This window comes from Arachis stenosperma, chromosome 8 (genome assembly GCF_014773155.1).
Source record: "Arachis stenosperma cultivar V10309 chromosome 8, arast.V10309.gnm1.PFL2, whole genome shotgun sequence".
Taxonomy (NCBI): Eukaryota; Viridiplantae; Streptophyta; class Magnoliopsida; order Fabales; family Fabaceae; genus Arachis; species Arachis stenosperma.
Genome location: NC_080384.1, coordinates 42,447,244 through 42,499,309, shown reverse-complemented (window position 1 = coordinate 42,499,309; position 52,066 = coordinate 42,447,244). Strand labels below are relative to the sequence as shown.

The 52,066-nt window shown below is 37.5% G+C and overlaps 3 protein-coding genes and 1 long non-coding RNA gene across 6 annotated transcripts; 3 read left to right on the top strand and 1 right to left on the bottom strand.

Moving 5' to 3' along the window:
* Window positions 1-11,535: 11,535 nt before the first annotated feature.
* On the bottom strand, window positions 11,536-25,086 carry LOC130944201 (uncharacterized). The gene is made up of 6 exons (XM_057872395.1): window positions 25,071-25,086; window positions 13,761-13,822; window positions 13,148-13,220; window positions 12,904-13,000; window positions 11,979-12,131; window positions 11,536-11,596 (listed from the first exon to the last, which is right to left on the bottom strand). The coding sequence occupies exons 3-6, from the start codon at window positions 13,210-13,212 to the stop codon at window positions 11,555-11,557; spliced, it is 357 nt and encodes a 118-aa protein (XP_057728378.1). The 5' UTR covers window positions 13,213-13,220; window positions 13,761-13,822; window positions 25,071-25,086; the 3' UTR covers window positions 11,536-11,554.
* Window positions 15,227-21,328, top strand: LOC130944203 (uncharacterized). Of its 3 annotated transcripts, XR_009071986.1 has the most exons (9): window positions 15,639-15,727; window positions 15,957-16,044; window positions 16,280-16,431; window positions 17,479-17,538; window positions 17,664-17,767; window positions 18,490-18,559; window positions 19,562-19,918; window positions 20,283-20,363; window positions 20,561-20,671. It is a non-coding gene; the product is annotated as an uncharacterized LOC130944203 (long non-coding RNA). The 3 variants fall into 3 exon arrangements; XR_009071984.1 differs by lacking the exon at window positions 15,957-16,044 and having other exon boundaries at window positions 15,227-15,727; window positions 20,561-20,658; XR_009071985.1 differs by lacking the exons at window positions 15,957-16,044; window positions 20,561-20,671 and adding an exon at window positions 21,206-21,328 and having other exon boundaries at window positions 15,229-15,727.
* Window positions 22,030-24,444, top strand: LOC130944199 (probable receptor-like protein kinase At1g11050). The gene is made up of 2 exons (XM_057872394.1): window positions 22,030-22,343; window positions 22,471-24,444. The coding sequence occupies exons 1-2, from the start codon at window positions 22,069-22,071 to the stop codon at window positions 24,044-24,046; spliced, it is 1,851 nt and encodes a 616-aa protein (XP_057728377.1). The 5' UTR covers window positions 22,030-22,068; the 3' UTR covers window positions 24,047-24,444.
* A 954-nt stretch (window positions 25,087-26,040) lies between the features above and the next one.
* LOC130944202 (cellulose synthase A catalytic subunit 3 [UDP-forming]-like) lies at window positions 26,041-33,639 on the top strand. The gene is made up of 15 exons (XM_057872396.1): window positions 26,041-26,439; window positions 26,798-26,948; window positions 27,070-27,265; window positions 27,883-28,100; window positions 28,257-28,371; window positions 28,463-28,646; window positions 28,890-29,156; window positions 29,256-29,601; window positions 29,712-29,849; window positions 30,135-30,273; window positions 30,323-30,501; window positions 30,668-30,932; window positions 31,133-31,335; window positions 32,121-32,471; window positions 32,791-33,639. Exons 2-15 carry the CDS (start codon window positions 26,925-26,927, stop codon window positions 33,373-33,375), a joined length of 3,210 nt encoding a protein of 1,069 aa, XP_057728379.1. The 5' UTR covers window positions 26,041-26,439; window positions 26,798-26,924; the 3' UTR covers window positions 33,376-33,639.
* Window positions 33,640-52,066: the final 18,427 nt, after the last annotated feature.

Genomic DNA, 52,066 nt, shown 5'->3' with positions numbered 1-52,066 from the left:
GTCAGATTGTTATATTTCAAACTTTAATTTCAATTTAATTTCAACTTTAAACGAATGAGGGAATATTTAACGCATAACATGAATTTATCATAGGATTCACAAAAGAAAATAATTAAAATGCTTATTTGAGGTATAAAGTCGCAAAGAAAATTCCTTTGGCCGAATACAAGTGGAGCCTCATTAAAAACCTAGATTCCTAGGAAAAAAGTGCCTTTATTTTACTTAACAAAGAAAAATAAAGGAAAATTTCCAAAAACTTCCAACATTTTCTAAAATAATACCTTTTCAAATGGGTTGCGTTCCAACTGCTCGGAATTTCAGAGCCATCTAAGGTTTCTAACTTATATGCGCTTTTTCCAGTACTTCTTTCACTCTGAAGGGTCCTTTCCAGGTTAGGGCTAGCTTACCTCATGTTCCTGGTACCCCGGCATCGGCTTGCCTTAGAACTAGATCCCCCGCTTGAAAACTTCTAGGTCGGACCTTTGTATTGTACCTCTTGGCCACCCTTTGCTTCAGAGCTTACTCTGCTAAATTAGCCATACGCCTGACTTCGTCAATTTGGTCCAAGCTCTCATGAGTTGCCGAGGTTTGCAAAAGCATTCTTAGGCTTGACTCCCCGAGTTCTACCGGAATTACCGCCTCTTCGCCATAGGTAAGTCTGAAAGGTGTCTCGTTAGTAGTAGTGTGCACTTTAGTTTGGTATGACCACATCACCGACCACACCTCATCAGCCCAAGAGCCCAGGTGCTCATCCAATCTTTTCTTCAACCCATTCAAAATTACCTTATTGGTAGCATCAGTGTAATACCCTACCACATAGAGATTTACAGCTAGGATGTAAAACTGAGGTGGTGAGGTGCTACGACCTCTAAAAGTGTATATATATATATATATATATATATATATATATATATATATAAACCAACGGATAAATATAAATCATGTTTCTCCAAGTCAACCTCTAAGAGAGTAAGAGGGACAAAACATAATATATACAAGATGGAGAATCTATAAACATATCTAAACATAAACCAAATACAAACACCAAGTCCCAAGATAGTTCATCGCTTTCAAGAGTCTTCAGAATGCTCAGTGTGGTGCCTCGCGTCCTACATCTAAAAACCATAATATATGTATGGAATGAGAACTGGGGATTCTCAGTATGGTAAAGGTGTCCACGTACATAAGATATAAGGTCCCAGAAAAGCCAGAGGCAATCATAGGACTCCGACACTCAGATATAAAGTTTAGAATTAAAGTTTAAAAAAATAATACAAAGTGAGCTATCTAAGGTTCCCAAGTCTAACTCGATTCTACTTATTCCCTCAGCTTTTCGCCTTCCTCCAATCCTCCAAAACCCCGGTGCACAGACAAGCAACACAGACAAAGCAATCACAAGTAGGATACAGATACAGCAGGTAGCAAATATAGCAAGTAAGCATAATAATCACATAGGCAAGCCCAATTAATGCATAATCAAATAAAACACACACATGAATATGATGTATGCCTGTCCTATGGCTGATGAGTCTCATCTATCGATTATATAGCCAACTCGACATGTCCGGTAGCTAACCCGAACATTGTCCTTTTGAAAATTGGTGAGCGGTACAATATCACGATCCTCACCTGGTGAGTGGTAAACTACCCCGATCCCCACCATCTGCGGGCGGTAAACCACCTCGATCCCCACATACATTTTCAATTGGAAAACAACACACACGGGGCGGTAAATAACCACGATCCCCACAAAATAATTTCATATCAAATTTGGTGGGCAGTAAATAACCACGATCCCCACAAAACATATTCCATATCAAATTCATCCTCATCATCATTCAATTCATTCAACAATTATCATCATGACACCTCCCATTTCGTTCATCAATAATTCACACTCAAAACATAATTCTCTTATCAAAGAAATCAAACTCGAGGTTGTGCACCTCTTGGCAAGCTTCTTCAATTTCAATTCCTTGCTCACCAACTTCTTCTATACATTCCTCATTATTCAAGTCATGTGTTGGAGGTTGTGCACGAGCCTCCTCAACATCAATTTCACAACACAATGAGGAAGGTTCAACAATCTCAAATAGCATATTAGTTGGTGTAGAATCATCTTCAATAATAGGGCTTATTGCTTGCTCAACTTCTTCTAATCTTTCCTCAACCACAATATGTCTAAGAGGTTGCACAATATCCTCCTCAACATCGATTTCAAGATCAATGGAAGAATGTTCAACAACTTTCACAGAATCATCAATAACATCACTTGGTGTGAAAGTGTTCTCAAGCTTGAAATCCACCTTTTGTTCAACTTTGCCTAGGCTTTCAACCACTTTTTCTTCCTCTTCAACAATCTCCATAGTTTCCACTTGTTGTACAACACACTCCATCTCCTTGTTCTCATGTTGAGATTCTAAAATCTCCTTCATGCTCCTCTCTTGGGTTGATTTTTCACATTCATCCGTGGAAATACTTTGCTTGTGACATGTGTCTCATGAGTCCACAGTGGCTTGAACTTTAGCAATGTTAGCCATGATAATTTTGTGCGTCCCTTGGGCTTCCTCTTGCTCCTTTTGATGGGTGATTGCTTGGATCTGATTCATTACTTCCTTGAGATGATCCATTGGCTCTTGTTCCACTTGGCTAACATAAGTAGGATCATATTGCTCTTGGAATGATGGATATGGACACTCTTTCAAGGAGGGTTGTGGTGGGATGGAGAGATCATCATGCGATTGAAAAGGAGATGCATTAAAGTTGGGAGGTTAGAAGGTGTTTTGGTTGTTGGTAGAATGTGGAGATAGACGGGATATAAGCTCTTGGAGGGTAGAGGTAAAACCGGTGAGGGTATAGGTGAGTGTGATTTGAAGCTCTTCTTGCTCTTGAAGAATGATACTAAGTGTATCACTCATAGGAGCTTGGTTGGAGGAAAAAGAAGGGTTGTGAGGGTAATGATATTGGAGTGGTGGTGGTTCTTGGGGGTACTGAGGTTGGAATTGTTATGGTTCTATGTGTGGTATGTATGGCTCATATGGTTGTTGGTATGGTGGGTAAGGATTAGGATCATATGGAGGTGTTTGGTGGTAAGGGGCTTGTGAGTATGGTGGATAACAATGTTGAGGAGGGGGTTCATAAGAATATGGTGGTTGTGGTTGATAATCACAAGGAGGTCCACCATAGCTATTGGATTGATATGCATCTTGGAATGGTTCTTGCTCATAGTACATTGGAGAAAGTTGTTGCCAAAATGGTTGATCATACGCATATGGCTCCTCCCACCTTTGATTGTCCTATCCTTGATACATGCTCTCATTGTAGCTTTCATTCCCTACAACATAATTTGAATCAAACTCATAGCCAAAGTGGTGAGAATTTATATTAACAAGAGAAAATAAAAATAAAAACTAACAAGAAATAATGAAATTAAACTCCTAAAACTAGCAACAACTAACAAAGAAACAAAAGGCAAACATATTCACAATATTCACAATAACCAATAATAAGGCACACATTTGCAACTCCACAGCAACCGCACCAAAAACTTGATGGAGGATAAATGTCGGTATAGAATTTCACAAAAAAATAAATTCGTCGAAATATAGATCTAAACCAGCAATTAAAGTTTAATTAGGTTGTCACAAGTACAAACCCCAATAAAAAATAAACCGAATTATTCAAACATCGGATCGTCTCTTAAGGAATTGTAGGAATGTGTAGTTATTATTGGTTATGGGAATGTATTTTTGGAATTTTTTGAATGATGAAGACAGAATGTAAATAACAAGAAAATAAAATAACAACTAAGAAAGGTCCTAGCACATGTTGAGAATTGGAATTCCTATCCTCATCATCATGGTCAATTGTGATGGTAATTGACTTTTACTCTCACTTAGTTAACCTCGAACGATTGAAGGAAAGTCAAGTGAGCAAAATCAACTTAAGTTCACAAGTTCTAATCAAAGACTAGATTTAGTGAAGCTCAAGCCAACTAGCAACTTTCAATCACCAATCAACAAGAGACTTTGACAATTCAAGAGTCTCCAAATCATCAACCCAAGCCACGAACACAAAAATTTATTTTAAAATCCGACCAAGCATTTTATCAAACACTTGGAAGATACAAAATAAAAACATGAAAAACTAACAAGAAATAGTAAAACCCAAGACTAACAATTGTAAGAAAACAATAACACAAATTAAAGAAAGCATTAATAACATGAAAATATAAATGGCATTAATAAAGATTAAGAATAGCAAGAGCACATAACATAAAGGCAACAAAGTGACGGAAATAACAAGTAGAATTAAAGGACAAATGTGCAGGAACAATAGGTTGCAAGGAAAGGTAAATGAAAACAAGAACTAAATCTAAATCTAAGAAGAAATTGAAAGAAGAAACCTTAAAATCTAGAGAGAGGAGAGAGCCTCTCTCTCTCTCTCTCTAGAATTCTACGTCTAAAACCTAAAGTGTGTGAATGAATGAATGATTGGTCACTGAATGTCCAGCTCCACTCCCCAGCCTCTTGTCTTCATTTTCGGGCCTGAAATTGGGTCAAAAGTAGCCCAGAAATTGCCCCCAGCGTTTTTCCTTTACTAAGGCACGTGCCGCTCGTCACGCGTACGCTTCAGCCACCCGTACGCGTCGCTTGGACGAATTCTTGGTCACCCGTACGCTTGACTATCACGCGTACTCGTCGGTTGTCGGATGGTGTGATCACGCGTGCGCTTCAGCCACGCACGCGCGTCAATTCCAACTTCTCAAACCTTCAATTTATTGTGTTCTTTCCACTTTTGCATGCTCCCTTTTCATCATCTAAGCCATTCCTGCCCTATAAATCCTAAAATCACTTAACACACATATCACGACATCGAATGGTAATAAAAGAGGATTAAAAATTAGCGATTTTAAGGCCTAGAAAGTATATTTTCAATCATAGCACAAAATTAGGAAGGAAACTTAAAAACATGCAATTTACATGAATAAGTGTGAGAATAGTTGACAAAATCCACTCAATTCAATCCAAAATATACCATAAAATTGTGGTTTATTAGTACTCGCGAACCATCCTCGAATATCCTGCGCAATAAGAAAAAGCAAAGAGAAAAAAATAGATGAGAAACACTGTTTAAAGGTTACTCTGTTAATAATGAACTTCGAATTACTCAATGTTACCCATATTGACGACAAGTTTTTGTAAGTACGGTGCCTTGAACTTTCTTAAAAAATTCTATATGCCTGATGCAAAACATGTGGAAAGCTCTAGGAGGCGACCAAGCTCCGTTACTGGGGCCCACAACTACATTGATGGATTCGTGTCGGTCAGAAATCAGTCCCACACCATCCCGAGTCACCACATGTTGTCGCAGGTTACTAAGAAAAAAGTGCTACGCATCAAAAGTCTCTCCCTCTACAATAGCAAATGCAATTGGGACGATATTGTTGTTAGCATCTTGTGAAACTGCAACCAACAAACAACCCTTATACTTTTTGTACAAGTGAGTCTCATCCACCTGGATAACTGGTTTACAATATCTGAATACTCTAATGTAGGGGTAATAACTATAGAAGACTCGATGTAATACCCGGATATTAGTTACCAAGTCATCGCCTTAATATGCAGGCATAGTCTCAAAATGGAAGACTGCTGATGGCTCTTTATGACACATGGCCTCAAACCATATGGGGCAAAGTTTCGTATGATACTTTTCAACCTCCAAATATTTTTTTCACTGACTTTTGCTTATCTAACCATGCTTTTCGATAGTTGATGGTGTAATTGAACTTCGACTGCACTTCCGCAATAACTGATTTCACTTTTATCGAGGGGTCAGCATCAACCAACGGCTTTATTGCTTCTGCAATTGTGTTCGAATGATCCTAAGAATTGGTGGCTCTAGTACAAGTGTGACTACCATTATACCTCCTTATAGCCCAACAGTACTTTCTGCTGATCATGCTAACCCTGATCAGCTAATCACAATCGATCCCATACTGTGTACACTTGGCATAAAATGTCAACGGTTCTGACTTATACATCTAGTAGTCTATACCTCTTCGGATGGTATAATCTTTCATTGCCATAATAACAGTTTCTCTAGAACTAAATTCCATTCCCACGGCAAATTCACCATCTGTGACAATAGGAATTTCTACCACGAGGACAGCCATACGATAAATATTTAATAATCGAAATTAGAAGTAAATCAATACTCACTACATCAATATTAATATAAATAAACTTTACATCAAGTTATTATCTCAATTTTAACAAAATAAAAACATAAACACATAAATAAATACTAATTAATATTTAACTAAATCAATAAATAACTAAAAAAATTATTATCTTAAATTTAACTAAATAAACACATAAACAAATGCTAATTAAGTATATTTTCACATGTCATGTAACTATTTGGTCCATCGATCAATATAAATTATTATAAAATTTTAATCCTTCGTATAAATATAGGCAATTACGTACCTGCATTCATATATTCCGAAAACTCCGGAGCATGCATGGCTTCCAAATCCAAAGCTCGCATGAAAGATGGCTCCTCAAACAGATGTTCGTTTGCGAGTGCATTTGCCACGTCTAACACATTTAGAGCCATAGTGCCGTCACCTTGATCTTCGTCTCCGCCTGGACCAACAACTTCGTAATTACTTTCAAACTCTTCCTCATTGTCACTGTTGTAATCTTCCCGTTCAATATTTCGGTCGGCTTCAGATTGTTCGAACTCAATATACAACTCAATGAACGATATCGGAGCGCGACTTTCAATGTACATTGAAAACATCTCTTGCATGCTCGCTTCATCAGTTACATATTTCGTTTGAAATCGAACGTATCCACCAAATACCGGTATAGGATATCTGTATAAAATACATGATATTTTCCTTGACATTTTAGAATCTATCTTCTCACAAATCACAAATTTTAGTTCTTCAAATGAAATTGTGAATGGAATAACAATATCTAACAGATTTTCACAAATAAATTTTACTCCTTCAGATATTTGTAACAAAATCTGACCGAAATAATATATTTTTAGTAGGACTTTATCATCCAACTTTCTCACTCACAAGAATATGAACTTCACTATCAATTTTTTTTTTACTTCATACGAAATAACAAAGATAGAAGAAGAAGAAAAGATTTAAGAACTCGTATACGAGTTACACACTTATTTATATATATAGCAAATCGGACCTACCGATTTAATTTTCGCAAAATAAACAAAATTAAATCTATATGAAAATCGGAAAATCCAATTAGCTACGCCAAAATTCAAATTCTCCTTCGAACACAAATCAGATTATCTAATTAATGGATGTAAATTTTTTTAACAAAAAAATTAAATGATTAAATTTGTTCACCTCATATTTAAAAAAAAAATTGTCCCATATCCATATCTAACACCTTTATTCTCTATAACCAAGCACAAGATACAGAGACTTCGCATATAAAAAAAATGAGCCACTATAATCCTTTCAAACAAAAGAGGAAAAAAAATACTAACGATAACAGTTAACTTCAACTTAACTTGCAAAAAATAAATCCTATCCTATCCTATAACCATCCTTTAAAAGAAGGTTTATTCAGTAGTGAAATTCCTATGTGGCATCCTCTAGATTTTTTCAAATTTTTTTATCTATGATCTTTATTACAATAACTAGCAGAAGCCCCCGCGCAAACGCGCGGGTAATAGTAGTGTTTGGATGGTGTAACTGGTCTTTTGACCGATTTTAACATAGAGTAATAAGACATAATATAAATAAGATGTGAAATTAAAGAAAACATAGATAAAAAAAGGAGCCGTTGAATGTTTTAGTACTTTCTTCTAATTAAAAATGTAAGGTTCCAAAATTAGTGTAAACAATAAAGGAAACACAATAAACAAAAGAAATATAAAAAATAAGAAGATGATAGAAATTGACACAGTCATTTAGATCTATGCTCTAATGAAAAATTGGAGAAAAATATGAATAACCATGAATATCCACTGCTTTGTTAAGTAATATTTTTCCATTTTTGCATCAAGTTGGAATATAAATGCACAGAAAGATTATAATTTAACAAAAATTTAAAATATTTGGAAGCAATCCAACCAAGGCAGCATAAAATGAAAAAAATCATGTTAATAGGATTTGAGAAGAGTTTAATATACTAAATAGTGCTCCTTTAATTTTAAACTAATTAATAATTTAAGTATAGTTTACATAATTAGCTAGTGTGCATAAGAAAAGAGTAATACATTTAAAGAAGCCATAATAATAAAGGTGACTAATTGAAAATTAACAGATTATGTTATTATTGGAAATTTTTTTTCTAAAATAGAAAGCATAAAATACCTTTTTTATATTTGTATCATGAAATTTTGAGTAATTGCTAATTTGCAGGAAATTAAAATAATTAAATAGAATTATAACAGAAAAAATATATAAAACAAAAAATAGGCTTATTAAATTAAAAAGGAAAGAAAAAGTTTTAGTTGCTTTTATGTCAAATTATCAATTATTATTGTTTTTGGAATAAGATTTTGGCCATGAGTAGATTAAAAGTACTTTTATGGCCTCAAACAAATACACTATCAAGAAAAAAGATACAAAATAAAAATGATAAAAAGAAATCATAACTCCTAATAAAAAAAATATATATCCATTTACAATTTTTCTGTATAAAAGACTCATCTTTTGATTGTTTTTTTTATATATTATTCTCTGATGTCATCTACTACAACAGCTAAACAATTTGACTTTAAAAGAATATTTTTTTAGACTTTCTCCGGAATTTTGGCTTTTGAAAAAAGTTTTTTTTTCACGAATGTTTTTGTCTTTTCTGTATTTATTAATATATATTTCCATAAAAATAAATATGTAACTATCCTTTTATTCTACTATATCCTTCTTTGCTTTTAGAAAACTTAAATTTATGCATCTATTCTATAAGTAGCCAATAATTTTCGCTGTAACATATTGAACATAAAACAAAGACAATACACACAATTTTGTAATAACTTTTATATCCAATGTTAGCCAGAATAAATGAAAAAAATCAATAAAAAAATAACTAACAAAATTTGAAACCGTATAATTTTTTTTTTTTAAAATAAACCATGAAACAAAAATAGACAATTTAAGTATAATCTTATTTATAATAACATAACCTTTTGTTAAGTATATAAAACTCACAGTGTTAAATAATGTAATGGCATTTAAAATTTAGCTTTAATTTAGTGAGACATTCAACTTAGCAATACAATGATACAATCTTGTGTATACACTACTGGATGTACATCAAAATTTATTCTTATTTCCAAGCATAGCCTGAAGTGTTTGCTCAAACAAAGATTAAGTCTATTCAAGATTATTAATATTTAATGTGGCTTAATAGCAACCATGATGACTGGTAACTACCCATGCTTTCTCTTCTACTCCAGCTCCTCCCGTTATTATTAAATGTAATCTGGGACATCTTCTACTCCAGCTCCAAGATGTTCATGAAACACATGCAATAGTTCTGCAAAAGTAAAAAAGCCAAATAAAAATCTTTAGTTTAAAAGGGATAATTTTATTTTGAATCAATACAATTATTATGAACTCTTAATGATTCTTCTTCACACAAACAAAAGCATACTACATAAGTGCATACGAAAAAAACTATCTCCTTAACACTTTGAGTACTTATTGTTAAGAGTTGACATATATATACACACTAAATCAATGAGATTTTTCTTTTCTCAAATATCATTTGCCAAGAAAAGTAGTGATTCTAGTGACTACTAAGCTATTGTGAGTCTAATTCAATGCACAATGTTCCTCTGTGATAACAACATAAAAAATGAGGGATAACCTTGGAATGTGGAAAGCACAAAAACAACGTAAATAATATAATTTAATGAGGGATATCATTGGAATTTGGAAAGCACAAAAGCAACATAAATAATGCATTAATTTTCATTAACAAAAAATGTAAAGACTTTCCTCTAGAATAATTGAGATGATTCCCGATGTTACCCTTTTCTAAATAAACAATAAATGATTATTCTCATGTTAACAAAAAATTGGAAGAGATCATGTATATTCTGATCCAAAGTAACTATTCAACTTTTAATAAATATGTAGCAACACCACATATTGGACCATCAACATTAATGAAATATCTTGAGGAGTTGAAACAATTAGTGCACCTACTATACATTCGGCCATTAAAATTAATAAAAACAGAAAAAGATAAAAAGGGCCATCTGAAGACTGAAAGATAACTTAACACTAAAGCACAGCATGTATAGCAAAGTATACAAAGCTTTTCAAAAAGAACTACACTCAATCTAAGGAATGAGAAAGAAAGTCATTAAAATTTTAAGAAAACAATTTTTAGTCAAAATAAGAAAAAAAGTAACAGAATTCGACAAATTAAATGATACTATTTGCTCTTATTTTAGTCATCTACATCTCTTTCTCTCTCTGAAATTGACATAAAAACTATTCCACATTAAATAATGAACACAAAAGAATCATTTACGCAAGTTAGGCAATCATATTGGCAGTTCAACCCAGATAAAGGATATGCAAACATGTGTATCTAACCTGAGTTGGGCAGTTGTATTACACTGATATTATCATGTTCTTTAAAGACCATAAATAAGAAGATTTTGAAGCTTGTACGTACTGATCATAATATTTAAGAATTAAGATCTCAGAGTTTATTAGGTGAAACCGAAAGGGTATCCATGATCTGCAGGAGAACAAATTTTGACCAAATGAAGAACAAATTGAAAAGATAAAAAACTGAGCAGCTACACTAATTTTAATTAGTTGTAAAACACAAACACAGAACCTTGAAAAAATTATCTCTTGCAGAATTATTTTTTGCATTACTTCATGATCTTCATTACTCCAAAATTATCTCTTATAGAATTTCCAAAAACAAATCCTTTTTATTCAAACCAATTCGAGCTAATAAATTAAAAACTCAAAACATCTTTTGAGAAAATTTATATTGGCATATGTAAAGTGTTAGTGATGAGAGCATTCACATACCAAATGAAGAATTTCTAACAATGTGATGGTGGGAGCAAATCCGAAACACTGTTATGTTAGTCTTGGAATCAATTAGTTAAAATGAAATGAATATAACATACAAATGCTTATTCTTTCTTTATATGTTATAGAATAAGGGCTGCTGACTACAGGAATCAAACCCAAATAAATAGAAATATCAAGAGTACCAAAGACGATACAAAAAAGTAAAATAAAATTTAATCAAAATCCAAAAATGAAATGATAGAATAATACCTATATCTGCTAGGGTACTTTGGGGAGCTTTGATATGATTCATTTTCAAATGCATCTGACTGGATAGAGTAAGCTGAGTTTACAGGAGGAACTGATGGAAACTCATTCTGATGATGCTTTCAGGGAGTGACTTCAAACCACAAAAGCTTGTTTGTGTGCTCCCCTCATTTGTCGCGTCATTCCACCATTGCCGACATCGAGATCTCCTAATCTTCTCCTCTTCAAGTGTAGCACACCATTCTGCCACTACGCTCTTCCAGAAAAGGGGATCTTGATGGAAACCTGAAGCTTATATCACCAAATAAAAGAAAAGGAAATCAAACAAAATCATCGACAATGTGAGAAAATCTATAAACGCTAGTTTCTTGGCCTTCTCATACAGTATAAACTTTGTTAATATTTTACTCAAGACGCTGCATTTCAATGAAAAAAATATTTAACGGCAGAGAAGAAAAAAACACAGCTCGATTCGTCAATCATGAATATTCTTTCCTAAAAAAATTGAAGAAAACGATACACAAAGAAACATGCAATTAAAATCATCATTTAGCTCAAGCTCGAGGTTTCTCAACCAAATGCATCTCAACGCAGAAAAAGCAACAGGAATAGCAATTCAATGCAGTGAAAGTGTGAGAGAGTGTGCGACGACAAAAACCTTCCAAAGACAAACCTTCAGAATTCTTGTTGAAAGAGAGTTTGTCTGTACTGTATCAAATAACTCTCTAAAATCAGCATTAATCCATGCAATGATTAAAATCTTATACCATGTCAGATCACCATACAATGCTTCTGCAAATTGTGCCTGGCTATGATGTCTTTGAAACTGCCATAATATAAAGCAATTCATTATTGATTACTATCTCTGTATATTTTCTGACTGTAAGAAATTATGAAAGAAAAATGATGCCTACAATCATATAAAAAATTATGACTTTAGTAGCAAATATATTCTAAAGCAAAAATGGTAAATTGATGAGTGAAAAAAATCATGTTTATTTTTGTAAGAAATGTATATTTTCTTCGCATCTTAATTTGCCTTCTTATCTTACAAAGATTTTGAGAGTAAAAAGAAAACAAATAAACAAATAAGCAATAAATATAGATCACAAACTAAAAACAAATCCAAATCAAGCATGGGAAAAGGTCAACAATAGTGAAGGATAACAGGATCATACTCACAGATCATCTCAATCCAAAAATCACAAAAACATATTTACATCAAAATAAATAAGTTTGCAACAAAAACTTAATCCCACAAAAGCCACTAAAATTTGAAATGAAAAATTTTCAACTTAATGGGTAGAAGGAAAGAATATACGGTACAGTTAAAACACCATGTTTTATTTTCAAACTTATTGGGTCAAGCAAAAGCAATTAGAATTCTAAAAGCTGCATTTCACAAAATCTATTTCTCCTCTATTTGTAGTAAAAAATGAGGGATAATGGAATGTGGAAAGCACAAAAACAACGTAAATAATATAATCTAATGAGGGATATCCTTGGAAAGACGTTCCTCTATAATAATTGAGATGATTCCTTTCTAAATAAACAATAGATGATTATTCTCATGTTAACAAAATAGATAATGTATTTACCTCTTGGACAACACCACCATGAAACTTTTGTTTGAAGGCACTAAAGACTTTTGACGCTAACGGAGCAGATGCAATCATAATAGGCTGGATTTTAAGCCTGCTAAGATCAAATTTCAAAATCAAGAAGTTTCAAATTCTATAGTTTACAGAAATTAAAAATGAAAAAAAAAATCATGCATTATACAATAGCCAAAAACTTGTTTAACAAAAAATGGAATTGCATAATTCAACTTAAAACAATTACCTTATCATAGTTTGTTGTATCTTGGCAAGAAGAGGTTCACAGTACTCTTTCAATAAGCTTCCCATATATGAGGCTGTCATCAACAACCAACACATGAAATTATCTACATAGATGATAGAGTACTATGGATATTTCCATTTTCTTATTCTTCTTCGTTTTTCATATAATTGAGTCCTCAAAATATGTGTATAAAAGACAAAAAAAAAATTACAAAATAAAGGATAATTTAGTAATAGTTTTGAAAAGTTAACAACCACCCTGATCAACAATCAAAAGATTTATTAAAACTGCACTCATAAGAAACTAAAACTTGACATTAAGTAATGAAAGAAAACAATATATTAGATAAGTTCTCTATTATCTATGCAATTTAATAATTCAATGGGGGCATGTAAATAGATGCACTTTCAAATGCAGATCAAGAAAAGGTCTATTCAACTATTATGGCATCACATAATGAGTTTGAATGATTTCTAATGAACATTAGTAAAAACATAATAACACACCATGCCTTCTTCTGTATTAAGCCTGCAACCTAGGTTGTTTGAATGTTAAAATTTGTATATGCTATATAAAATTAATTAAGCATATGCTATAGCTAATTGGTACAAACCTCAATTGTAGCATTTGGAAGAAATTCAGAGCTGTTGTCAGGCTCAAAATTCATGCCTTCCCCTGGCAGCTTTGACAGGATAGTATAATAGTTATAGAAAGAACCTATAATTTTATAATACCTTGAAAAAAAGAACAAAAATTAATGCCTGTGAAGTTGCAACCGAATAAAACAATAGAAGCTGGAATTTACTTTATGTAGACAAATTAATCAAAACAAACTACAAAATCAACAAATCCCATGTTGTAAAGACATGCTACCTATACATGTAACATCTCTGGGAGGGCATTCAACTTGACACTAATGTAAGAATTCAATATGGATGCAAAAATATGGTGGTTGTTTAAAGAAATTAAACCTTAGCGAGCTTCTCAAAGGTGTTGTTGGTGCGGGGGGAGTCTAGTCGCTTCGTCGGCATATCCGCGACGGCCATAAACCAGGACGATCATCCCTGTGGAGTACCCGCGAACGGATCCAGCCTCGGTTTCTGGTGTTCCGGTGCTGGAACGCTTGCCGAAACCATCACACCTTCCTCTGGCGATTCCTTTGCTTGCATCTCGAACCCTAACGACATTTTTTGTAATTTTATTAAAAAGAAAAAAGAAAAAAAATTCTACTTTTAAAAAAGAAAAAATGACCTCTGCAAATAATATGGATGGGATATGGATCTCAGAGCTCTCCATTCTCTTGATCGGTGTCCTGAAATTGTTGTCAACTGCTCCTTCTTCATTGATGGCAGCAACACTCTAAACCCTGCCACTGTTCTTTCTACCTGAAGCTGTATCAATAGCCACCATTACCTCTAACTTATTGTTTTTCATCTCTGCTACTCGTCGGAAACAGATTCGGAACCCATGCCGTGTCTTCTTTGTTCTTTGCCAGACGCTCTCGTAACTGCAGCACTGACCAGCCGTCTCTCGTGACTTGGAACACAATTTCCGGATGCTAAGATGAAGATAAAAATGAAGAGGACGATCAGAGAAGAGAGAAAAAGAGAAAGAGCGTCGAAGGAAAGAGAGTGATTCTGATTTTTGTGGGTAAAGGAGAGAGAAAGCCAGAAATAGTGTGCTCAAAATTTGAAAAAGAATTGAAATTTGAAAATTTTTGAAGAATTGCGCCCAAAATTTGCCATGGATCCCGCTCAAATTATTCCAGTATGCTCAATTACTCTTCCATTGCGTGAAGAACTATTGTGCAAAACAATGCTACATTCTTCATTCGGCTAGAAAAGTTTGGGAACACCTGTCAATATCTTAGAAACTATTTAACAGTGCCAAATAGTGTGTCATTTGACTGTTTGGCTAGTTAACTATTATATATTTATAGATACCCCATGATCAAATCATCCGCATTCCATTACTCTTCTGAACATCGTGCCTACTTTACATGTACAAACTCCCCTGAAATTTCAAATTTCGAATTCAAAATCAATTAAAAAAGGAATTCATTCCCAATTTTCCATCATCTACGTTCTCCATTCTCTGTTTCATTTTTCTCTCTTCCTCCTCTTCTTCTTTGATTCTTCTCCTTCATCGTCAGTTCCTCCTCTTTTTTTTTTCTTCCCTTCTTCCGTTCGTTTCTTCTTCCTGTTCCTAATCTAAGTTGGAGATGGAGGTTATAAAGTTCATGTACTCACCAAGGCAGAGGATGTCATTGTACCTGGTGGCTCCAAACTTCAGGGGAGTCATGGCGGTGGAGGCAACGCCAGCGGTGGTCGTAGGGTTACGGCGGTGGATGAGGTGCCGATTGCTGTGGTGGTGGACGATGGTATGACGTGGTGGTCGCAGTGGGTGTGGTGGAGTTCGTGGTAACTATCCATGTGTGGTGATGGATACAGAGGAGGAAGCAGCGGAAGAAAGCATATAGTTGGAAAGTACTAAGTGGCGTTCATAGAGAGCACATGCAGTGAGACTATGAAAGCCGAAAGCACAGCAGAACAGAGCCGTGAGATCTAATCGGCGTTCATGGTTATTATTATTTTTTGTTTTAATTAATTAATTAGATAAATCATGTAAATGATTATTATTTGTTTAATCTACAAATTTTATTATTTCAAAATTTAAATTTTGAATTAAAAATTAATTTGAAAAAAAAAATCATTTGTATATGTTCATTTTCATTATCCTCACAAATCATGTTTTCCAATTGTTTCTTCTCATCACTCTTTCTCTCGCTCTCTAATACTGGGAGCTGCAGTATTAAACAACAAAATCAAATCAGCTGTCTGTGAAACATGGTTCGGTATCTCCTTTTGAGCTTTGATCATGGAGTTTGGTATCTACATGTAGTCCTTTTTTCTTCTTTTTTGGAACTTTAGTTATTTCTAACGTTAGTGCTTAATATGTTGTTTTTATTTGTTGTGCATCTGTTGTACTGAGTTACATATTTTTTTAACACATCTATATTTGGACAATCCCTCGACTACCTTTAGTTATTTCATGGTTAGATCACACATAATTTGCTCAACCACCTCTATCCATGATAAAAGAGTGTTGAAGTTTCTGGTGTTTTCATGGTAGGTTGAATGGTTGATCTAAGTAGAGCAAGGCACCTTTGCTTGAGATAGTTTCCGAGTCTGATATAAAAACGGGTATTGAAGCAGCAGAGCATGCAGCAGAAATACAGAGATTGGTTCGGTATTTGGGAGTGAGCAATGGCAATATGCCAATATGTAAGAAGGATCTCTTTGTTATATTCCTTGCAATTGAAATAAATTGTGATCTTAGCCATCGTGATTTTTTTTAAATAAATTGGTTTGGTGTACAAGGTGGGGGAAGTGGGGAACAACACATGATGGTAGTCTTCATTTACCATCTAATTAAATTCTATTTATTTTAAAAGATGACAGTCTAAATTTACATAGGATTGTATTCAAATTTTATGTTTTCTTAGAGTTTAAGGATAGATATGGGATGCACCCTATACATGTAGTCAACTTATATGTTAACCAAGCATTGAACATCAATTTATATAGTATTAATGATAATAGAGTTGAAGACTTAAATTCAGCTTAGTATGTTTTCTTATTTTAGTTAATTCTTTTTCTTTTAAGAAAACTTTTTCTATACTAACAGTGGTGGGTGCTTTCAGTATCTAAATCCATTATCAGCAGAAGTACATAATTCAAGGTGTATTCACTACTTTATTATTCTACTATTGTCAATCTTAGTACATGTACTATCTAAATATCTTATTAGATATGGCAAATTAGTACATGTACTATCTAAATATTTTACTAGATATGGCAAATTTCTCTTCTCTATATACAGATCTAATTAAATAAGAAGCCAATTTATTTTTTTATTTCAATGCAGTCCCCCAAACATATATCACCGACGTAGAAAGTGCAAATGTATGGACCACTCGCAAATTAACTTTTCATACTAAGCATAATATGTATTTGTGTGGACTTGGCATTATACATATATTTTTTCCCTCTAATTTTGGTTAACTTAATTGTGACATGATGCCTAAAGATTGAAAGTCTCGATGTTTATTCTTAAGCTTTTGAATATCACAAATTGTATTGCGGGGTCAGCAGACAGTACACTAAAATTTGGGATTTAGAATCCTTTGAACTGATTGGATCTACTAGACAAGAGGTTTCTCATTTAGTGTCGTATGAGTCATGGTGTTAGCAATAGAGATTATTGGTGGGTTTGGATTCTGCCGTTTCTCTCTTTTAAATGTTCTTATTTGCATTATTTTCTTTTTTCAGGTTCACCCCATTATGTACAAGCACAAATATAGTGGAGGTCATGGTTCTCAGTGAATTTTGGTAGATATTTTGCTTAATGTTTATTTGATGGTTCCATTTGATATATGTTGATTTTATTAAAATTATTTGGGATCTGATTTCTAACAACCAGAACTTTCTAACAATGAAAATGGGTATGTTACCAGACAGCAAAGCTGCAAAGGCTTCTCGATAGTGCAATATGAAGACAAGATCCATGGGTATGAAGAATTCTACTAAGAAAACTATTAGAAGGAATCACAAATAAGTGGTAATTTATTTTCCCAATTAATCTACTGATAGTTGTCATTTATTTATGGGGTTTTTGTTGGTTTGTTCTTTTTTGGTATTTTTTAGTTTGTTCTTTTGTCATTTAGTTATTTCAGCAGGGTTCAAGCTATGATCAAGAAGCTTTACCTTAAGTTACCAAGAATAAACCACCAGTTTCTTTCTTCAAATTGCTAAAGAGCAATGGGACTTTCAACTTTCCGTTTTGTGGATGACTGCTATTATAATATACATTTAATTCACATTTATTTATTTATTTTTTGAATTTGATCTGTTTTATTTTGTTCTCTTTTACCTTTTCCAGTTTTATTTCAATTTGAATGCTTCTATAGTAAGAACATTGCCATCAATTGCTTGGATAGAGGTGGATTTGATATTCTTCTTTCAGTGGTTATGTTTTAGTTCGATGAGGTAGATTTGGCTGGCGCAAAGTTTGAATAATGGTTTGTTGAGATGGTGAATTTGTCTCTGTATCTTAAAAAAATTATATATTTGGCAAATATATGCATTTAAACCATTTTTACAATTTTTCTTTCGAAAGCCTCTGTTCCTATAGAGTTAAGATAGTTCTTTCTTAAACTCTTTAATTTATGAGAACCTATTATTTTACATAATGAGAGTTTAGAGATCAACCATTTTGCATTGCTGGCACTGTGCATCCTGTTTTCTAGAAAAATAACTATTTATATTTCTTAAATGATTTAGGACTATGAAGTTCTCAAAAAACTTGCTTGTGTGACTGATAAATCTGATAGGAGAGCCCCTGAGCAATTACGTGAGTAAGAAGATTCAGTATTTCGTTGTACTTAATGTTCTATGCACTTTTTTTTTTCGTTGTACTTAGTGTTCTATGCTCTTTTTTCTTTTTCATTTTTGTTGAAATCATGTGCCTTCTCCTGTTTATTTTCTTTTCAAAGAGTTGGGTATTGATTTGCCTATATATTATGACTTAATTTTTTTCATTTGAGGGATATAATTTTGCTTTAAAATATCGGATTGCCATTCCTTAATTGAGTTCTTTGTTTACTATAGAGAATTCTGCACCACAATTCCTAATGATTTTGGATTCAGAAAAATTAAGCTCTCTCTCCCATACGTTTTTTTATCCACTTTGTCTCCTTTTATATTAATGATATGTATCAATTGCTTTGCAACATTAGTATTTGATATTCTTCTTTCAGTGGTTATGTTTTAGTTCGACGAGGTGGATCTGGCTGGTGCAAAGTTTGAATATTTATGGTTTGGACTTTGGAGTAAATATTTATTATTTTTTTTTAAAAATCATGAAGCTTTTTTTTTGCTGCTTTAGCTTTCATTATTGTATATTCACGCTCTAACTACACATGCTATATTTTTTCAGCTAATTTTTGTTGAGATGGTGACTTTTATCTTGAAAATTTTATGTTTGGCAAATATATGCATTTAAACTATTTTTTCAATTTTTCTTTTGAAAGCCTCTGTTCCTATAGAATTAAGATAGTTCTTTCCTAGACTCTTCCATTTATGTGAACCTATTATTCTACATAATGAGAGTTTTTAGAGATCAACCATTTTGCATTGTGTGCATTGTGCATCCTGTTTTCTAGAAAAATAGCTATTCATATTTCTTAATGATTTAGAGCTATGAAGTTCTCAAAAGACTTGCTTAGGTGATATATAATATTCTATGCTCTTTTGAACGTCCATAATTGTATTTCTCTTATTATCATTATTATTTTGACTACCGCTCTATTAATGTATATTTATAATTTTACATGACTTTTGTGGTATTATGTAGCATGTGAAGTTGGTGACAGTGTCATTGCAATGTTAGATGATCTTAATCATAGGAAAGGGCTCTTCCTCTCTGGTGTGTGTTATTATCCATGGCTATTAACAAGTTTTAGGGTCAAACATATGGAACTATACTTGCCCAAGCATGTTTTTACACACAAGTTAGACCTTGTAAGGAATGCCCCTGCCAGGGTTTCGTTAGTTTTCTTGCTCTTTGCGGCATCCACAACTACATTAGGGCAATCAGTGACGGGTTTTGAGTGACTGGAAGGGTAAAGTTGAGGGTTTCTTCATTGGTCTACCTTTTGGTCTGCATTACGTTTTCAAGCGTGAATGGATTTTGGAGTTTTCCATTGTTCAGGTCACTTTCTCTATCTCTCTCTTTCTCACTCATCAGTTAGTGTTTGTGATAGCTTTATGGTTCGTAATGCATTTTGGTGTATAACTGCTTTTGTATGCACAATGCCCACCTCGCTTCTACTTCAAAATGGGAGTTCCTTTTGTTCTTCTTATAAGCTCCAAAAGAGCCAAAGATAATCATTTATTGTTGATACAAAATTACTCACCTGAAGCTGCTTTTTACATGGATGCTAGCACTTAGTTTTATTTAATCTTTCTTTTTTTGTGGGTAAATAAAATAAAATTATTATTATTATTATTATTATTGTAAGTACTATCTTATGATTCATTTCTTTTAGTTTCATATAATGTGTTTAAAATTCCAGGGACATGGATTGAAGACCAAATGCATTAGATGAATCTGAAATTTTTACAAGGGTATACTGTATTTGAAGCTTGCTAATGAGGTAAATTATTGATGATTTATTATCTATTTTATAGGTTTTTTATTTTTGTCATTGTAAGGTTTATGGGTCACACTTTCAGTTTGGTTTATTACTTAAAGTCTCACTAATTGATTGGGTTTGTAGTTGATGATAATTTTTTTGGTGCGTGCTTGATTTTGATTTGGGGAAAGAGCCTCACTAATTGTATGGATGTTTAGGTAAAGAGATGAGTTGCAGGAAAACAAAAAACAATATGTAGTCACTGCTTCATCATCACAAGATGTATGCTCTTTGGCAGAAATTTTGTATTGCTAATATACCACTTCTCTTTAGAATTTTGGAATGTACCTTTTTCTACCCTATGTTTTGACTTGCATTCTTAGTTATTACTCTAATGGAAAATATAAGGAATGGAGACAACAAGTTTTCTGGTTTTGTTTTTAACTAGATAGTCAAGAATGAAACTATAAGCAAGAATAATCAGATCCCGAAGATTGTAAATTAGAAAGAATGCACCATATATGTAAATGAATGCTGCTATTTTTTATTAAATTATTAACCATGTTGCATGTACCATATGATGCTTTGTGTCTCTCAACTATCATCATGCAACCAATCATTATATGATTTAACATGTTATTTATAATGTTGATACTGCTTTGATAGTGTTCAAGCACATTTAGTTATAAGCTTAACTATATTGTTTATTTAGCTCCATTTGCATGACCCTTAAGTGTTGCATGCAATTGCACAATTTTTCCTCATGTCTCCAATTGTTAAATTCTGAATTCTGCTAAGAATTCTATCATTATTTTCCTGCTTTAGTTAGTAATCTCCTTTCTTTGAATAATGGTTAATTTCAGGAATTTGTTTGCCATTGGGTAAGGGATGCAAGAAGTTAAGGAATCTAATACTAAGTCGCAAGGGTTTGGAAGCAATTGCTACCGGATGCAAGGAACTTACATATCTTGAAGTCAATGGATGTCACATATTCGATCTTTGTGGCTAGATCCATTGGAAGATCTTGCCAGTTTGTATGTAAATAAGGAATGAATTAGCCATTCAATAAATAGGCAACATAAGGAAGCATGGGACACATGTTTGGCCTCTATATTTACATTTGGTCAAGTTTTCATTGCTTGCTATGTGTGTTTCTTTGTTTATTTTTCGTTTGTGGTGCTAAGCTCGACTTTCTAATGACAGACATCTTATTGAGTTGCATTACTTTACTATCAAAGAATTGTTAATGTTGGTCTTCTTCAAGATGGAAAAGGATGCAAGTTCCTATAAAGGGATAATTGTTAATGTTGGCATTACTTTACTTTTTGAACAGATTGATCATTCCATTGTTAAAAATTTTAAAAACAAAGAGATAATTTACATCACTATAAAATTTATTCTTTTTGTATTTAATAATGGAATTCAAGGGATAATTATTTATTATTTAAATTAATTGAATACTAATTTAATGTCTTTCCGTTTTAATTAACATATATGATATATTTAACGTTTTTCATTATTTTTGTGCCATACCCGGGCGATGCACGGGTCGTGCACTAGTGTATAATATAATACTCTAACAAAAACGTGCAAATTTGACCATAGCAAGTAGCTCGCCATGGTTGACACCTCTCTTTGAAGTGGAAACTTGGCTGCTGTTATAATTTATAAGGGTCCAATACAGAGTCCCAAAAAACCCGTATTTGTTCATAGCAAACCTACAAAAATGGATACCCAAATAGCGTCCTTTCTTCTTCTCCTCCTCCTCCTCTTCACCATTTTGGTATCTGGTAGTGAATCAGCATCGTGCCCCTTTGATCTCAACTATGTTGACACCTTAACATGGGACACATCAACATGCAGAGACCCAATAGACACACAACACTGCTGCCAAACCCTGCTGAGTCTTATCGGCATTGGACTATCTCAACACCTCAAACAAACCTCCCAGTTCCAACTCCAGGATAACAATACTTCCGCATCTTGCTTATCCGAATTCAGGTCAGGCACGAACTTTTTTATCAATATTAGAAATTATGTATGATTAGCTCGGTCATAAAAATAATTTTGTTGAGTTTGATGTTAATAACAAAATTATTAATATTTTTGGGTGCTCTCACTGTTTCAGATCCAAGCTTTCACCCTTATCGCTGAACACATCTATGGTGTCCACATGCTTCCAGAACTCGGATTTCGTCTCGAATTCTTCGAGTTGTGCCGGGATTGAGAACATCCAAGATTGGAAGCAGAAGGTGGGGTTAATCTCCCCACTGGACACTTCTTGCAGTGGCGACATGAATGGCCAAACGCAGTGCAGCATTTGCACGGACGCGGGATTCAAGGTCACTGCAGACTTGAACCAAAAGGACCCAAATTCGACCAAATGCTTCTACTTCACAATCTTGTATGCTGCTGGTGTTGTTAACCAGTTTGGTCCAGACAATTTGGGCACGGCTTCTTGCATTCTGGGCTTGCCATTGTCCACGAAGAAAGGGTCGTGGAACAAGGAACAAGTTTTGAAATTGGTTTTTGGGATATTGGGTGCTCTTGGTGGTGTTATTCTCACCTCGGTTCTGATTGTTTTGTTTAGAAAGTGGGATAGGAGGAGGAGGGAGAACCTTTATCACAGGTCAATCGAAAACAGCGTTAGGAACAGCGTTTTGCCTAATGCGGGGGCGAAATGGTTTCATATTTCAGAGCTTGAACGAGCCACGAACAAGTTTTCACAGAGGAATATGATTGGTCAAGGTGGTGATGGGGTAGTGTACAAGGGGACTCTTTCAGACGGCACTTTGGTTGCGGTTAAAGAGATTCTGAACTTGGAAAGCAAAGGGGATGAGGAGTTTTGCTATGAGGTAGATATCATAAGCAAAATAAAGCATAGAAATCTTCTTGCTCTTCGGGGTTGTTGCGTTACGAGCGATAACTTGAAAGGTAAAAGGAGGTTTCTGGTTTATGATTATATGCCTAATGACAGCCTCAGTTACCAATTGTCCATTGCTGGTGCTAATAGGCTAACATGGCCACAGAGGAAGAGCATAATTCTTGATGTGGCTAAGGGGCTTGCTTATTTGCATTACGAAATCAAACCCCCTATTTATCACCGCGACATTAAAGCAACCAACATACTTCTTGATAGCAAGATGAAAGCAAAAGTGGCGGATTTCGGATTAGCAAAACAGGGCAGTGAAGGCCAGTCTCACCTCACAACAAGGGTGGCTGGCACATACGGTTATCTAGCGCCAGAGTACGCGCTATACGGCCAACTAACAGAGAAGAGTGATGTGTATAGTTTTGGAATTGTGATCTTAGAGATCATGAGTGGGAGGAAGGTACTAGACACGACGAATTCGAATTCAAACGTGGTCTTGATCACGGATTGGGCGTGGACGCTCGCGAAATCAGGTCGGACGGAGGAGATTCTTGACGAGTCAATAAGGGGAGAAGGGCCAGAGAAGATCATGGAAAGGTTTGTTCTTGTTGGGATTCTTTGTGGTCATGCAATGGTTGCGCTTAGGCCTACCATTGCTGAGGCAATGAAGATGTTGGAGGGTGATATTGACATTCCTGAGTTGCCAGACAGGCCGGTACCACTTGGTCATGAGTCGTTTCGATCTTCTCTTCTCTTTGGATTGCAAAGAAGCGGAAGGTCCATGCCATATCTCTCATCTTATGAAACAAATATGACTACGAGCACAATGTAGGGATAACCATGTGGATTTACTACGTTGACTTGGCCATTCCCTTGATTAAAATGATTGTGGCATACGCTTAAGTCGATGTCTCACGAGCAAGATTTAGAAAGAAATGAAGATTTAAGATTTACACTCAATTAAAAATTTGTAGCTTTAGGATAACAAATTTCAGTCAAAAATCGATATGTGAAGACTCAAATTAGCCTTTAAAACACGTGCCACAAATATGTTGATTTTTTCTTTTCAATTTCTTATCCCTTTTGTGTATATTTGTAATATGATTACATATTATACTGGTGTGCCTCCTGGGCTTCGGCTGGATTCTATGGTCATTCTAATTTGTTATATTTATCTATATTCTGATTACAAAATAACCAATATATATATATATTATAATATTTAAATCTCCTTTGTTGTGGTTATCGTATTTAAATCTTCTTTATTAGATTGATATTTAATTTGATTACTAAAAAATCAATCTATAAAGTTTAGAATGGTTAATGTTTTTTAATATTTTAGTTAACAATAATTTATATTTTTTTGAATTTTTTTCAATTGGTATTTTTTAAAGTATATTTTTGTTAGGAAATTATTTAATTTCTTAATTTGTTTTTAGAGAAGACATATATTAATTATAATCACAAATTATACTACTTCAAATTAAATAATTTATACAATAGTGATCTTATTTGTTGTTATAAATGTTAAATTAAATAAGTTATAATTACTTTTGATTTGGATTCAATAAGAATAAAACGAGATATTATCTTTTTGTACTTTAAATATTATTTTTATTTGGATCTTAGGGTTTATTGGGCGCCATACTCAAATATAAATAGTGACTTTAGTACGTCTGTCCGCAATATATCAAAGCTGCCTCAGCAACTCTTTTCCCATCAGAAAAGTTGCAATTCAACTCGCATATTAGGGATACAAAAGGTTTTGGTTGTGAAAAACTGAGACAAGTCTTCCATTAATTTCTGATTTCTAATTTCTAATTTCTATAAGTAAAGGTACGTCTTCTGAAGGTTACCTGAAACGTTAATTTGGGTCTGGACGTGAGGTCCAAACTCCTTGTGGGCCAGCGTCCGACTTGTTCTTGTACCAAGGTGCCACCGTCCGAGTTTTTCGTGGAGAGATGAGATTGGTACCTGCAAGAGATTCTGATGTTTAAGTTAGCAAAGATTTTAGACAGATTTTTAGTAGATTTAAATGTGTATATACTTGAGGAGTATCAGTGTATATTTATAGTAGAGTTATTAATCACTTTTTGTAGTAGTAGTTCTATCTTTATTAATAAATATCTGTTTTCTTTATTTCAGAAATTTGTTAAGATCTATCTTTTAAAAAAACAAAAATATTAGGAGAGATTTAGGACGACAGTTACTTGTAAGCGCTTATCCAATTTCTTTTACCGTTTTACATTTTTTCAAAATTTTCTTTACCTTGATTTGTTTTGAAGAGTTCTGTGGCGAAGAAGATCATCCGAGATTTGCTGCTTGACGTGCCCCTCCTTTTTTCGAATCTCATCAAGGTTGGTCTCTTGTAAGTAAATAATTCAAAGTTAAAAGTAGACTGTAGCTCGGGCAACGCTGTCTCAAACTCCAGCTGTCGCCTGCTTATCAGTCCACCCCTCTCTGGATACACAAAGTTTCCCATAAACAGAAAACATTAAAAAAGGAAAAAAATAAAAAAGGGAAAATTGAAGAGAAGGTTAGTCACCAAAATAAAAAGAGTAAGGTTTATCACGGCTAAATTATTGTGTTCTTTTTTATTTCACCAGTTCGTTCTCATGTGCTATTATTCTTTTATTAATTATTAATGTTGCTACTTGCTATAGTGCTACCATGGTCATCAAATTTAGAATTTATTAATAAATTAATAAATTATGTATAAATATAACTAATATACTAATAATAATTCTTATTAAAATTTGATTAGGAGAACAAAATATTGGGTTGGTGAAGAAAATGATTGAGGGTATGTTGCATTTTTGCGTTTGGTTTCAACACACACCCTCTCAAAGAAAGCTGTCGGTGGCGGCATCAAGGTCTAAAACTAAATGGTTCTAACTTATAAGTTATAATCACGTAGTTAAATTGTCCCTTTCGTTTTGTTGAAGTCATCTGTGTATTTTTATATGTTTACAGCTATATATACACATGAACTAACAGAACCAAAGCTTAAAGCTTTAGAGAGAGAGAGAGAGAGAGAGTGACTCGTTTCTATTCGCTGTTGTTCTTCTCTTTCTGTCGGTGTCAACTGGATCCAAGTCTCTTTCTCTTTCTGTTTCTGAATCTACTTGTATTCTCATTCCATAGTGGAAATTGCTGAATTGTCTTCTGATCCGGTGTTCTTCGAGTCTCACTGATCCATCTCACTTCTCTTTTCTCTTCGCCCTGGTAAGTGTTTGATGTAATGTGCAAAACCTTGGTTGTGTTTGGTTGATGTGGACATTGAGAAATGAAAATATTGTCTTCTTTTGAAGTAACTAAATTTTACTTACTTCAATGTCATCTATTGATCTTGCGAGAATATCGAGGGAAATTTATATATTAAAAAAGTTTTTTGAAATTGTCTTTGGTGAGTCAAAGTGGATCTTTGCCGTAGTCACATATTATGAACATTCCACAGTTTAAAATCTGATCCTGATTTCAACATCAAGTTGCCTTAGTTTAAAGAGATCTAGAGCTTATATGGAAATGCTTGTTGGAATCTAGCAACCAGTTCTTACATAGATCCAATCTTCAATTTCTACAGAAAAAACAAAAAGAGCTGCTTCTGAAGTGAAGGAAGCTTTCAAGTGATGTGTGTATTTTGCTGATATTGTACTGCCATCGATTAGATCTCTTACTGGCATCTGGATAGAGCTAAGTAGGAGCCTGTGATGGCGTTAGAAGGGGAAGCTGGGGTGAGTTCTATGAATTATCTGTTTGATTTCACTTGGATATCGTAAGGCTTTTTTGGTTTGGGTTGGAATTTTGTTCTTGATGCATGACTACCATTTTCCAATACCATTTTGTGTTATTTAGGCAAAGACAATGAAGGCATTGGGTGGCCAAGTCTGCCAGATCTGTGGTGATAACGTTGGGAGCACTGTAAATGGCGAGCCATTCATCGCGTGCGATGTTTGTGCTTTCCCTGTCTGCAGGCCTTGCTATGAGTATGAAAGGAAGGATGGCAATCAGTCTTGTCCTCAGTGCAAAACCCGTTACAAGAGGCACAAAGGTAATGAAGATAAAATTTGTAGTTATATGTGATTTTCGACATCAGTTATGTACATATGAATGCTTTGAAGACAAAACCCAAGCAAAATTTTGATAGTGGTAGATTCAACTTTTATTTGATCCTGCAAATTCACACTAGTAATCAGCATAGGATACTGTTGATAGTTATAGGTCAGGTCAGGTCTCTAACATTACTACTTACTAGTCTGCTTTATTTCCACGTGAAATGGTTAGTTTGAAGAACTCGTCTGTAGTTGACCCGTTCCAACCTCCTGATCTAGAATTGGGAGAGTATCCCAACTACTTAAGTGACTTGCTGTAAGACTGCATATCCTGGGGACCTTGACCAATAAGACTCTCTTTGTGATTAACTTATTCTATGCTTGTATGATATATTTAGTGCAAAGTGAATTGCAAATCGGTTAGATGATTTTTGCTCAATAATTTTGTTCAAACATAAATGCTCCTGAATGAAATATCCCTTTGTTTTCCTCACCAGAATGGTATACTTGTAAGACATATGTTATTCACGTATGGTGTATTTTCATCATTTTGTATCTGCTGTATTGATCTGCAGTACCTTCTTAGTAATTATACTTTGTATTTAATTGATTCCAGGAAGTCCTGCAATTCTTGGAGACGGGGAAGAGGATGGTGGTGCTGATGATGGTGCCAGTGACTACAATTACAGTTCAGAAAATCAGAACGAAAAGCCAAAGATTTCAGAACGCTCACTGGGCTGGCAAATGACATATGGGCGAATGGAGGAGGTTGGTGCACCGAATTATGATAAGGAAGTTTCTCACAATCATATTCCTCGGCTGACAAGTGGACAGGTTATTCAACTTGCTTCCTGTGTAATATTTTTCTCCATTTCTTGCATTGACCCTTAACTATGTTCATGTTCTCTTTGAACATCCTGCGACTTTATTTGCCAATGTTTCTAAACAGAATTTAAAATTCAATCTTCTTGTGTATATTTTCAATTTCAGTTATCTGGAGAGTTATCTGCTGCTTCACCTGAGAGGCTGTCAATGGCATCTCCTGGCGTCCCTCATGGGAAGCGTGTCCATAATCTTCAGTATTCATCTGAGCTTAATCAATCTCGTATGTCTCCCCCTTCTCTTTGTGATTGTTGTATTTCTTCATTTGGCTATGTAATAATGATTTGAAATGTGTGGTTATATTCCTTGAGTAGCAAATATTAGGGTTGGGGATCCAGGATTGGGCAATGTAGCATGGAAAGAAAGAGTTGATGGATGGAAAATGAAACAAGATAAGAATGCCGTTCCTGCTCCAATGAGCACAGGCCAGGCTACTTCTGAAAGAGGAGCTGGTGATATCGATGCTAGTACTGATGTGCTTTTGGATGATTCGTTGTTGTGAGTACTTCCATCTAATTACAAGAATATGCTCATATCTATTTCTGTTGTAACCATAGTCCATGTTCTGATGGTATCAGAAGGTTATTCTGAAAAGCATGTGTGACTTATACCGTATTTGCTACTATTCCTTTTCTCTGCAATTTAAGAATGCTTTGCCTAGCATATGAGCCCAATTCTTTGTCTCGTCTTCAGATTTCAGTTTAGGATAGCACTAGATAAATTTTGTTTTCATTTATGCAGGAATGATGAAGCTCGACAACCTCTGTCCAGGAAGGTTTCTATTCCATCTTCTAGGATAAATCCATACCGTATGGTCATTGTTCTGCGGCTGGTTATCCTCTGCATCTTTCTGCATTACCGAATAACAAATCCTGTGCCCAATGCATTTGCATTGTGGTTAATATCTGTTATTTGTGAGATTTGGTTTGCCATATCTTGGATATTGGATCAGTTCCCTAAGTGGCTACCTGTGAACCGTGAAACATATCTTGACAGGCTTGCAATAAGGTAAAATTTTTCTTTCTGTGCTAAGAAAGTATTCGACATATTTCATAGTTTTTCCTTAACTTTCCGATGTTCTTTTGACACAATCCATGTGACTTTTAGATATGATCGCGAGGGAGAACCATCACAGCTTGCAGCTGTTGACATTTTTGTCAGTACCGTGGATCCATTAAAGGAGCCCCCACTTGTGACTGCCAATACTGTACTATCCATACTTGCTGTTGACTACCCAGTTGATAAGGTTTCCTGCTATGTTTCTGATGATGGTGCTGCTATGCTGACATTTGAAGCTCTAGCTGAGACATCTGAATTTGCAAGGAAATGGGTTCCTTTCTGCAAGAAATACAACATTGAACCCAGGGCACCTGAGTGGTACTTCGCACAAAAGATTGACTACTTGAAAGACAAGGTTCAACCATCATTTGTCAAAGATCGGAGAGCAATGAAGGTAAGATATTGGCTAGCAAAGAAACTTTCCTGAGGTCCAAATGCTTGTGAACTACACACTACTCATGTTTCTTAGAGCCAATTTTAATGTTTCCTTTGTATATTTCATAGAGAGAATATGAAGAATTTAAGATCCGTGTGAATGGACTTGTTGCGAAGGCACAAAAAATTCCTGAAGAAGGATGGGTGATGCAAGATGGTACCCCATGGCCTGGAAACAACACCAGAGACCATCCAGGAATGATACAGGTGATTTACTTGTATTTTTTTATTTATTTATATATTTAATTTTTATTTGGCTGCATGAGATCTCATGTAGTGCATTATACATTATCTTTGAAATAATCTTGAAAAAACTTTATCTACCTAGATGGAGTAAATGTTGATAATAGTTTCATGAGTGATATTTTTATGTTTCTTTCTGAAGTTGATTATATGTGGGCAAGTCTAGCGCCATGCCTTTGTTAGAATTTGGTAATGAATGTAAGGAAGTTTTAAGTGTGTCATTCACCAGTTTGCATTCACTATCTATAGGTTTTCTTGGGGCAAAGTGGAGGTCTTGACACTGAGGGTAATGAACTTCCACGTCTAGTATATGTTTCTCGTGAAAAGCGTCCTGGTTTCCAACATCACAAGAAGGCCGGTGCCATGAATGCACTTGTGAGTGGTGTTTCACATTAAAGATTTGGAAGTTGATTACTTATATTCAATCATGCACTTAATCTTATTGAATCTTGATTGTGATCACTACATAAACAACAGCAAGGCCTTGAGAGAAGCTATGTGTTTTATGATGGATCCCAATCTTGGGAAAAATGTTTGCTACGTCCAGTTTCCTCAGAGATTTGACGGTATTGATAGGAATGATCGTTACGCAAATCGTAATACTGTTTTCTTTGATGTAAGTACATACACAACGTATTAATTTGATGTTTGCTATTTTTTAACATCAAGATTCATATGTTGCCTTTGATTCTTGTATCATGAATTGTCCCTTGTACTTTATGCATACATGAATTTGACTTTGTTGCAATAACTAGTTCCCTTTCTTGTCATTTTCTTAACAGATAAATTTGAGAGGTTTGGATGGAATTCAGGGGCCCGTTTATGTGGGCACTGGATGTGTATTTAACAGAACGGCTTTATATGGTTATGAACCTCCTGTAAAGCCCAAGCACAAAAAAGCTGGGTTGATCTCTTCACTCTGTGGTGGAAAGAGAAATAAGAGCTCAAAATCTAGCAAGAAGGGTAAAGACAAGAAAAAATCGCAGAAGAATGTTGACCCAACTGTGCCCATCTACAATCTAGAGGATATAGAAGAAGGGGTTGAAGGTATGCGTGTTGAATTTCTCTTGACTTTTGCCTTGTCATGTTTATTCCATTCGGAGCCGATTTTAGAAATTGTATTTACCTGCTCATTTGTTTTGTGCTACCTACCTTCAAAATCTTTGTTGCATACTTCACATAGCAATATGTTTGGAGTTGCTTTAATTACTTAGCTCTTTCCTTTTTGTATACAATATTATATTCAGGTGCTGGATTTGACGATGAGAAATCACTACTCATGTCGCAAATGAGCCTTGAGAAAAGGTTTGGTCAATCTGCTGTTTTTGTTGCCTCCACACTCATGGAAAATGGTGGTGTTCCTCAGTCTGCTACTCCAGAAACTCTTCTTAAGGAGGCTATTCATGTCATCAGTTGTGGTTATGAGGATAACACAGAATGGGGAACTGAGGTAAGAGATTACTTTATGTTGCTCTTTCATGTTTCTTGTTCCCCCAGTTGCATCCCATCTATAAGAGTTTGGGCAGCGAGAGACAAGACTCTGAATTGATCTAGATATATAGGCCAGATTCTCCTTTAGTGTTATTGATATGTTATGTGAAGCCATCTGATCATACTTTACGATTTGAGTTATGCTTGAAATTAAACAAGGCTTTCTTGAGAAAGAAAGGCAGTTAAGAGTGGGATTCCAAAACATGAATGAGCATGATGCGCTATCATTTACAAATGTGCCAATATTTTATTCAACTCTATAGATTTTGCTCGAGGCAATTTTTCCTACTTTTCTTTTTGTTTTTCTTTTTCCTTATTGATTTATTGAATGAAAAAGATGAGGGACAGGTTCATGTATCATGGTTATAAGTCTGCGTTGTGGAAGCACTTAAAATGATTGGGTAGTAAACATCTCATCTAATCTGTGTTTAGCAATGGGAACTTTTCCTTTGTACCCAGTCATCCATTTTTTTATTTTATTTTGTTTTATTTATTTAAATTATCTCCATGCCACTGTATAGATGTGAGGTATGTGTGGCCTTCACAGTTTTTGTGGTTTCATGACTACAGATAATAAATAAAAAAGGCTGATCTAAAACTAATTTGGCAGAACTGTGTTTTCTGATTCTTAACCTGAATTACTGAATTGAATATGGATGCCCCTATTTTAATGAACATGTCTTATTAGAATTAAAACAGAATATTATCTTTAAAGTTACTAACTATTTTTCTTCTATTCTACAGATAGGATGGATCTATGGTTCTGTCACAGAAGATATTCTTACTGGATTTAAGATGCACGCCCGTGGTTGGCGGTCCATATATTGCATGCCCAAGCTCGCAGCATTTAAAGGTTCTGCTCCTATCAATCTTTCAGATCGTCTGAACCAAGTGCTTCGATGGGCTTTAGGTTCGGTGGAAATTCTTCTAAGCCGACACTGTCCCATCTGGTATGGTTATAGTGGAAGACTAAAGTGGCTGGAGAGGTTTGCATATATTAACACCACAATCTATCCAATCACTTCCATTCCCCTTCTCATGTATTGTACCTTGCCTGCTGTCTGTCTCCTCACTAACAAATTCATTATTCCACAGGTTCGTAATTTTATGCAGTTTACATTATTTGAAAAACTAAGAGTTCGTTTGGTTCGTGTTTTGATTTTGCATTTCCTGTTTTCAGAATTTTGTGAACAAAAAATAAAAAGCAGGAGATGAAAATAGAAAATAGAATTTTATTATTTTTACTATTTTCTCTTTTTTCTTCCCAAAATCTAGAAAACAGAAAATATTGAAAATTAAAACAGGAAATGAAAACGCAAACCAAACCCACTCTTGATTCTCTTGAGAAAAACATGCAACTCCTTGAGATGTTATCTTATGCCATGGTATTTTAACATACATTTTTTGCTTGCAGATTAGTAACATCGCAAGTATATGGTTTATCTCTCTCTTTCTTTCCATCTTTGCCACCGGTATCCTTGAGATGAGGTGGAGCGGTGTCGGAATTGATGAGTGGTGGAGAAATGAACAGTTTTGGGTTATTGGTGGTGTTTCAGCCCATCTTTTTGCTGTGTTCCAAGGTTTACTCAAGGTGCTTGCCGGAATTGACACCAACTTCACTGTTACATCAAAGGCATCGGATGAAGATGGGGACTTTGCAGAACTCTACATGTTCAAATGGACAACCCTTCTCATTCCGCCGACGACTCTTCTCATCATAAACTTGGTGGGGGTTGTTGCAGGTATCTCCTATGCCATTAACAGTGGGTACCAGTCATGGGGTCCCCTCTTTGGTAAGCTTTTCTTTGCATTTTGGGTGATCATCCATCTCTACCCCTTCCTCAAGGGTCTCATGGGACGGCAGAACAGAACGCCGACCATCGTTGTGGTCTGGTCCATTCTGCTTGCTTCCATTTTCTCTCTGTTATGGGTCCGAATCGACCCGTTCACTACCAAAGTCACCGGTCCTGATGTTCAGCAGTGTGGAATCAACTGCTAGAACATGAAAACAGGTCTGGTTGGAATGTTTTGATTTGCTTGCAATTCTTTTGTTTGTAACATTTTGTAATCTGTTTACGCATGTCTAAATTATGTGCAGTTCATAGTCCACAAAGAAGAAATCAAATTAGAGATCAATTGTTTAAGGATATCATTATTTTGTAATTTATTGTAATACTTTGAACATTCATTCCATTTTTTTCTGGGAAAACTATGTATCACTATTAAACTATTTAGTATTTACAAAGATCACACATTGTATGCATCTCTGGTACCTTACTAATTTATCACCCCCCTCCTCCTCCTCCTCTTTACTAATTGCTGTGGGGTGTGGATAAGTTTCTGTCTGGAATTGAGTAGAATGTGTTCCTTAATCATCCATGGTTCAAGCATAATAATGATAATAATTTTGACATTATTGAAAACTAGGAATTATAGAAGCTATAACTAAACTGATAACAATTACGTGCGTATGTGTGTTCTTATTTAATAATGTAGAATTTTTAGAACTCTCATAATTGATATCTGGTCAGTAAGATAAAGTTTACTTACGTGAAGAAGAGCCATTAAATTCTTGAGGCTCTTCTTATTAATAACATATTTGAGTATGAACTAGTATAGGGAATTGGTGGCCTGCAGCCACAAATTTCTTTGCTATAGTGATGAAGGGTGTATCAATAAAATCTGATGATAGTAAATTAGAGAAAAAATTAACTTATAAGAAAAACATAAATGGAAAAATAGCCACTTAAAGATATATTTGTTTATTTACGAAAAGAATTTAGTCTTTTTTTTTAAACTGTTACGATGGGTAACCGGAGATTAATGGGTTGGACAAGTTTGGCTGACCCAATTGTCTGAACGATGAAACGTCCAAGTGGGTTTGTGCTCTGAGACCCCCGTCCGACTTGTGTAAGGGAGAATGGGGGGTGGTACCTGCAAAAACACTCCGATACCAAAGTCAACAAAGGGGTAAAACAGGTCTAGAGAGTATTGGGCTTCTGAGATACCTGAGAAGTGTCAGTGTATTTATAGTGGTGAACCCATAACCACCGCTGAAGTAGTTCCGCCTTTTGATGTGGATAACCGTCCCTTTATCTTAGGGAGGTTGAGATATGGCTCCTGGAAGTGGGTAGAGAGATTTTAGGGGCAGTTACTCATTTGAATGAATGATTATCTGCCAACTAATCTTCGTCTCCGACTTCTTTAGGGTTAGTCGTGGTAAGAACCGACTTCGTACGAAAGAGGTCGGTATAAGGCGAGGCTCAACCCTTTTGGGTTGGGCCTTTTGTTGGGACCTGGGCCTTATCGTTGGGTTAGGGTATGAACAGTGCCCCTACTCGAGTCCAATTTCTTTTAAGATTTGGGTTCGAGTATTCTACTCGGGGTCGTAACCGACTTGTGAGGGAACCGACGTGATTGTTTGCAACCGACGTGAATTTTCGTGACTTTTGATTTTCACAGTTACGTCTAATCAAACGTCGCGTCCGTTAGGGGTATGCGTAGGTATTAATTACCTTGGTAACGGTGCATTCATTAATGATCGCTTCCATTTTTACCATTATGCCCCTAACGTGCTTATAAGTGCTTCCCCCTTCTTTCGTTGTTTCGTTTCTTCGATTTTTCAAATTTTTCCTTTTATCTGTTCGTGGAACACTTTCGTTGAAAGCTTTCATCTTCCTCTACCCCTTTTCAGGCAAAGGTTGGTTCTTTCTTCCCTTTTATTAAGTGCTTCTGTTTGCATGCCTTTTATTTTCTTTGGAGAGGGAGAAGATGACGCCGTAGGTTTCTGTTAGATTCCATGCTCCCTTAGGAACTCTCATTTTTTATTCTTTTTTCTTTTTCCTTTGTAAGTTTTCATCGTACCTTAGAAAAAATGTCTTCTATAGAAGTTCTTGCTCAATGGGTTGATGTTACGGTCTTGGGGGAGGAACCCTTGGTTGATGCCGAGTTTATCACCAACCTTCGCACTCATCACCATATTTGTACTTCTGAGGAGGATGAGCCAAAGTATGAATTGGTGGTCCCGGGTCTGGAAGACCGGGTTTGTTTTGGGAGGGATACTGAGGAAGTCCCTCATTTTTTCTACATGTATGAAAGCATGATTACCCGTTTGGGTATTTTTCTTCCATTTTCTGATTTTGAAATAGCTGTTTTACGTCACTGCCGAGTTGCTCCTACCCAACATCACCCCAATTCTTGGGGTTTTCTGAAAATTTACCAGTTTATCAGCCATGCCTTAGATTTTCCGGCCTCCTTGAGAATTTTCTTCTATCTTTTCCACATGACCAAGCCCTTCAGTGGGCTAAATAACAAGCAGCAATGGGTGTCTTTCCGAGTCATACAAGGTCGGAGAGTTTTTACCCTTTTTGATGAATCCTTCCATGACTTCAAAAATTATTTTTTCAAAGTTCAAGATGTAGAGGGTCACCACCCCTTTTTTCTGGATGAAAATTCTGTTCCTCGCTTTCCTCTGTACTGGTTGGAGGCCTCCCCCTGTGAGAAATATGGTTTGGATGACTTGGATGAGGTGGAGGCAGCCATTGTGGGGTTCCTCCGAGAAGTGTGGGGGAGGGCCCCATATCTGGATACCAAAAAATTTCTCCAGGGGTCGCCGACCTTTGTCCAGACACAATTAGGTAGCCTTTGTCTTTTCTGCTTTATTTTCGACTTGTATCTTGTTTTTCCGACTTGTCTGACTTTTTTGGCTACTAATTGCTTTTTACAGAGATGGCGAAGAAGAATTCCAGTGAATCCTACCAGAGGGTCCAGGAGGCCAAAGCGAGGTCCCGTGCCAGGGCCGGCAGCGCCAGGGTAACTAGCTCTTCTCTTCCTCTTCCTCCCCCTTCTTCCCAAAATTTGGGGACCTCTTCTCGTCCTATTGTTGTTTCCTCCTCGGCCTCTTCTCAGCCGCCCCCTTCCCCCCCCGATCTTTTTCTGAGCCAGACAAGAAGAAGCGCAAGACTTTAGAGTCTAGCTCTTTTTTTGAAGGTGAGGCTAAGGTGGATGCTCCTTCATTTATCCGGAAACACATCTATCCTCATATCCGTATAGGTATGGATGATATTTCTGTCCGGAATAACCTCACTATTCTGGCTCAGAAAAATATCAGGGCGGCAGCGGTGTGCACTAAGTTTCTTGATATTTTTGAGAAGACTCCTCTTAGCTCTCTAGGTTCAACTTCGAGGGTTGAAGAGTTGGAGGAAAGGCTTCTCATGTATCAGAAACATGAGAAGGAGTTGAAGGAGGAGGTCACTAAATTGAAGGAGGAGAGGGATGGCCTCCGGGAGAAGGGGAGCAAGTTACAAGTCCAATGCAATATGGACGAGGGCTTGAGGAAGAAGGCGCAGGAGAGTTATTCGAGCTTGTTCAAGGACCTCGTGGAGGTGAGGAAGGACTTGTTGAATTCTCGGACTGCTTACGCCGAGTTGGAGGACTCTATTGCTGAGGTAGCCGAGGAGGCTTGGAGGATTTTTAAGGAGCATGTCGGAGTCCTTGCTCCCGATCTGAATCTCTCTCCTTTGGACCCTGACAAGATTGTCATTGATGGGGCCATTGTGTCTCCTCCCCGACCTGTGTCTGAGTCCGAGTTAAAGACTTGGGGTCAGAGAATCATAGAGTCTCCTCCCCGACCAGACGACGCTCCGAGTTCTTCCAAGGCTCCCGAGACTTCACTTCCAACTCCTGTGGGTGCTCCTCTCCCTGGTCATGGTGGCGTTGCGGCCAATCTTCCTGATTCTGGTGGTGATCCGACTACTCTCGGTGGTGATGCTTAAAAATTTGTTGGCTATATAGGTGCCCGGCCTGTGGGTCCCCTCTTTTTAAACTCTCTCTTTTTTTTTTATGTTGGTGGTGGTAGTTGACATTTTATTTGGCCTTTTAAGGCCGTAAACAAAAATATTTTAGAAATACCCTTTTTTGGATAAGGGTTTAAGTTATCTTTCGTGTGCATGCTTTTTCTGTTTTTGATACTTAGAAAATTTCTTCGACCTTTTCTTGAAAAACCTTTTTCCTTTGGCCTGTCTGTCCTTCTGAGCTTTTTTCGTTTTGAGGACTTAGGACAGTCTTTTGACTTTTTTAATAGGTTTTTCGATCTCTTTTTCACTATTCCTTATACTCAACTTTGCGGTTTATTAAGTTTTTATGACTTAGGTTATTTTTGCGATGCGTTTTTCTTCTACTCGGTTTTTCATTTCGATTTATGGGTCGAAGTGTTTCCGAGCTTCTCTACTCGGGTTTTCATTTCGACTTATGAGTCGGAGTGTTTCCGAGTTTCTTACGATCAACTTTTATAACCTCTTTACACCGACTTGTACCTCGTCGTTTTATCCTGACGACCATCTAGGTCGGTTCATGGGATTTTCACACTTTGTCGAGCTTAAGTTGGCGCGTTTCGTAGAAACAAAATAAACGAGAAGGAATTTTTATAAGAGATATTTGAAAAAGATCTTTATTTATTTGGAAAGGTACTTTTACTGCTACTAAGGGCTTTTAGCAACTTCTTCCCCTTAGGCTCTACTATGATGCCTCGTTAAAAACTCTTCTTCAGAAAAAATCCTTTGTTTTTTGGGAAAAAACCGTGAAGTAGGAAAAAGAGTACATCAGGGAGTAGAGTTCGCTTTTAACTATAGTACATTTTTATATTGCAAGCATGCCACGACCTTGGTAACTCGGTGCCGTTTAGGTCGGTCACCTTATAATAACCTTTTCCTAAGACCTCACTAATTTTATATGGTCCCTTCCAATTAGCAGCGAGTTTTCCTTCTCCCGATTTGTTGACTCCAATGTCGTTTCTGATCAATACCAAGTCGTTTGGGGTGAAGCTTCTTCGAATGACTTTTTTGTTGTACCTGGTAGTCATCCTTTGTTTCAACGCTGCTTCTCTTATCTGGGCTTGCTCTCGGACTTTGGGGAGCAGTTCGAGCTCCTCTTTGTGCCCCTGTATGTTTCTAATCTCATCATGGAGAATCACCCTTGGACTTTGTTCCCTGATTTCTACTGGTATCATGGCTTCTACGCCGTAGACGAGTCGGAAGGGCGTTTCTCCAGTGGCAGATTGTGGTGTCGTCCGGTAGGCCCATAACACTTGTGGGAGCTCCTCAGCCCAAGCTCCTTTTGCATCTTGTAGTCTTTTCTTTAGTCCTGTCAGTATGACTTTGTTGGCTGCATCGGCTTGTTCATTTGCTTGTGGATGTTCCACCGAGGTGAACTGGTGTTTGATCTTCATAGTGGCCACCAAGCTTCTGAAGGTAGAGTCAGTGAACTGGGTTCCATTATCTGTGGTAATAGAATATGGTATCCCATACATTGTGATGATATTTTTGTAGAGGAACCTCCGACTTCTCTGGGCTGTGATGGTGGCTAATGGTTCTGCTTCTATCCACTTTGTGAAGTAGTCTATTCCCACAATCAAGTATTTGACTTGTCCTAGGGCCTGGGAAAAAGGACCTAACAGATCCATCCCCCATTTTGCAAAGGGCCATGGAGAAGTTATACTGATTAGCTCCTCGGGGGGAGCCACGTGGAAATTTGCGTGCATTTGGCATGATTGGCACTTTTTTACAAATTCTGTGGCATCTTTCTGCAAGGTCGGCCAGTAGAATCCTGCTCGGATTACTTTTCTGGCTAGTGACCTGGCTCCGAGATGGTTTCCGCAGATCCCATTATGAACTTCCTCTAGTACTTCAGTGGTCCTTGAGGTCGGTACGCACTTCAACAATGGTGTTGATATTCCTCTTTTATAAAGGATATTTTTCACCAGAGTGTAATGTTGTGCTTCCCTCCGGATTTTCTTAATCTCTTTTTCCTCTTTGAGGAGGATGTCGAATTTTAGGTATTCGACCAAGGGATTCATCCATCTGAGGTTTAGCCCAGTTACCTCTAGGACATCTCCTTTGTCCTCTTCTTTTACTACAGAGGGTTCTTGGAGAGTTTTCTGGATCAGGCTTCTGTTATTCCCTCCTGGTTTGGTGCTTGCTAACTTGGAGAGGGCATCTGCTCTGCTATTGAGATTCCGACTTATATGCTTAACTTCGGTTTCCGCGAAGTGCCCTAAGTGTTCCAGAGTTTTTTCCAAGTACCTTCTCATGTTTGGGTCTTTGGCCTAATACTCTCCATTTATCTGGGAGGTCACCACTTGAAAGTCGTTGTATATCATCACTTTCGTTGCACCGACCTCTTCTGCCAGTTTCAACCCTGTAATCAGGGATTCATACTCTGCTCGATTATTTGAAACTGGGAATTCAAATTTGAGGGATGCCTCTATTTGGGTTCCCCTTTCGTCGGCCAGTATTATGCCTGCACCGCTTCCTGTCTTGTTTGAGGATCCATCTACGTAAAGTTTCCATGCAGTTGGTTTTTCTTCTTGATCTCCCGCGTATTCCGCTATGAAGTCAGTGAGGCATTGGGCCTTGATTGCTGTCCGAGTTTCATACTTTAAGTCAAACTCAGAAAGCTCTATTGCCCATTGAACCATTCTCCCTGCAACATCCGTCTTCTGGAGGATTTACTTCATGGGTTGGTTCATTCGGACTCTTATGGTATGTGCTTGGAAATAAGGTCGTAGCCTTCGTGAGGCTATTACTAAGGAGTAGGCAAACTTCTCTAGTTTGTGGTACCTTAGTTCAGGGCCCTATAGAACTTTGCTGATGAAGTAAACTAGATGCTGTCCGACCTCGTCCTCCCTTATCAGGGCTGATGCGACAGCTTTATCTGCTACTGACAGGTATAGGACGAGATCTTCCCCGCTTAGAGGTCGGGTCAAGATTGGTGGTTGGCTCAAGAACCTTTTGAACTCCTGGAACGCTCCTTCGCATTCTGGAGTCCATTCGAACTGACATCCCTTTTTTAATAAAGAAAACAGTGGAAGGAATTTGAGTGCTGATCCTGCCAAGAACCTGGAGAGGGCTGCTAGTCGGCCATTCAATTGTTGGACCTCTCTTAAGCAAGTCGGGCTATTCATTTCCAGTATAGCTTGACACTTATCGGGATTGGCTTCAATCCCTCTTTGTGTCAGCATAAACCCTAGGAATTTTCCGGCCTCCACTGCGAAGGTACACTTTGCAGGATTTAGCCTCATCCCGTGCAACCTTATGGTGTCGAAGACTTGCGAGAGGTCTGTCAAGAGATCAGCTTCTTCCTTAGTTTTCACTAGCATGTCATCTACGTAGACTTCCATTAAGCTCCCGAGGTGGGGGGCGAACACCTTGTTCATCAGCCTTTGGTATGTGGCCCCTGCATTTTTTAGTCCAAATGGCATGACCACGTAACAAAAATTCGCTCTGGGCGTGATGAACGATGTCTTCTCCTTGTCCGGCTCATACATCGGGATTTGGTTATATCCTGAGTAGGCATCCATGAATGACAAGTATTGATATCCCGAGTTGGAGTCTACTAGAGCGTCAATACTTGGAAGTGGATAAGGGTCCTTGGGACATGCTTTATTTAAGTCGGTGTAGTCGACACACATTCTCCATTTGCCATTCTGCTTCTTGACTAGCACTACATTTGCTAGCCATGTTGGATATTTGACTTCTCTGATGAAGCCGGCTTCTAGGAGTGCCTGTACTTGCTCTTCCACCGCTAGAGCTCGTTCAGGGCCAAGCTTGCGCCTTTTCTGTTGTACAATTCAGGATCCTGTGTACACCGAGAGCTTGTGCGACATTAGCTTGGGATCTATCCCAGACATGTCGGAGGCTTTCCAGGCGAAGAGGTCGGAATTGTCTCTTAGGAGCTTAGTCAACCCCTGCTTCAGGGTTTCCCCTAGGCCGGCTCCTATGTTGGTATTCTTTCCTTCTTCTTTGCCGATCTGTATTTCCTCGGTTCTTCCCCCTGGCTGTGGTCGCAACTCTTCTTTGGCCCTTGCTCCATCGAGTTCTATGGTGTTGACTTCTTTGCCTTTTCCCCTTAGGTTCAGGCTTTCATTGTAGCACTTTCTTGCCAATTTCTGGTCCCCATGCACCGTTGCTATCCCCGCTGATGTCGGGAATTTCATGCAGAGATGGGGGGTAGATACCACTACTCCTAGTCGGTTTAGGGTAGCTCTTCCGATTAAGGCATTATATGCTGACCCCACGTCGATGACTATGAAGTCTATATTCAAAGTTTTGGATTTTTCTCCTTTTCCAAAAGTAGTGTGGAGGGGCAGGAAACCCAGTGGTTTTATTGGCGTATCGCCTAGCCCATACAAGGTGTCGGGGTAGGCTCTCAGCTCCCTTTCGTCGAGCCCTAGTTTATCAAACGCAGGCTTAAAAATGATGTCTGCTGAACTTCCTTGGTCCACCAGAGTTCTGTGGAGATGGGCGTTGGCTAGGATCATGGTTATCACCACCGGATCATCGTGTCCGGGGATTATTCCTTGCCCATCTTCCTTTGTGAATGAGATGGTAGGAAGGTCGGGCGATTCACTTCCGACCTGGTAGATTCGCTTGAGATGTCTTTTGTGAGAGGACTTGGTGAGCCCCCTCCCGCGAATCCGCCTGAGATCATATGTATATGTCTCTCCGGAGTCTGCGGTGGTGGGTCTCTTCTGTCCGCATCATCTCGCTTTCTCTTTCCATGATTGTCCGACCTCTTCATGAGATATCTGTCAAGTCGGCCTTCTCTGGCCAGCTTTTCTATCACATTCTTGAGGTCGTAACAGTCGTTTGTTGAGTGACCATATATTTTACGGTACTCGCAGTAGTCGTTGCGACTCCCCCCTTTTTTTATTCTCGATGGGTCTGGGAGGCGGCAGCCTTTCAGTATTGTAAATTTCTCTGTATACATCCACTATGGAAACCTTTAGAGGAGTATAAGAGTGATATATCATGGGTCTGTCGAGACCAAGGTCTTCTTTCTTCTTTGGCTCCCTCTCTCTATCTTTTACCGAGGGGAGGTGTCTAGGTCGCCAGCTTGACTCTCTCAGTCTGGCGTTTTTCTCCATGTTGATGTACTTCTCAGCTCTTTCTTGTACATCACTCAAGGAGGTGGGGTGTCTTTTTGATATGGACTGTGAGAAGGGTCCTTCTCTAAGCCCATTTACCAGCCCCATAATGACTGCCTCGGTGGGCAGGTCTTGAATCTCTAAGCATGCTTTGTTGAATCTTTCCATATAATCCCGTAGAGGTTCTCCGACCTCCTGTTTTATTCCCAGGAGGCTTGGTGCATGCTTTACCTTGTCTTTCTGAATGGAGAACCGCATTAGAAATTTTTTCGAGAGGTCTTCAAAGCTGGTAACGGACCTTAGAGGGAGGCTATCAAACCACTTCATCGCTGCTTTCGATAAGATGGTCGGGAAAGCTTTGCAGCGTGTTGCATCAGAAGCGTCAACCAGATACATCTGACTTTTAAAGTTGCTTAAATGATGCTTTGGATCTGTGGTTCCATCATAGAGGTCCATGTCGGGGATTTTAAAGTTTCTTTGAACTTTTGCCCTCATTATATCCTCACTAAAGGGGCCTTCCCCTCCTGGGGGCGACTCTTCTCGGTCGCTATGGGAGTTCCGACTTTTGACGGAGGATTCTAACTTTAAGAGTTTTTCTTCTAACTCTTTTCGTCGTTCCATCTCCTCTCTTAAGTGCTTTTCTATTTCTCTTTTTCGCTCCCGCTCCTGTTCCAGTTGTTCCAAGCGACCTTGGTGGCCATGGAATAGCCCTATTAGTTCGGTTGTACGGGGTGGCCCATCCTTTTCCGATTCACGCCCCTCGGAGGAGTTCATCTTCGGATTTTTAAACCCGGAGGTTCCTTCCCTATGTTGGTCATTGGTTCCCTGGTGAAGGATTAGGTCTGCGTCATTGTTTCCGGTATCTAGATTCTCTTGTTCAGAATCTGATGCCACATGACCATCTTCCTGTGACATGTCCGCAATTACTGGTTGATCTCTCGGGTCCTCAGAAACGGCGCCAATGTTACGATGGGTAACCGGAGATTAATGGGTTGGACAAGTTTGGCTGGCCCAATCGTCTGAACGATGAAACGTCCAAGTGGGTTTGTGCTCTGAAACCCCCGTCTGACTTGTGTAAGGGAGAATGGGGGGTGGTACCTGCAAAGACACTCCGATGCCAAAGTCAGCAAAGGGGTAAAACAGGTCTAGAGAGTATTGGGCTTCTGAGATACCTGAGAGGTGCCAGTGTATTTATAGTGGTGAATCCATAACCACCGCTGAAGTAGTTTCGCCTTTTGAGGTGGATAACCGTCCCTTTATCTAAGGGAGGTTGAGATATGGCTCCTGAAAGTGGGTAGAGAGATTTTAGGGGCAGTTACTCATTTGAATGAGTGATTATCTGCCAGCTAATCTTCGTCCCCGACTTCTTTAGGGTTAGTCGTGGTAAGAACCGACTTCGTAGGGAGGAGGTCGGTACAAGGCGAGGCTCAACCCTTTTGGGTTGGGCCTTTTGTTGGGACCTGGGCCTTATCGTTGGGTTAGGGTATGAACAAAAACTATATAAATAAATTTAACTATGTTAGATGTACAAAAGAATTCAACTATTAAACCAACTACTCGAAAAAAATATATGTTAGAATATAAAATATACATTGAAAATAAGTTAAATAATACATATATTTATATACTGTTGAGTTTGAAAAACTTATATTAAATTAATATGATGAACAAACATTACTAAAATTATTAAAAAGTATTTAATAAGTTATTTTCAACTGTTTGTTTGATGAATTTAGTTGAATGTGCAAGAAAGCAATTTAACTTTCATAGTGGCCCAAGTTAAACAAGTCCACCTTGATCATTAAATAAATTCAGCCTTGTGCAAAAATAATTTTATAACAAGTGGCTGGATCTTGAGATTAAAGAAGAATATACAAGCCCAAATCACAAGTCCATGAACCAAAAGTGGATAAGTCAAAGAAAAGAACCTAAGGTTCACAAGGCATGCTTCGGTTACTACATCTCTTGGTAATTGAAAATTAGAATTCAATTTGATTTAATTTCATTGAAAGTTTCCACCGAAAGCTATTCTTCTTCTCTATTCTCTCTCTTGCTTTGGTCATATCATGTGTTCATCCAAGAAAAAGAAAGAAGAAAACCGTAGCTATTCTCCCGGTTAAAGAACACAAAAAGTTTGTTTTTTCATTTGTGCTTCACCGAGGATCAAAGAAGAAAGTTTCAAGGTCGCATGGAAAAGGTAACCATGGAGAACGTTAAGCTTACATGGGTCAGAACCACATCAACGATCAGAATCAAGACTTGGGGGCCAAAATCAAGATCAATTGCCAAGATTGAAGAAGTTGAAAGAAAAAGGATGAGAGAGATCTGGTGACATGCATGTCGCAGATTCAGGTTCTCTCTCTCCTCTTTGTTGAAGCCGCTGCTACTCTGATGTTGGAGAAGAAAGAAAGTGTGAGGGTTGAACAAGGTTCAACCTTGGAAGCTTCACTCTTTTATATTAAGGGTGAACGGTTAAAGGTTGAAAGCAAGGAGAGTAAGTGAAAAAGCACAGAGTTCTCATAGCTATCCAAAAGCTGTTTGAGTTCTTCTCCTTTAATGAAGTTCATTTAGTTTTTTTTCTTAGTTTTGTCTGTCTGAGTCTCATGGTAAAAGACAAACATGGTGAGGTTTGTAAGAAAAACCCAACGAGAGGTAAAAGGCAGTGAGAAAAATTAGAGAAAAAAGCATAGATGTCTCAGAGTTTCTTTGTACATCTTTTTGTTTTATATCATGATCTTGTGGGAATTTCCTTACAAGTTGGATTAGCACTTTACAGTTGAAAGCTAGATTTTGAGTCCTAGTCAAATTTGGATTGGATTAGAATCTGAATTTGTCCTTGATAGGATTGTGTAGATCCTAGGGTAGTATTGGTGTTTGTAATATTGAAAAAGAGATGGTGAAATTCTATCATTATTGTGATGGAAACTAGATGTAGGCTACATTGCACCTAGTAGCTGAATATATCTAGGTGTTATTTTTTCTTTCTTTCTACTTTTCTATTTCTGTTACTCAGGAGACAAAAATAAAAATGTCTTTCAGTTGACCACGAGATTAAAGTGAAAATATCTCCTAAGTTCTTTTGAGAAAGAAAAAGTAATATTCAATAAAAAAAAGTAGCTAAGATTCAACCCCCTTCTCTTAGTCACTGATACCCATCATACACAAATATCTATTGAATAATTTAATAGTTGATTTTTATAAGTACATAGTATTCTTGAAATAAATTAATCCTTCTTGTTAACTATTGTATAAAAAAATATTTATTTAATAATTAACTTTCTCTAACTTTAAGAGTAGTTTTTTCTAAATTTAACTTAAATAAGTGATATATAAATATGGGTTATGGGTGTGATATAACCAATGTAATGAGCAAGAAAAATGGCAAATTATAAATTGGATTTGAATATTGCTTTAGATTTAATGAAGTTTTAATACGGGTGGTAATTTAAATAATAGTAATACACAGAAACTAATAGATTAATTAAAAAATTAAAAAAAGAGATTTCATAATTATAAAAGTTAGATGTACTAAAAAAAAAGTTAAACTTCCGATCTTAATTGAAAAACTAAAATAATATTTCTTTTTTTGTTTTTTTTTTTCTTTTTTTCTTCTCTTTTTTACTCTCATTTCTATTTTTTTCTTTCTTCTTCTTATCCTTTCCTTTTTTGTTTTTCCATTTCCCTTCTATTTCCTTCTTGATTTTCTTCTCTCTTCTCTTTTTTTTCTCCTCCTCTATCATAATGCTTAGATTTTGCCATGAAAAAAAAATTTGAGAAGGACTAAAAGATATATTTAAGAATAAGAGATTGATAGAGAGCAAAAATAGTGAGCTAGAAGAACTAGTATAAACTTTGTGAGTCAACTTTGAGGGGTAAAAGAAAATTTGTGGAATAAAATTTTGGAGGTGAAAAAAATAGAAGATATGGTTTTGGGTTGACTTGATTGAAACTTGACTCACGTTTCATACATGTAGTAGGATTTTTTTTTTTTTACTTAAAATAAAATAATACACCATTATTCTAAAACAAAACAGATTATACTTGTATTCTATATAAATTGTGGTTTAAAATTAAGGTTCTGAAAACTGAATCGGTTATTGAATTGTTCTAACTATTAATTTAAAAATTCAATCAGTTTAATTGTAAATCAACCGAAATAACCGAATCATAATAAAATAATATATAAAATTATAAATAAACATAAAAATAAATATATCTTAAAGTACATCTTAAAACTATATCAGATAAAAATAAAATATCATTGACTAAAATTTGTTCCAATATAACTTTACTTGAATATTTGGGATTTAGTATTCAATTTTATATATTCAAAGAAATTCATAAAGCCTTTAAAATTCTTAACTAGAGAAATTTTATTAAAGTTTTTGTTACGGTAGGTAACCGGAGATTAGTCCAATGGATGGCGTTCGGCGGCCCAAGTGTATAATAGAGGAGGACTCCAGGTAGGTCCGCAACTCGGGAGGCTCCGTCCGACTTGTGCTCGCGCGTGAATGGGGGGTGGTACCTGCAAGGACACTCCGATGCCTAAGTTAGCAAGGGTGTAAGTAGGTCTTAGAGAGTATTGGACTTAGGAATACCTGAGGCGTGTCAGTGTACTTATAGTGGTGAGCCAATAACCACCGTTGGAGTAGTGCCGTATCTTTAGGATAATAACCGTCCCATTATCTTAGGGAGGTTAAGATATGGCTTTATGAAGTGGTTAGAGAGATTTCAGGGGCGGTTACTCATTTAAATGAGTATTTATCTGCCAGCTAATCTCATAACCGACCTCTTCGTACTAAGTCGTGGTTGACACCGACTTCTTGAGTGGTGGTGGGTGCTTTGCTAGGCTTAATCTATTGGATCAGGCCTTTCGATTGGACCTGGGCCCTTAACATTGGGCCAGGGTATGAACAGTGCCCCTACTTGAGTCCAAGACCCTTTTAAGGCTTGGGTTCAAGTATTTAACTCGGGTTCGTAGCCGACCTTCACGGGTTTTGAAACCGACGTGATTTTCGCGACCTTTTGTTTCTGACAGTTACGTCAATTCAAGCGTCGTGTCCGTTGAGAAGGCGTTTAGGGATTGAGGGCTTTGGTAACGGTGCAGTCGCATTAATGGCTGCCTCGTTTTTACCATTATGCCCCTTAGCCTATTTATAAATACTTTCCCTCTCTTTCCATTTTCTGTTTCCGCGATCTTTAAAGCTTCTCCTTATCCTGTTCGTGTTGCATCCTTGCGTTCAAAGATTTCTGTTCTTCCCCAACCCTCGTTTTCGGATAAAGGTTAGCTTTGCCTTTTTCATGTCATGCTTTTTGTTTGCATGTTTTGTTCTACAAGTAGATAGGTTGACCTGTAGATTCTAGTTTCGAATCTTTCTCCTTAGAGGCCGTGTTTTTTGATTTTTCCTTTTCTTTTTCCCTTTTTGTAGGTTTCTGCCACTTTTCTTTATATAAAAAATGGCTTCCGTAGACGTTCTTTCTCAATGGGTAGATGTTACGGTCCTTGGGGAGGAACCGTTGGTCGACGCTGAGTTCATCACTCATCTTCGCACTCATCACAGGCTCTGTACTTCAGAGGAGGACGAGCCCAAATACGAACTGATAATCCCGGGTCCTGAAGACCGGGTCTGTTTTGGGAGAGAAAATGAGGAGGCCCCTCATTTTTTCTTTATGTATGAGTGCATGATCACCCGTTTGGGTGTTTTTCTTCCTTTCTCAGATTTTGAGATATCTGTTTTGCATCATTGTAATGTTGCCCCTACTCAACTTCACCCCAATTCTTGGGGTTTTTTGAAGATTTATCAGTTTATAAGCCATGCTCTGGACTTTCCGACCTCTCTAAAGATTTTCTTCTTTCTCTTCCATGTGACCAAGCCCTTTAGTGGGATCAACAATAAACAGCAATGGGTATCCTTCCGAGCCATTCAAGGTCGGAGGATTTCACCCTTTTGATGAATCTTTCCACAACTTTAAAAACTTCTTTTTCAAAGTTCAAGCCGTAGAGGGTCACCACCCTTTTTTTCTGGATGAGCATTCCTCTCCCCGCTTTCCCCTTTATTGGTCGCCGCCCTCCTCTTGCGAAAAATATGGTCCCGATGACCTGGATGAGGTGGAGGCGGCCATTGTAGGGTTTTTTCGAGAAGCGTGGGGGAGGTCCCCATATTTGGATACCAGAAAAATTCTTCAGGGAACACCGTCTTTCGTTCAATCTCAAATAGGTAGTGCATGCATTCTTTATTTCCGAGTTGTTTCCGCCGACTTACATTTTACCGACTTGTAACTTGGTTGTTTCTTTTGTAGATATGGCAAAAAGGAACGCTCAGGAGGCCTACCAAAGGGTCCGGGAGGCCAAGGCGAAGTCCCGGGCTAGGTCCGGGGGTGCCGGGGCGATCACCTCTCCTCCTCCTCCACCTCCTCCTCCTAAGAACACTGGCACTCCTTCTCAACCCATTGTCATTTCTTCCTCGAGTTTGCCCCGACCACCTCCTTCTGCCCAAATTCTCTCCGAGCCCGAGAAGAAGAAGCGCAAGACTTCAGAGTCTGGCTCTTCTTCTTTTGATGGTGGGGTTAAGGCGGATGCTATGGCATTCGTCCGAAAGAACATCTATCCTTTTATCAGTATGGATGATGTTTCTGTTCGAAACCACCTCACCACCATGGCTGAGGAGAGTTTTAGGGCGGCGGGTGTTTGCGGCAAACTTTTGGACATCTTTGAGAAGGCTCCCCTTAGCTCCTTGGGTGCAACCTCGAGGGTTGAGGAGTTGGAGGGGAGACTTCTTCTTTTTGAAAAACATGAGAAGGAGTTGAAGGAGGAGAGAGATAAATTGAGGAAGGAGAGGGATCACCTTAGGGAGGAGGTAGGTAAGCTCCGGGCTCAGTGCACTTTGGAGGCTAACCTGAGGAAGACGGCGCAAGACAGCTACCATAGCTTATTTCAAGATATTGTGGCCGTGAGGAAGGACTTGCTGAACTCTCAGAACGCATACGCCGAGTTGGAGGACTCTATCGCCGATGGTGCCGAGGAGTCTTGGAGAATTTTCTTGGAACAAGTCAGAGTTATCGCTCCCGACTTGGACCTTTCTCCTTTACATCCCGACAAGGTAGTTATTGATGGCGCCATTGTTGATCCGCCTGTTCCCGAGGTCGTTTCTGAGTCAGACCTAAAGACTCGGGGACAGAGGATTATTGAGTCTCCTCCTCGTCCCCAAGATGCTCCGAGTTCTTCAATCCTTACCCCGACTTCCTCTTTGGCTCCTCCTCCCGGTCCTGGTGGTGCTCCTCCTGGTGGTGGTGATTCCTCTACTCCGATCAAAAAATGACTTCTTTATTTTTATGGCTATATGGGGGCCCGGCCTGTGGGTCCCCCCTTTTTTAAACTTTATTTATCTGTTGGTGCTTGTGAACAATTTCTCTCTCTGGCCTTTTAAGGCCGTAAACAAGATATTCCAATCCGTACCCTTTTTTGGATAAGGGTTTTAAAAATAAATGCCATTTTTTGGATAAGGGTTTAAGTTACCTTGTGCGTGCACATGCTTTTCTGTTTTGGATATGTTTGATCTTTTCTGAAAAAACCCTTTGTTAGCTTGTATTGTTTTCTCAAGCCCTTTTCGTTCGAAGGTTTGTATGCAACCTTTGAACTTTTTCCAGGTTTTGATATCTCTTTTGTTATCCTTTATACTCAACTTTTGCTTTAGTGAGTTTTTATGACTTAGGTTATTTTTGCGATGCGTTTTTCATTTACTCGGAATATTTCCGAGTTTTTCTACTCGGGTTCTTGTCTTCGACTTATGAGTCGGACTGTTCCCGAGTTTAATACGATCAACTCATATACCTCTTTACACCGACTTGTACCTCGTCGTTTCATCCTGACGACCATGTTAGGTCGGTTCATGGGATTTTCACGTTTTGTCGAGCTTAAGTCGGCGCGTTTCGTAGAAAGACTTATAAAATAAAGAAGGATATTTAAGAGAGATATAAACGAAAAAGATCTTTATTAACTGGGAAGGTACCTTTTTGCTACTAAGGGTCTTGATAGCTTATTTTCCCTTAGCCTCTATTATGATGCCTCGTTAAAAACCCTTCTCCAGAAAAAACCCTTTTCTTTGGGAAAAAATCGTGAAGTTGGGAAAAGAGTACATCAGGGAGTAGAGTTCGCTTCTAGCTGTAGTACCTTTTCATATTACAAGCATGCCACGACCTCGGTAGCTCAGTGCCATTTAGGTCGGTTACTTTATAATAACCTTTTCCTAAGACTTCTTTGACTTTGTACGGTCCCTTCCAATTCGCGGCGAGTTTTCCCTCTCCCGATTTGTTGACTCCGATGTCATTTCTGATTAGGACCAAGTCATCTGTAGCAAATGTTCTTCGAATGACTTTTTTGTTGTACCTCGCAGTCATTCTTTGCTTTAGTGCAGCTTCTCTTATCTGGGCCCCCTCTCGGACTTCGGGGAGCAAGTCGAGCTCCTCTTTGTGCCCCTGTATATTTCCGACCTCATCGTGGAGAATTACCCTTGGGCTTTGCTCACTGATTTCTATTGGAATCATGGCTTCTACACCATAGACTAATCTGAAGGGCGTTTCTCCTGTGGCGGATTGGGGAGTTGTCCTATAAGCCCATAGTACTTGAGGGAGCTCTTCAGCCCAAGCTCCCTTTGCTTCCTGTAGTCTTTTCTTTAATCCTGCCAGTATGACTTTGTTAGCTGCCTCGGCTTGCCCATTGGCTTGTGGGTGTTCTACCGAGGTGAACTGATGCTTGATTTTCAGACTGGCTACTAGATTTCTGAAGGTGGTGTCGGTGAATTGGGTTCCATTGTCTGTGGTAATGGAATAAGGTATTCCGTACCTTGTGATAATGTTTTTGTAGAGGAACCTGCGACTTCTTTGGGCGGTGATAGTGGCTAGTGGTTCCGCTTCTATCCACTTTGTGAAGTAATCTATTCCCACGATCAAGTATTTGACTTGCCCTGGTGCTTGGGGAAAAGGACCTAACAAGTCCATTCCCCATTTTGCGAAAGGCCAGGGGGAAGTTATACTGATGAGCTCTTCTGGTGGAGCCACGTGGAATTTTGCATGCATCTGGCACGGTTGGCATTTCTTCACAAATTCTGTGGCATCTTTCTGCAAGGTTGGCCAGTAGAACCCTCGGATTACTTTTCTGGCTAATGACCTTGCTCCGAGATGATTTCCGCAGATTCCACTATGTACCTCTTCCAATGCCTCGGCGGTTCTTGAGGTCGGCACGCACTTCAGCAATGGTGTTGATATCCCTCTTCTGTAAAGGACATTTCTCACCAAAGTATAATGTTGTGCTTCCCTTCGGATCTTTTTAGCTTCTTTTTCCTCTTTGGGGAGGATGTCGAATTTCAGGTATTCGACTAAGGGATTCATCCATCCGAGGTTTAGGCCGGTTACCTCAAGTACCTCTTGTTCGTCCTCTGTTTTTGACACCGAGGGCTCTTGGAGGGTTTCTTGGATCAGGCTTCTATTGTTCCCTCCGGGTTTGGTACTTGCTAACTTGGATAGGGCGTCAGCTCTGCTATTTAGATCCCGAGTTATGTGCTTAACCTCGGTTTCTGCAAAGCGCCCGAGGTGTTCCAAGGTTTTTTCCAAGTATTTCTTCATATTGGGGTCCTTTGCCTGATATTCTCCACTTATTTGGGACGTCACCACTTGTGAGTCGCTGTAGATTATCACCTTTGTAGCGCCAACTTCTCCTGCTAACTTTAATCCGGCAATCACGGCTTCATATTCTGCCTGATTGTTTGAAGCT

Excerpts from the sequence above, each read along its gene's own strand:
- LOC130944201 (XM_057872395.1), bottom strand. The coding sequence starts at position 13,212 with ATGGGAAGCTTATTGAAAGAGTACTGTGAACCTCTTCTTGCCAAGATA. Across the intron at positions 13,001-13,147 it reads ATACAACAAACTATGATAAG|GCTTAAAATCCAGCCTATTA; the intron begins GTAATTGTTTTA and ends TGATCTTAGCAG. Across the intron at positions 11,597-11,978 it reads TTTCAACAAGAATTCTGAAG|CTTCAGGTTTCCATCAAGAT; the intron begins GTTTGTCTTTGG and ends TGGTGATATAAG.
- LOC130944199 (XM_057872394.1), top strand. The coding sequence starts at position 22,069 with ATGGATACCCAAATAGCGTCCTTTCTTCTTCTCCTCCTCCTCCTCTTC. Across the intron at positions 22,344-22,470 it reads TCTTGCTTATCCGAATTCAG|ATCCAAGCTTTCACCCTTAT; the intron begins GTCAGGCACGAA and ends TCACTGTTTCAG.
- LOC130944202 (XM_057872396.1), top strand. The coding sequence starts at position 26,925 with ATGGCGTTAGAAGGGGAAGCTGGG. Across the intron at positions 27,266-27,882 it reads CCGTTACAAGAGGCACAAAG|GAAGTCCTGCAATTCTTGGA; the intron begins GTAATGAAGATA and ends AATTGATTCCAG. Across the intron at positions 30,933-31,132 it reads TATAGAAGAAGGGGTTGAAG|GTGCTGGATTTGACGATGAG; the intron begins GTATGCGTGTTG and ends TATTATATTCAG.